Source organism: Bidens hawaiensis, unplaced genomic scaffold, assembly GCF_021521415.1.
Source record: "Bidens hawaiensis isolate Kalapana, Puna unplaced genomic scaffold, B.hawaiensis_p1.1 tig00061505_1, whole genome shotgun sequence".
Lineage (NCBI taxonomy): Eukaryota > Viridiplantae > Streptophyta > Magnoliopsida > Asterales > Asteraceae > Bidens > Bidens hawaiensis.
This window is the reverse complement of record NW_027501068.1, coordinates 1-58,154: the sequence shown is the minus strand read 5'-3', so window position 1 is coordinate 58,154 and position 58,154 is coordinate 1. Positions and strand designations below refer to the sequence as shown.

The window sequence follows — 58,154 nt, the reverse complement described above, 5'->3', positions numbered from 1 at the left end:
AAATTTTGAAAGTGAGACATTTGTAATGGGACAAATAAAAATAGAAATATTGACACTTTTAATGGGACGGAGGGAGTATATAGTAATAATTTATCAGATTGGATACTTGTTAGTTTACAAAGTTGTGATATTAATATTAATATATATGTTTTGTTGTGTTAATGCAGCTTTGCATACTTGTTGCTGGAGCACTTGGTGGTCGGTTTGATCACGAAATGGGAAATATTAACACGTTGTGTTGGTTTTCAACAACACGGATCGTGCTTTTGTCGGATGATTGTCTTATACAACTTCTTCCTAGTACCCGATATCATGAGATTAATGTGTTGTCTTCGGTTGAGGGCCCACATTGTGGTCTTATTCCCATTGGTACACCTTGCGGAAGCTCTACAACTACCGGGCTGCAATGGGATCTCGGTAAGTGCTTGCTGTGCATCACAAATTATTAGTATGTGAAATAATGGGTGGGTCTGGCGGGTTCGGTAAGGGGTTAAAATGGTAATTAGTTTGAAATTAGTATAAAATATTTCACAAATTATTACTTCTAAATTTTGGTATAAAATATTTCAATTTAATGTTATTTTGAAATTAGTTTCATATATCCATTCAAGTATTTGTAAGGGCAAAATGGTAATTTTGACCATGCAAAGGAAATGTATATTTCATAGGATTTTCAAACATGACATTAACAATTTTCATGTTTGCAGATAATACGGAAATGAGATTCGGCGGTTTAGTAAGTACTTCAAACCTTGTTAAAGGTGAAACGGTAACCGTTAAATCTGATTCTGATCTATTGTGGACAATATCTCTTAAGAAGCAGACATGAAGTTGTATAAGTGAAGCTCCTTAATTCTCGCTGTCCATCGAGTTTTTTGTTTGACGTAATTTGTAATTGTGTATGAGTCTTTGAAGACTTAACATTCGCTACGGATAGTTTTTGTTACTACTGTTATTATTATTTACTTACCTTTGGTTCTTTTCATTTTTGTTATGTTAATGTTGAAATATGTGTCAAATTAAAATGTTATCTGGTGGTGTTTTCCAACATTAAAAATCTAGTAAACTGTTAAAAAAAATATATAATGGCTTCGCCCGGGTTCGAACCGGAGACCTTCAGTGTGTTAGACTGACGTGATAACCAACTACACCACGAAACCATTTGTGATTGATTCATACATTATATAAACTTATACAATGAATCGGACAATAAATAGGTTGAATCAATCGTTTATCGAGCGACAGATTTATGAACTCGGTTAGAAAACGTTGAAGTGTTCATTAAAAACCTTGGTTAATCAAACTCCAAACACAATACTAGGGGTGTGCAAAAACCAGATTAACCGATTCATAAACAAATTAACTGAAGAAACCGAACCGTAACAAAATTAATGGGGTCAATTTAATGATTTTTCATAACCAATAATAGTGGGTCGGTTATAGTTAACAACGTTTCCATACCCACCTAAACCTATTTTGTTATTATTTATTATAGATTATATGTATTCACTTAAAATGCTATGTAGTATAAACAATATAGTAGATACTGATATATGAAAATGTGTTATAACAATTTATTACATGATTAAAGAAAAGGTTATGCCCAAATCATATGCCATGTTATATTGCTTTGAGTTATTTTTGGTTAGGTCCAAATACACGATTAATCGACCCGCTATATAACCTTTAAAATTAATTAACTAAAACGGCGTAACTGACCGTTACCAATTATCCATTAACCGACATCTCAGTTATGTTATGGTTATGGTTTTAGACCAAAACCAACCCATACAGAGTGAAGTAGGTCTCACTTGTCAAACACATGAGACGCGCCAAACATGAACCGACTATATTCGCTTAGAATACAGTAAGGTCCATTCCCATGTCCTACAAAAATACCAAAAGTTCGGGTCTGGGTGTGCAATATTGCCTAAAAGTGCTCATATCGGTCATATCGGTTCCAATTAGGGATGAGCTCGATGCCGGACCAGCACCAGTACCGAAGATACTGATTCCGAAAATCACAAATTCTTGGTACCGATACCGGAATTTTCGGTTCGGTACCGATACGGTAACCGGACGATAGACGTGCACAAAAAAACCGGTTCCGGAACCTAACTGGTGGAACCGAACCGGAACCGGTTCCAGTTCCAACCCGGTTGGTACAATACCAGTATTGAAAGTAAAAATTCAGGAAATACCGGTACCGGGACGATACGGCATACTGATCCCGAAACTCAACTTTAGTACCGATTCGGTTACCGACGGTAACAGATCGGTATTGTTTTAGGTACAGGTACCAAACTACCAATTGGTACCAGTACCGAATTTGCTTATCCCTAGTTCCAATACTAGCACCTGAGAGACCCGTCTATGACCCAAACCGAGTATTAACAATAAGGTTTGTTCCTAGGTCTGATTACCCGTTTGATGGAAACTCAAGTTGTAAATGAACTTAACAAACAGGAGTATGTAAATGTATATGTTCACATATATAACCAAATAAGCACACATAAAAGAAACAAACATTCCACGTCACGTTACGTTCGTGTTCAACTATTTAACAAAACATCAAGCGAACGGGCACAAAAGATCTATGAAAACAATGGCGTCGAATAATGCAATAAAACTTCTATGAGAATTACAGCACTCAAACGTCGATATTGAAAATGGACAGTTTCACTCTTAACAAGTAGAAACAAAGCAAACCATAAGTTTCATTCAGTCAACATCCAAAGTCAAATAATCCAAACTCAAATAAAAAACCCTACCACCATTCATGTTGACTAAACAATCTATGTGCTGGTAGCCTCAGCTGCTGCTGAGGCGGTTTCTGCGCCTTCGCTTTTCTCTTCTCCCTCTTTGCCAGTTGCACCCTTCGACTCTGCTTCTTCACCTACATCATCATATTGGTTTAAATTAATAATAATAATAATAATATGTCACAAGTTAACATGATTAAAGTTTATAAACTTATAATAAGTTACCTTCATCGGAATCTTCATCATCACCGCCCATAAAGTCACCCATGTCTGGCATGCCGCTCATACCGCCCATTCCAGGCATACCCATGCCGCCCATACCGGGCATCCCCATGCCACCCATGCCGCCCATGCCCATGTCACCAAATTTCTGTGCAAAAATAAAGAAATTATTTAAATACACTATATTTAAATTATTTAAATAAAATCTTATAAAACTAGTAGTTCAAAAATAAAACATTAAATTATTTAAGTCTCTTATTTAGGTTAAAAAATTAGGTAAAAAATATAAATATATATCAAGTTTATTTTATAGAAGAAACTACAATAGAAATGAATTTATGTGAATAAATATGAAAACTTATTTAAATAATCAAGAAAAATGTTTATCAAATTTTAAGTTGGAAATTTCTTACAGAGAAATCCATTCCTCCCATGTCAAGATCTGCAGGGCCTGAAACACGAAAGCAAAAAATTAATTATATTAGCAAACATTCAAAGTTGGATTCAAAATAATATAACTTTAAAATTTTATTAGAAAAAAAACAATGCGCGCACATACACACATATAGGGGTGGGATGAACTACAAATAAGTTTTAACTAGGGGTGTGTAAGAAATCGAATAAACCGAACCGAAACAAAAACCGACGTTTGGTTGTATGTTTTTGTAAAAACTGAACTTACGGTTCGGTATTGGTTTTGCATGTAATAGAAACAGAACCAAATTTCTAGATTTTATTTATTTTATTTCTTTAGATATGTAAATTATAAAAATTTCATAAATATGTAACTAAAATATTTTTGGCAAAATGTATAATAGTCAATTAGTTAATAATTAACAAAATCATTTATTACTAAATTCATTGTTTTCGGCCAACTTTTTTTTTGCGACTAAAATTTTCAAGCTCAAGTGACAAAATCCAAAAAAAACGAAACTAAACTGAAACTGAAAAAACGGTTTTTGGTTTGGTTTTAGCCCAAAACCGCACCACGCTCAACACTAGTTTTAACGTGCAAACTGTGTGAAGTGAAAAAAGAAAAAAACGTGTGGTAGCAAAATTGCAATTGCTCTGAATAGAGTAATTATGCCACAACAAAATACAAACCGCGCTATTTTCTCTTCACTTCGCATGTTAAGTTTCATTTGTATTTGATCCAAACACTATACATATACGTATATGTGTGTATACTAATATAAAAAACTGTCCATATTGGCCTCTTAACCAACTCGCACAGTCAGCAATGGTGAAACAAATCAATGATAAGTTAAAAAGATGTCATGGCATACCAGCTTCGTCATCCTCATCAGCCCATTTGTCCCAATCAACTTTCAAGTAATGTGGGGTTTTAGCGTCTCCAGACAAAAGTTTATTCCACCATTTCGGCTCTGCTTTCTCCAAAATACAAAAAATACTCCTCTCGCCAATATTTATTTTGCTTTCCTACACATAACAAACAAACAAAAATATTCAACATTATATACACAAAGTAGCAAAATAACAGACAAACAAGAAGGGCGTAATGGTAAAATTACTGCTTACCTCTACGTTAACTTTGTCAAAAAGCTCGAGCTTAAGGTCATACTCATGCTGACCAGCTTTAGCAGAGAATGTAAAAACACCTTCAGGGGCAAGATTGACTTTTGCGTCTTTTGTATCGGCCAATACCACTGTGATAAACACTTTGTCCTCCCTCTGGGCCCACTTAACCTCGGGGTGGCGACTACAGAGTACGATAACAAAGATTATTTAAAATATCCAACCAACACGCTATCTATAACACAAATTTTCCAATCTAACCAGATTACAACTATTAATTCTGACATGAAACACCGACAAGAATAAAAAAAAGGTGAATGAAGATTATATTTTTTAAAAATAACCAAAATCAAACCTTGAAAAGGCCAAAACATACTTATAAAAAAATAGTGAAAATTAAACAAATCACACATGTCTAATTCATCCCTGAAAAAAAACTCAAACGACCCACAACACAAATGCTAATAAGCCATTCAAGGTCAAAACTTTTTAAATATATAAGATGATACACAGCTAAAATTAATAGCTCATAATCAAAAGGAGTACTTTTCAGTAATGTTAATGATTAATTAGCAGTTTAAAAAAATCCCAAAACATAATTAAAAAAAATTAGATTATGTCTAATTAATCCCTCAAAATCTTAAAACAACCCTCCACACAAATGCTAAATGAACCAATCAAGCACTAACTTTTTAGAATAATAATAATAATAATATTAATATTAATAATAATAATAGTAGTACAATATATAGCCTATAACAAATTATCTAAAGAATCTAACTATCCGGGTTCAATTCCTTACTGCTTAAAAAATTTTGCATTAAAAAAAACAGAAAAACATAATTAAAAACATGAAAAATAAACAAGTCATACATGTCTAGTTCATCCCTCAAAATCTCAAACAACCCACAACACAAATGCTAAAAACCAATCAAGCTCAAAACTTTTTAGAACAATAATGCAAAATACAGCTATAACAAACAGTTAATACCGCTAATTTTAATTCTACATTAAAAAAATCCAAAAAAATAATTAAAAAAAATAAATAAACAAGTCACTTATGTCTAATCCACCCCTCAAAATCTGAAACAACCCACAACACAAGTGCTAATAAACCAATCAAGCTCAAAACTTTTTAGAACAATAATACTATATACAGCTATATAACAAACAGATAATACTGCTAAAATAAATCTACATCAAAAAAATCCTAAAACATAATTAAAAAAAAACCAAACAAGTCAGACATGTCTAATTCAACCCTCAAACGCTCAAACAACCCACAACACAAATGCTATAAAAAACAATCAAGCTCAAAACTTTTTAGAACAATATACTGCTACTAAAAATCTACACTAAAAAATCAAAAACATAATTAAAAAAAAACAAAAAAAAATTCAAACAAGTCATACATGTCTAATCCAACCCTCAAAATCTGAAACAACCCACAACACAAATGCTATAAAAACCAATCAAGCTCAAAACTTTTTAGAACAATAATACTATATACAGCTATATAACAAACAGATAATAATCAAAAGTGTGACAGAAGATCAAAGAATAATTAAACTGAAGGCTGCAAAATAATAATAATAAAGATTATTACCTCATGTTTGTTTGTGTAGGAAAGATGAAAGATGTAAAGTAAAGTAAAGAAAACCCTAGAAGAGAAGTGATCTGATAGATAGATACAGCAGCAGCAGCAGCAGCAGCTGACTGACTACTTTGATCTTAAACCCTTCCAGATTTTTCTACTTCTTAATGGGCTTTTTTATTGGGCTTGGTTAAGATATTTAGGTTCATTATTTATTTATATTCTTTTTGGTGAATATAAATGGGTATAAAAGTGGGTTATAATATTTAATAAAAAAATCTTTATAAACTAGTATTATGACCAGCGCTGAATCGGTTTATACCCGATTTCCTAACCGGTTATTAACCGGTCTAATCTTAACCGGTTACTAACTGATCCAATCGCCGTTAAGTAACCGGTCTATATTATTGATTTCAAAACCGGTCAACCGAACCGGTTAGCCGATTTTTTTAATTATTATGTTATTAAAAATCGAGTTTTTTCCGGTTATTAATCGCTTAACCGGTCCAGTCTAAACGGTCAATAGTTACTACCCGGCCTGAAAAACCGGCCTAACCGGTTAATTCTCGCAAAAAATAAACCGGCTAACCGATTTGTTCACCACCAGAGGTGCACAAATTGGGTATTTTTTAAGAATCGATTATGGTTCTGGTTTTGGTCAAGTCAAGTCAAGAACCAAGTGGAGATGGAGCTGGTTCTGGGTAGAGGTGTACAAAAAAAACCGGTTTGGAACCGGTTTTAGACAAATCAAACCGAACCGGTTTGGGTTTAAAACCGGTTTCACCCAAACCGGTTTCCAAACCAACCCAAACCAAACCGTAAGTTTCAGGACCGGTTCCCCTTAAAATCTATCAAATCGGTTTTAAAACCGAACCGGTTTGAGAAATCCGGGTTGAAACTGGTTAAACCTGTTTATAAACCGAACCGAACCTGTGTGACCAGGCCGGCCTATCTTGCTTCTAAACCGGTTTATAAACCGAACCGGTTTGAGTTAAACCGGTTTTGACCAGTTGTTGACCAAAGCGGTTCGGTTTGGGCTTTAAACCGGTTTCTTACACCTCTAGTTCTGGCCTCTGGGTAGGTGTGGTTTTTTGACTGAGTAGTGATCGGTTTCTAGTTGATAATGGGTATGGTGGGCTTTTGTGTTGGGCTTTTGTGTTGGGTTTGGTTACGATATTTATGTTAATTATTGCTATTGTCTTTGGTATTTATCAGAAAAACCTTTATAAACTAGTATTACACCCCGCGCTAGAGGTGAACGGATTGGGTTCTTTTAGGAATCAGTTTTGGATTTTTTATCGCAGTGGAGCTGGTTCAGTTTCGTTTTCTCTGAGGAATTGGAATCAGTTGATACCGACAGTTTCGGTAGGCCTTGAACCAACTTTAAATTTCATGCACCAACGAACTTCAGGAAACGGGGGGGGGGGGTCTATTTTAATACTTCATTCTCTTGCCGGGCTTAGGGACACCGGGTTTGTTGCTAGGCAGGCCGTGTTAAAGGCAGAAGCAGGAAAAATTGCTAAGCACGAGAAGGCGTGTGTGGAGAATCAACACGCCTTTATTCCTTTTGCTTTTGATACATTTGGGTCTCTTGCTCCCGATACTGCCACGTTTCTAAAAAGAATTCAGCGGGTCGTGCATAGTAACTCTACGACGCCAAAAAAATTTGAATATTTTTTATTTTTATTTTATATTTTGATATTTAAATGTGAAATGTATAGGCTTGTCCAGGGACGGATGGACATAAAAGAGCACAAAATTTATCAAGGCATTTGAAGTCACTGTATGTATCGCTACCAGGTAGTCGTCTTAAACCTGTCAAACAATCCGGTTTCTCGAAGGATCTTATTAAATAGTAACCTTAATAAAAAAATCAAGTTAAAAAAAATACCATGCGACACCTAGATTAATGTAGTTGCCGCCTAGAAAAATCACCGACACTCTTGAAAAAACCAGGCGCCGCCTGAAACATTTTTGTTGGGCAGGTCAGAAAACAAGGCGCCAACGAAAAACATTCTTGACAAGTGTCGATCGATCATTGGGCTAGAAACAAAGGTGGTCCGGTTGGTTTTGAACGGGACATAATGAAACCGGTAGGATATGAATGGACATGTTTGAGATTACCATGGTCAAAAATGAACATTTTTGTTGTTTTTCCAAAAAATAATTATATATAATTTATTGTTATTTACATCATTGACCTTTTATATTCTCTTAATATTACATTAATACATAAGATAATCGGGTAACATGTTACGTTCTAACTAGCGAACTCGGTGCACCCTCTAGTTATGCATCAATAGGTTTTCAATTATGAATTATCATAGTTCTTAATTATTATGTTTGACCGATTCTTATCTATAAACAATAGAAGGAGAGTTTTGTCCACTAGTTTATGGTACACTTTGTTTCGAATAAATGTCAGGCCAATCATGATCCTAATTTTTTAACATATTTTTAAAAAACACAGTGATAATGATCACGAGCGTAAGTAGTTAAAGTGAGATATCGAAATACTTCATTTCTAGATTGGGTAATAGAGTTTGCTGACTAGTGATGGACCTTGAACATATAATATAGGCTGGTCAGAGAATTTTAAACAATAATCTGGATGAGCCAGACTTATACATATAATTTATTTATTTATTTGATTTTTTCAGAAAATTACACTACTGAATAAAAAGGCTAGGTGGGTTGCGCCCTACATTGGCCCACACTAAGATTCAACTATGGTTTTCACGGGTATGACGAGTTTTGTCACACCCCGACTTAGGGCCTAGGCATGTGACCACAAGTTGGTACTTGTTTTGTAAATATTTCAGAGTTTATGGGTAAATTTTAGCGGAAGACTTTAAGTTGAATATAATATTAATTTACATTGAAAATTTACTCGGGAATTTAATACCCGAGTATTGGTTTACAAAAGATATGTTTTTATATTACAAGGATTTTATATAAAAAACGGAGCCATCTTGTACGCGCTTCTATCTTCATTAAGACTCCAATCCTTGTTAATGCTACTTATGCTTAATTACCTGCAATTGGTTGGAAAAATAAGTCAGCTATATGCTGGTGAACACGTATGACTCAATAAAACATTTGAATGACAATATGATACAAATATAGTTTTCTCTACAAGCTCAGCAGAAGCATTTTTACTTCTGGTCTATGTACCACTGCCCTACACACACAATTGTTCCCGAGCCACGTAGCCCTTTTCCGAGAGACTAGCTATGACCATTAGCCCGCGGCCACGTAGCCTTAGAATGATTAGGCTGAACGGTTATGTTTGGATCCAGACACATGTGTATTCGGTCTGAGTTGACTTTATTTTCTATTTTGTATTATAAAGTTTTAGAGATTACTCGATCTCATGTAGACATTGATTGATTCGTTAAGACAAACACCCGTTCGTCTCATTGAGTATAAATATATTTTGACTGATCAAAAAGGTTTGAACGTATTCACCTGTACCGTCGGTGTTGTAAACCTTGACTGATTGATTGATCGACTGTGAATGATATTAACCTATACATAAATAGGTTCGTATGAATGTTTTGAATAATGTTAAGCTATGATTGTAAACTTAACCTTGAAATTGTTTATCTTTGATTGTGAATGAAAACACTTAGTTTTATGTGACGTTTGATATAGCATGCTTTGGCCTAATAGGTTCTATCACGTTAGTAAGTTTCTCCAGGTAAGTAAACGGGTCCCTCGGTTGATTGGGATTTATGCGAATTACTTTTCCTTAGGCAAGAAACTTACTACTAATGATACCCCCCTTTCAGTTACTACATGCCCGTCAAAATATCTTTTTTGTTTAACATTACTTCATCATGAAGTAACGTTTTATGAAAATATGATTGTGAATGAATGTTTGTAAAATATGATCAAAGTTAAAGGCCATAACCTCGATTGATAGTCTAAGCTATAATTCAAATAACTTAAACATAACTCCTACCTTAATTCAGATGCTTATATTGATAACACGATAAGGCAGGACTTGATCTACTCGCTTATGTGATTGCTAGCTTAATTCCAACTTCGTTTCTTGCACGTACTACGAGAAAATGGCATGTCGGCTCGTCACGGCTATTGGGCACACCTCCCTAGGTTAACTATGTGAAAATGAAGGTGAGTTGGGATGAATGGGGTTCATACCAGTCCTCCCCTTTTAAAGCCGTTTTTGAACCCTATCGCGATACGCGATAGGTCCCTTGTGGCCCGTTGCGTATCGCGACGCCGCCATTTTACACCGCCTTATGCGGTGATGACACGTGGCCTGTCATATTGTGCCACGTGTCGACACGGTGTTCAACACGTGTCTGGTGACTCACCAAGCTCATCGCGCTACGTGATGGGTTGATTGTTACCCCGTCACGTATCGCCATGGGAACAAATTATCAGAATTTGCACTTTTGGTCCCTGTACTTCCTAAGTTATTACTTTTAAGCTTAAATTAAAGAGGGTAAAAGACGCGGTGTTACAAGTTTTTTTCTTAAGATGGAATGAAGATGATCGAGTAGGTTAGTGTCTCGTCAATGATCCAATGACCCTTCAAACATTAGTCAAATCCAATGGTAAATGAAACTCCTTTAAAGGATTTTTTTTAACACGCAGTTACATCCCTATGTCTTTTTTTTTCCTCTCTTCGTTAATTTCTTCACACTCACAAAATATTTTCCATTTCCGCATTTGACTAAATGCAAAATTCATTATACATTTTACAACTTCCAAGTCATCATTCAACTCATCAAATGCATTGTATTTGAAATGATCTTTTATATTAAAGTTGAAAGATAGAACAAACCTAGTTGGCTCAATGCTTTTTATGCCAAAAAAAATCTGAATATCATAACATAACTCTTTCATAATTTTCTCTTTAAAATCATAATATATTAAAATCCTAAATATTTTACTCCTAACCCATTGGTTTAGTGATACGGCGTCCTTTCTGGTTATAAAAAGTGTCATAAAATCATGGGAACAATGTTGAAGGATTTTAGAATTTTTGTTTGGATCATTGTGTCTTTTTATTTATCATTGTGACTGTTTGTTTATTTACGTCATTTGTCTTTTTTTCTTCGATATTCTTTCTTTAAATGTCGACATTATTCTGCATTACTCAACATTGTGTTATATTTTACAATCATTTGTGTCTTTGAACCCTTCCTAGATTTAGGAGGCTGTGTACGATAACTTAACTCATTTGAAAAAACCTTTACCTATATTGATTTGAGTAACAATGGGTTTCAGACACTATTCAAGTCTGCTCGACGGTTCAAGCAAGGGGTGAGTTCCTCTAATCTACTTATTTTTGTTTTGTTGATAAAAAGATCGGCATATGAATTTTAAATATATTTTCTTTTAATAAAGAAGTATTTTGATCCTTTCATACACACTTAACAGAAAAAACGTGTAATTTCATACTTGAAGGCTGAAACCAAATTCTAACATATGCAAATAATCATACAAGACAAAAGCTGATTTTTTTTTTGACAAGCCTAAAGAAATAAAAACTAAAAGCGACCGACTAAAAAGAATTTAGCCGGGGCAAAAACCAAAAATACATAACAAGGAGAGGGTTTTTCAACCACTCGATCTAGCTAAATTTAAACATTTCTGCTCGAAACCCATAAAAACTTCGAGGCCATAATCGAATCAACCAGATAGTCCTTTTTGAGGTTATTTTTGTAAAAGACAATAACATTCCGTTTCGTCAACCACTAAATCGAGAAAATAATCGCTTCAATTATTAAGATAAGATAGACTAGACGTGATTACTCTAAATTACTAATTAACATTTGTTTATACTTTATACTAATTTGACTACACCATAAATATGACTCGAAAAGTTTCTTTCAATCAATCGTTAGTAGTTGAACTTATTGCACCATGGGGCATGATCTCAGTGTGGACCTATAATAGTATGCAGTCAACCAATTAATTTGTAAATATGAACCTACCACGTTTATAATTTGAAGCAAGAGTAATTACACTATACCTGTAAAACTGTTTGAACGGGGTCATAAGACCATGTGTAATGGGTCATTATGGGTGTCTGTAACGCCTCAAAATCACCCTCAAACGTTTTATGAGGGTTTATGAGGGAGGGGGGGGGGTTGCACAAATCGTTTGGGTGTTGTGCACATGGCGCTTGTGTAATGCTCCATTTATGACATGTATGTCACGTGTTGCATAACACCACATGGTGGTGAATTACCATTACACAGGGTCTAACTTATAACCTCGAAATGGTCTCTAACGCTAGGGTGTGCATGAAACCGAGAAGCCAAACCGAAAGAAAAATTAACAGTTTGGTTTTATGTTTTTGTAGAAACCGAACTTTTGGTTTTGCGTATAACTACCCCCCAACATAACTTATAGATTTTCATTTTTGAGTAATTTATAAAAATTTAATATAAAGTTTAATAAAAATAAATTAGTCCAACTATATAATAGTAATTATTAACTAGCAAATAAATTTAGGCCTAAATTCACTATTTATTGCCAACGTTTTTTTCTCGGACCAAATTTTTTATATCCCAATGGCAACACCTAATCAAACCCAACTAAAAACCACAAAAGTCGAAACCGAACGTTTTTTAAAAAACTAAAAAACCGAAATTTCAGTTTTTGGCTAAAATCAAACAAACCCAATTACCCAAGCACACCCCTATGACAAACGCCGTAAATCAATATGATAAAACCGATCTAAGAACTAAAAATTACAAATAAATATTGATTCTACATCTACTGGTACAAGGAGATTAGACTGTCAGATGAGACTATAAGTAGCTATCAAGCGTTCCAACACGCCTTTGATCTATCTTGATCAAGACCAAAACTTATCTAATCGAATATGGGGTCTAGCTTAAGTTGTCAAACACATGGCGTGGAATATATTTCCTGTTATCAAAAAATCCTACTTATATTTAAATTGAATATTCTAAAGAAAGAAATATCAAATTTGGTTGTTTGTGTAACATGAAGTAAATGCCAAAGAAAATTTGTATGTTCCAAGAAATTGTGTAGATGGAAGATTCAAATTGGCAACCATTCCACTATCCAATCAAGACAAATAAAGTCAAAGTCACAAGTATGCATGTTTATGATCTTATATATGTTATGGAGTTATAATTGTTTTTGTTTGTGATTACAACTTCCATTATGCTCATGGAATAGACCAACCCTTTTGCAATCACAAGTGTGTAATTTTTATAGGTTATTTACGAAGACACGTAACATGAAAGAGTAGTTAGAGCATGCGTAGTGGGCGTTGTCCACCTATACGACACTCCATCAACGCTTGCACACGACTACACCTCAAAAAATCGGACGTTACCTTTTCTGGCAGCATCTAGAGAATGACGTTCACCGCTATTCAAACCCACTTTCTACCAATCACCGTGATCCGCATTTTTTTCATTAAATTTATACATTTTATTAATATGATGGATATAATTAAACAACAAACTAATTATATAAAAAGAAATTATAAATGCATGTAAACCTAAGCCAACATTCACAAACCATACTTAAATCAAACCTATATGTATAATTTCTCCATATTCTTATTAAACAATATTGATACCTCATCAATTTATCTGAATAAGATAAGACGATCGTCGATATTATTCGTTGTTGGTTGATTTTATTTACTGTAGTTTAAATTTCTCATAATTTTATCTTTTTATGTTTTGTTTCGACATGAATTATCTTACCAAAACTTGATTATTTGATAGCGTTGAGCTTGTGGTAGGTAATAAGAAAAAAAATGAAAACACTTAAAAAAATAGATTAAATAGTTGTTTCTATTATTATTTCATGGTATTTTTATTTGTATTTTCGTTTTGAAAGTTTTATTTAAATGTTGTTTTTATTACTTTAATCTCTATATTTAATGAAGAAAATATAAGGGGCATTTCATATAATAGTAACCAAGTTTAAAAAGTGTTATAATTAGATAACTAAACTTTAAAAAGTGTTCCAATTAGGTCACTAAACTTTCATATTTTATTAAATTAAAGATTTTAACATGTTTTTTTAACGTTTTTGTTTTTTGTTTTACATAAGAAATCTTTTTATCTTTTTTTTGATATTGACGTTGAGTGGCGACGTGGATTTTATTTTTTATTTTTGAATTTTAATATAATTAACGTTTTTTAATTTTTTAAAAATATAACTACATATATTGCAAATTCCAACCCCCAAATCTTATCCTTCGTTTCTTTCTTAACAAAAAAAAAATCGGTGAGACTGGATTTGAAGATTTAGTGACTCAATTTGAGAAAAATATGCATGAGTGACCTAATTGAAACACTTTTGAAAGTTAGTTACTATTCTATAAGATATTTCCAAAATATAATAATTAAGTAATCTTTACAAGGCTTCATTCCACTACGAGCTAAAAAGAGACATTTTTAACCCAACATTACACATGTCCTCAAGTTCCTTTTGACGATTTAATAAAAGCACTCAGACCTTTTAAAATAGGAAAATTGGTCAAAACTACCGTCTTTTGGTCAATGTCGGTCCCAACTAACGAATTGGCTGCTGACGGTCTCAACTTTTAACGTATTTGTTCATAACGGTCCGCGACTAACAGAATTCTAACATCGTTAGTTTCAGTTCGTTGGAAAAACATTTTTGGCCGGAAAACACACAATTTTTCCCGAAAACTCAACAATTTTGTCTCAAACATCATGGTAACTTTGTATCGTACCTTTAGTAACCCTTTTTCTAGTAAAAGCCCAATTATTAAGGTCTCCGGAACCCTAGAACCATCGTTGAATCAGTTGATGGTGCATAAGTGATGGTGGTTGGTTGGCGGTGAGTCAATTGGTGGTGTTGGCGGTGTTCAGGTGGTGTTTTTCGGCAAAAAAATCGACTTTCCGGCCAAAAACGTTTTTTCCGGCGACCTGCAACTAACGACGTTATATTCTGTTAGCCGCGGACCATTAGGAACAAGTACATTAAAAGTTGGGGCCATTAGTGACCAATTCGTTAGTTGGGACCAACAATGACCAAAAGACAATAGTTGGGACCAATAAAAACCAATTTTCCTTTAAAATATAAAAACCACTCAAGTTTTTCAATATCATTTAATTATTATGAAATTTTTAATAAATGTCATGAAAGAAGAATAAAAAGTTTAACAAAAAACCAGCGGGCTTGCCCAATGGCCAGAAACATGATGGATGACCCGGATGTCCCGGGTTCGAATCCTGATTCCGATCGGATTTTAACAGAGCGTTAAAACATGTCGTGTCTTCGGGCGGGGTGAGCCAACTGGGTTTTACCGGGATCGCCAAGCCAAGCTCGGATGCTAGCGTGGATCTCGATCATGTCAACATAGTTGGCCTGTGTGGGGTGGCGGGGCGCAGCGTGTTCGCGCAGTGAGATAACTTAACTGTGAAAGTCATCGATCGAAAAAAAAGTTTAATAATTACATAGGAATTTAATTCTAAATAGTTTTTTTTGAAAGACCAACAAATTCATTCCAAAACTCTAGCAAGAAGCTAGAAAAGATTACAAACATACAACATGCTGGAAATAATCCAACATCCACGCCAACTATGAATTACCAAATGACCCACTAAAAACTAAAATATCGCCATTTATCCCACGTAAGATTGTTTCGTCTCCCTTTATTCTTCACCCACAAGAAACACATTACTTTTATTTCTTCCACAAGTCCGGCTATGTCGATCCGGCCCCACTATGAACCAATAAATTTCTCCTTTTCCACAAGCACCAAGTTGCAACTAAGCACACTGCATAGACTGCCTTTGCTTTCTCCGAGGACATGGGTACAAATTTGTGGAGATCCAAAACATCCCGAAAGGAAAACAAAAGCGGAGGAGGAACCTTACACCATTGGGCAATGACACTCCACATCGCTTGGGCCATGCTACACGATACAAACAAGTGTTCCACGGACTCCTCCAACTCATTACAAATCGGACATAAACGGGTGCTCACCGAAATTCCCCTTCTTTCTAGAGCATCAAAAGTTGGTAAACGGCCTAAGACCGCTCTCCATGCCACAATGCCCACCTTTTTTGGTAAATATTTACTCCATTCAAACACGAAACCCGGGTCATTATTAGAACGAGCCGAAATTAGTTTTTTGATGGACCGGGCCGAAAAATCCTAACAATCTCCCCCGACCCACACCACTCTATCTGCACCATTTTCCAAATGAACCTGGAGGCAGATTTGGAGCAACTGCCTCAGCTCCAACACATCCGCATCGCGGGTCGGCGGCCTAGTCCAATCCCAATTCCCACAAATGAAACCATCAGCCATGAACAACCTCTCGGCCACAACGCAAGTTTTATTCTTCTCCAGGGCGAAGAGCCTAGGAAAACGAACACATAACGGGCCCCACTCCAACCACCAATCAAGCCAAAACCATGTACTTCTCCAATCTTTAACTGTGTTCCGAAAACTCTTATTTAAGTCGATACCCAACGAGAGAAAAGTAGAATTAAGGCTTACTATTTGGTTCCACGGACACGGTGCAGACATCTTTGCCGGGATACCAGACCATGATCTTGATGAACTATGAATAGCCCAAACCACCTTCCACCACAAACTACCTTTCTCGTTTTTGAACCGCCACCACCACTTAGCAAGGAGTGAGACGTTAACATCTCTAAGTCTTCGTAACCCGAGACCTCCCTCTTCACTCGGAGCCACAACCACATCCCAGGCAACCCAATTCATCTTTGTCTTCTCCTCCGACCCCCCCCCCCCCCAAAAAAAAAAAAGAAAAAAAGAAATTTCTACGAAGTCTTTCGAGTTTCTCCAAAACCCCTTCCGGAGCTTTGAATAATGAGAAATAATATGTGGGAAGAGAATTCAAGACCGATTTAATCACCGTAATCTGACCCCCATATGATAATTGTTTAGCTTTCCACAACGATAACCTTTTCTTAAAAACCTCAATAATCGGTCCCATGCATTTATTCTATTCATATTCACCCCGACATGCAAACCGAGGTAAATAAAAGGCACCTTCCCGACATTGCAACCTAAGTCCGAAGCCACTTCCCCCAATTCAGCCTCCCCCACCTCGGTCCCGAAAATTTGACACTTGTTTTGATTTACCTTTAAGCCCGAAACTAAGGAAAAACACCTTAAAATTCTCTTCAAGTTCTGCGCGTTGCCACGGTTCCATTCTCCGATAATAATCGCATCATCTGCATATAAAATATGAGAAAGAAATGGTCCTCCTAACCCACATTGTAACCCTTTGAAAGCCCCACTCTTAACCGCTTTTTTCATTAAGCATGAGAGTCCTTCCATTGCAATGACGAAAAGAAACGGGGATAGTGGATCCCCTTGTCTCAACCCCCGGGTACATAAAAATTCCGGAGTCGGAGACCCGTTAACAAGTACCGAGGCCCAACTAGACTTCAATATCCCCGCCACCCATCTTCTCCATTTAGATGGAAAATTCATTTGACCCATAACCGAATCCAAGTAAAACCAACTAAGCGAATCATAGGCTTTTTCGATATCAATTTTATAAAACATACCTCTCCCCTGCGAATTTTTTAACCATGCGAACGTCTCATTAAGTATTAACGGCCCGTCAAGAATACTCCGATTCGTGATAAACGCCGATTGCTCTTCCGAAATTAGTCCACCGATCACTAATTTTAACCTTCGGACCAGCACTTTAGAAATAACTTTATTCATGCAACCAATTAAACTAATCGGTCTATAATCACTTAAACCACCCGGATCTTTCGACTTTGGGATTAAGGCAATAAAAGATGACAAATATCCGAAACTAAACGGTTTATTTGCATATAAATCAGCAAATATCTTAATAAAATCACCTTCCTCTAGTCTTTTGATTCCATCCAAAACTGCCACAGGCCGATCTGATTCTGGTTCCCGACACCGTTCGTCAAAAAACCCAAAAACTGCTTCTTTAATTAGTACCGGATTTACCTCCCAAACTCCATTAATTAATAAGCCATGTAATCTGTTTAGTAAAAACTTATTCAATATAATAAATTAAATAGATGGTGAGACTGAGGTAACTGTCATCGATGGTGACAAGTGTGGTTAGTGTTCCCACAAGATAGTCGAAGATCGCATGTAGAATTAATGGGTGGTCTACAAGTATTTAACACTCAATAATAAATGGTTATGTTTTAAATATAACATGTATATTAAATTCGTAAAATTCACGTATCACACGTGTTAAATCCTAAGTAAGTTGTACAATCTTATATCTTATATAAATTAATAATGGGTCAAAAATGTGTTGAGACTTTAAAGTTGGACGTGACGCCTCATTGTAAATTAGGTGTAATGTTGTAATCGGTATAAATAAGTTACTATGACAACAAGTTATCATCAACGAAGAATTACGTTATTACTCCCATCTATCTCATGTTCTTCAAGCTAAATGATGTCATAACTTTACAACTTTACAGTTCACATAGAACAACCAGATTTCATGGAAATTTATCGACGGACTATGATGGTTAGTTCAAGCGATATCGTTATCATAATCATTGTTTAAAGCGTTAAGCATCGACAAGAAAAAAAAATCAATCTTTAACTGATCAACTCATTATGTCTCTCTTCGTATATTCTAGATACTATTCTAGATTCGAAATTCATAGCAACCAGACTATATATTTTATTCAAGTATCACTCACCTGTTTTTCGACAATTCATTATCAAAACCGATGACTAGATTTCGTCAATGTTACGTTTTAACACCAATAAAACAAAACATGTCATCAAAATAATAAAAGCCCAAAAGGTTTATAATTTAGCGGTATCAAAAGACGCAGAAAATGCATCTCTCCTATAATGGTTGAAGTTGCAGTCTCATAATTGATAAACGTGTAAATTTATTTGCAAATTTGAAAGTATTATATTCTAAATAAACAAATAAATAAATAATATAAAAACATCATTAGTGTTTTAACAATAAATAACAACTTTAATGATTACCCAAGGTCCTAAACATCACAATCATATTTAAATAAAGGATCCATTATTTTAAATATTTTATACAAAAGCTTGTAAATATACATGTCACGTTTTTACACGTGAAAACAAATTTCTAACATGTAAATCCACTAAAGTCGATCAACTAATTTGGCTTTTGTAGTTGGAGCTTGGAAGAGTACATACGCATATGCTTATATGATAAGCCCGCATGGCTGTCTTGAAGGTGTGTGTGCCGCACCCTCAGTCGTTGCGTAGTTTTCCTGGGGCCAAAATTTTAATATTTTTTTTAAATAAATCTTATATATTATAATTGGATTTTGATCAATTTTAAAGTTACAGGGCCAAAATTTTTTTGTTCATAATTCATTGGATAAAAATTTAGGTTATTAGCTTATATATTTCGTTATTCGTCAGAGCCTACGAGCCCTTTATATTTCGGCTCGGTCAAGGCATATAAATTCTCGAAGACGACCCTAATTATTAAGCCGGATATTGTATGAAGTAGCTAGTGTGCATCAATGTATGAGTGTTATGAAGTATTTGTTCAATATCGACGCATGCACAATAAACAAAATAAAAATCATAGATTACTTATGATGGATTTATGGATTTAGATCAAATAAAAATGACTTTTATCGTAAGAAGTTTACAAATAACTAGAGTAATTATGTTAGCACTAAAATAATTATTATCACACTATAACTTTTGTACCGGAGTAATTATTATTACACTATATTATTTTTTATAACATAATTACTCTAGTTTAAAACTGTAATTATTCTAGTTATTTATATGTTTATTATGTTAATTTTATTTATACCGAATACAACCTCTACTTATGATTGTTATGAATTATTTTGTAAATTTTCTTGCACTCACAAAAGTACGATTTAATTTTGTGGCTTTTGATTGGTGGTTTGTAGCAAAGTTTATATTGTTTTCCTTTTTGTTCTTTGGTATATATATATATATATAGTTCAATATACGTTACAGAGGCTTTTATTGCATATTAAATATTCATACTTTCTTTCCTTTATTAGTAAAACTATATAATAATCCTTATGGCTATTTTTAACTTTTATAATCTCTATACTTTATAATTTTATTTTTAACGCCCACTTGATCATCTCTATTTTTGAAGTACGAAACCTTTGGATACTAAGCTGACATATTCACAAAGGGAAGCTCATACATCAGTACCGACCCGAAGACCACCTGCAATAGGAAAGCCATCATAGGTGAGTGAGAAAACCCTGGCCCACCTTTTGTACATCTAATTTTTGTTCGAATTTAATGGTCCCTCAACAACACGCTTAACTTTTTTTTACATGAGCTTCCGGAGTCCGGATATTATCAACATCCTTACCGTAACGTGTGAGTTTACATAAATTTTTTATTATTTATATATATAAACTTTCAAAGACTTTAAACTTTTTGCAGTTTAACACGTGAAATTTAAACTTGTTATTAACGTCTCCATCGTAACTGTTACGCGGGTTGTAAATATGTATATATTTTAAGACAATATATGTACAAATAATAATAATAATTACATAGTAGAGAACAAAACAATGTCCATAGTTGAAAACTTGAAATATCATGTAATCCTCCAAAACATATCTGTCCTTGCAGGCCTAGAAAATGAGCACATTTATTCCATCTGTTATTTAACTTATTATTATTATCACCAATTTCTAAATCACATTTATCATTATTTTCTCTTCCTTTGTTTCCATGATGCAGAAAATGAACAATAACAAAACTTGACATCTTATTATTCACACCCAATTTCTTCAAACTCAACCATGGAGTATACCACCTTAATGATGTCATCCATGTCATCTATCTTATTATCTTCATGCGCTGAGAAGCTACTATTAGCTTCCATTGATATCATATTTCTTGTCATCCTTTTCATACTCTTTGCACGAAAACTGTATTCCAAATCCAGTTTTCGCAACAGCAATATCACCATTAATGACTCCCTGATCGATAAAACCCGAGCGTTGGTAAAAACCAGTCTGTGGTACAAATTATCACTTACTTTTTCTGCAGTTCAAGCAGTGCTGGCCACTGCTTGTTCTGCGCTCGGATTCACTGCCGTGAATCCGTGCACTCAGGTTCCATCGACAATATTACCATCGAATAATATTGGCGATGGAACCTGCTGGTTAATCCAAGCGGTTTCGTTCATCATGATCATTATCTTAATCATTCATGAGAAGAAATTTCAATCCTTAACTCATCCGGTTACTCTTCGGGTGTTCTGGATACTCAACTTTGTTGCTACGGCAATACTCGCTTCTTCGAGCATCACACGGCTATTTTCCGACACTTCGTTGTCGAAATATGAAGACGTTGTTACGTCGATTTCGCTTCCGTTTTCGTGTTTTTTCTTGGTTGTGGCAGTAAATGGTTCTACAGGGATGACAGTGAAACCAGAACCTGAGAAGAGTCTAGATAATGTAAGCGGATGGGCTCATGCTTCGTTCGCGTCGAAACTATTTTGGTTTTGGATGAATCCCCTTCTCAAAAAGGGATACGAAACCCCGTTGAAAATCGACGATATCCCAACGCTTTCACCTGAACACCGGGCTGAAAAAATGTCCCAGTTTTTCGAACAAAACTGGCAGAAACCCGAAGAGAATTCGAAAAACCCTGTTCGGACAACGCTAATTCGTTGTTTCTGGAAACACATTGTGTTCACCGGGTTCTTAGCGAGTGTAAAGCTTTGTGTTGGGTATGTCGGGCCATTGTTAATCCAACGATTCGTTGATTTCACTTCCGGGAAGGCGGATTCGCCTTACGAAGGATATTATTTGGTACTAATCCTTCTGGTAGCGAAATTTATAGAAGTTCTGACATCACATCACTTCAATTTCCACTCGCAGAAGCTCGGGATGTTGATTCGTTCGACGCTGATAACGAGTTTGTACAAGAAAGGTTTGAAACTATCGCATTCGGCTCGACAGTCTCATGGTGTGGGTAAGATAGTGAATTATATGGCGGTAGATGCGCAACAGTTGTCGGATATGATGCCCCAAGTGCACGCGATCTGGCTTATGCCGGTTCAAGTCACGGGTGCTTTGGTTATTTTATATTTGACCCTCGGGCTAGCCATGGTGGTCACATTGGCCGCGGTTTTGGTGATCTTGTTCGTTGTGTATTTGGGGACGAAACGAAATAATAAGTTCCAGTTTAATATCATGTCGGGGCGTGATTTGAGGTTAAAGGCGACGAATGAGATGTTGAGTTATATGCGGGTGATTAAGTTTCAAGCGTGGGAAGAACATTTCAACAAGCGGATTCAGTCGTTTCGTGATTCGGAGTATGGTTGGCTTTCGAAGTTTATGTATTCGTTCGGTACGAATTTGATTATATTATGGAGTACGCCTTTGGTTATCTCGACGGTCACGTTTGGGAGTGGGATATTGTTCGGGGTGAAGCTGGATGCTGGGACGGTTTTCACGGCCACGTCGTTGTTTAAGATCTTGCAAGAACCGATTTGGAGTTTTCCCCAATCGATGATCTCGCTTTCTCAAGCGATGGTCTCGTTGGGGCGGTTGGATGAGTATATGTTGAGTAATGAATTGGATATTGACTCGGTGGAAAGACATGTAAACAGTAACAACAGTAATAGTAATAGTAACAGTAATGGTACCAGCAACAGCAACAGCAACAGCAACAACAACAGTAATAATACTATTGATGTTGAGGTGGAAAACGGGTCGTTCAGCTGGCACGACGACCCGTCAGAAGGTGAAACAATAAAAAATTTAAACTTTGAAATAAAAAAAGGTGAGCTCGCGGTCATAGTGGGGACCGTTGGTTCAGGGAAATCGTCTCTACTTGCTTCAGTTATCGGTGAGATGCATAAAACATCCGGGAAGGTAAAGGTTTTCGGGACCACTGCGTATGTTGCACAAACGGCGTGGATTCAAAACAAGACAATTCAAGAAAACATTTTGTTCGGTTCGCCAATGGACCGGCACAAGTACAAGAATGTCATAAGAACATGTTGTTTGGAGAAGGATCTTGAAATGATGGAGTTTGGAGATCAAACCGAGATCGGGGAGCGTGGGATCAACCTTAGCGGTGGCCAGAAACAACGGATTCAACTCGCTCGTGCGGTTTATCAAGATTCCGATATATATCTTCTTGATGATGTGTTTAGTGCTGTTGATGCTCATACTGGTTCACAAATATTCAAGGTAATATTTCAATATATACACATTTTTGGTTTCTTTGCATATATATAAATTGATCTTATAAATTTGTATATTGATTTTATAAATTTAATTGTAGGAATGTGTTAGGGGAATCCTCAAAGGCAAGACAATCTTACTTGTTACTCACCAAGTTGATTTCCTTCATGATGTTGATCTTATACTTGTAAGTTTTATAATATTTGTTTGTTTTAACCCGCTAGACTAATTTGAGTCGACCCGAATGAACATGTACAATAATATTGCAATTTATTTTAACCAAATCATCGCTATATGTAGGTAATGCGGGATGGGATGATCGTTCAATCAGGAAAGTACGATGAACTAGTTAAATCCAGACTGGATTTCACAGCATTAGTATCTGCTCACGAGAGCTCGATGCAACTAGTACAAGCAGAATCAACGAAACCACAAACACTAACAAAATCTCATTCTAGTAATTCCAACCAACCCGACAACGAGAACCAAAAACCTCTAGAGCGGTCCCAATCAAGTTCCATTACAAGAACATCAAAACTAATAGAAGATGAAGAACGAGAGACAGGACGAGTGAGCCTACACGTCTACAAAGTGTATGCAACCGAGGCCTTTGGGTGGTTAGGTGCATTTCTAGGAGTGTTGTTATCGGTTTTGTGGCAAGCGTCACAAATGGCTGGCGATTACTGGTTGGCTTATGAAACTTCAGAGGATCGAGCCGCGTCTTTCAATCCTTCGGTTTTTATTGGAGTTTATGGGGTTTTGGCATTGGTTGCTTTTGTTTTGGTTATGGGAAGAACTATTTTCTTTATGTATTTTGGGTTGGTGACTACACAAAAGTTTTTTAAACAAATACTTCATAGCATCCTTCATGCTCCAATGTCGTTTTTCGACACCACCCCTTCGGGAAGAATTCTTAGTCGGGTAATGTTTCCTTTAATGGTAAACAGTATGGTACAAATTACTTGTAATGCCGAAAGAGTGATCTATTTATCAGGATTATCCGAATATTTAAACCCTTTGTGAAACTGCAAGAGTGGGCCACTAGCTACTTAGCTAGGGCCTTAACAATTATTTATTTATTTTATTCTTATTATTCTTATTATTATTATTTTAAACCATGTGTTTTGTGTTTTCAATGTTTTTCAGTGGTCCCTAAATGTATAAATGCCACTAATTTTTAATAATTTAGGTGAATAAAAGTTCTATTTTGCTTCTTAAAATTTGGGCCCATGGATATTGTTGTCTGGTTATTTTAAGGTTTTAAATATTATATTAAAAAAAGTTAAGGTATTAAGTATTTTTAGAAGTTAAGATATTTCAAAGTTTACAGAAAATGAGTTTAGTAATTTTAATATAATAAAAAAATAAGTTTTTAATATTTTTTAGATTGAAGTTTTAGAGAATTAAGTTAATAATTATTTAAAATAATTGTAATAACTTGAAGCTTTTAGATATTGATAAACTTTATGTTTCTAAATATTTTTATTTATGTTTTAAAATATTTGAAATATAAGTTTTACAATATTTTAAGTGTTGAAATGTTTTTTTTAAAGTAAGTTTAATGATCTTAAGTGCTAAAATGTTTAAAAAAAAATAGTTTTGAAAAGTTTTTTTTTCTTTTATAAAAGTATAAAACAACTTGGCGCAATAATTACGCATCATGAGCAATAATTGGTTAAAACTTTTTTGTGAAAATCATTTCAATGACTATTTTGCAAGAATTACCGGTCAAACTGGCCCTACCTATGATCATTCCGTATTTATTTGGGACAGAAGCATATGTAAACATTATATTTTATTATGAAACTAATTGCATTTAATTTAAAAAAGTAGCGGTCTTCTAATAGAATATTTTTATCATTTTTCAGGCATCAAGTGATCAAACCAACATCGATATTCTCCTTCCATTCATGGTGAACTTTAGCACTGCTTTATACATGTCGGTGCTTAGCGTTATCATCATAACGTGTCAAAACACTTGGCCTACTGTCTTCCTATTGATTCCACTCGGTTGGCTCAATTTCTGGTATCGGGTATGTCAACACAAGAAGCACATGTTGGTATGAGCAAGCAATAATAAAAAGTAATTGAATAACAAATGAATCACTTAAAGATTACTTTCTGGAATTATCAATTGAAAGTGAAGGAAAATATATCTAAAACAAGAACACAAAAGACTCCTTAAATACTGAAACAAACTAACGTAAACAAGAGCTTTGACCAAATAAATAGGACCTCCAGCAACTACTTCTGAACGTCTCTTATTCAACAGAAATTACTAGAAAGTAGGAAACTTCAACCACTTCAATTTGAATTATATTTTAATATCCTCCCTTAATTCAAATTCTCGAACACCTATCAGATGTCTGAAATACACAAACTTCTCTCGAGATAAGGCTTTAGTTAAACCATCAGCCACTTGATCCTCGGTTCGGCAGAACTCCAGAGACACCTCCTTCTGAGCAACCATTTCTCTAATAAAGTGATGCTTTAGCTCAATGTGTTTTGATCTTCCATTTAACACTGGATTCTTGGTAAGACAAATTGCTGACTTGTTATCACAGTAGATGACCGTAGCTTGGTCTTGCTCAACACACAGATCCTTCAACATTCTTCTTAACCAAATGGCTTGACACGTTGCACCCGTGGATGATATATACTCAGCCTCAGTACTTGACAAAGCAACTGTATGTTGCTTCTTAGAACACCAACTAACCGCACCACTTCCCAATCCAAACACGTTGGCCGACACACTCTTTCGATCATCTACACATCCGGCCCAATCACTGTCACTATAGCCCACAAGATTTATTTCACAGCCCTTTTCATACCAAATACCAAACCTTATTGTTCCTGCCACATACCTCAGAACCCGTTTGACTGCACCATAGTGAATTTTGGATGGAGTTTGCATAAACCGTGCCAGTAAGCTAACAGCAAAACTGATATCAGGCCGCGTATGAGTTAAATACATCAGCCCTCCAATTAGACTTCTATACAAGGTGGCATCCACCTTATCTGCACCATCCTCAACTTGCAGCTTTTCGCTTGGGTTCATAGGAGTCTCTTCACTATTGCAGCCCATCATTCCACACTTAATTAGCAAACTTTCTGCATACTTTCCTTGACTAACAAACACACCATCTTTTGTTTGTTTCACCTCTAGCCCGAGGAAATATTTGAGAAGGCCCATATCCGACATTTCAAACTCCACCATCATACCTTTCTTAAATTCTTCAACTAGTTTCACACTAGAACTTGTACAAACTATGTCATCTACATATAGACACACATAGATAACATTATTTGTACTATCCTTCTTAACATACAGTGTAGGTTCATTGTAACTTCTAATGAACCCGTTTGAGGTAAAATATCCATCAATACGGGAATACCAAGCACGAGGTGCTTGTTTCAACCCGTATAATGCTTTCTTTAACATGTACACCATATCCTCTTGACCTTCAACTTCAAACCCAGGTGGTTGTTGAACATAAATCTCTTCTTCAAGATCCCCGTTTAAGAACGCAGACTTCACATCGAGTTGGTGGAGGGACCACCCACGTTGAGCTGCTGTGGCTAAGACCATTCGGATAGTCTCAAACCGAGCAACCGGAGCAAAGGTTTCACTAAAGTCTATCCCCTTTTGTTGAGAATATCCTTTAGCTACAAGCCTTGCTTTATGTTTTAGAATCTCCCCTTTGGGCCCGAGCTTCGTTTTGAATAACCATTTCAACCCAACAATGTTTTTATTTGGAGGCCGAGGGACCATTTGCCATGTTTTATTCTTCTCTATAGACTCCAATTCGACTTTCATAGCATGCCTCCATTCTTTCACATGTGTTGCCTCATCGTAGGTTGTAGGGTCGGTGACATTAAGGGCAAATTGGCAGGCAACAAATTCATCCACCGGTGAACTGTCATTGTAACACTCTTCCAGGTCTTTAAGTCTTCTCGGTGTTGTACTTGAATCAAGCATGGCTGAGTCATAACTTTGAGCACTGCCTTGACCCGTACTTTGATTTGTTTGAGGGGTAACCGGCTCATGAGTCTGTGAACTAGGAGTAGCCGATTGAATAGCATTATTATTAGATATGTGAGAGACATTTGTACCTGAACCCGATGATGTGGAATCAGTGGGCTCATTAGTGGGCTCATTGATCTGCTGAGGTAGAACTTCATCAAACCCACTAAGATCCCACATATATTGATACTTGCTTCTAACATCTTTGTTCCATTCCCACTTTGCACCTTCATCAAATATCACATCTCTTCTTGTGAGAAATTTTTCTGTCATGGGATTGTAGAGCCTATATCCCTTTGACTGTTGCGAGTACCCAAGGAATATGCATTTCTCTGACTTGTCATCCAGTTTGTTTCTTCTTTGGGCTGGGGTATGACCGAAAACAATTGAACCAAACACCTTCATATAGTCGACACTTGGCTTCTTTCCATACCAAACTTGAAAGGGAGTTTTGTTTGCCAAGTTCTTTGTGGGTGAAAGATTAATATTGTGGACAGCCGTGGCTGCTGCCTCGGCCCAGAAATAACTTGGCAACCCCTTCCATTTGAGCATACATTTTAACATTTCGACAATAGTTCTATTTTTTCGTTCTGACACACCATTTTGCTCGGGGGTGTATGGGACCATGAGTTCCCTTTTGATTCCATTTTCTTCACAAAACAAATTGGATTCATTTGAGGTATATTCCCCACCCCGATCAGACCTCAACATTTTAATGGGCCACCCAACTTCCTTTTCAACCATAGACTTGAATATTTTGAATTTTGAAAACACTTCTGACTTTTGCTTTATGAAATATATCCAAGTCATACGGGAGAAATCATCAATAAACAATACAAAATACTTACTACCACCAAGGCTTTGCACCGGCATTGGTCCACACACATCGGAGTGGACAAGCTCAAGTAGTTGGGTGGTTCGTTGTTTGCTGCTGTGAAATGACTTTCTTGCGTGTTTACCGAGAGCACAACCTTCACAGTTTGTTAGTTCCTTCATATTAGGTAGACCATTCACCATACCCTTGTTGTGTAACTGCTGCAGCCCCTGTGTATGAAGATGCCCGTACCTGAGGTGCCATAGTTTGGTTGCAGCATGTGGAGATGGAGAGCCCGCAAACATCTTAGTGGAATCAAGAGGGAACATGTTGTTAGTGGCCATCATAACTTTCATTAACACACAACCAGACCGCTTATGTGTTATGGTACACATATCATCATCAAAAAGTAGTGAATATCCCTTCCTCATAAGTTGACCAACACTAAGTAGATTATACTCCAACCTTGGTGCATAATACACATCATCCAAGAGCCTGAAGGAACCATCTTTCATGAACACTTTAACCGACCCCTTTCCTTCCACTTGAACTTGGTTCTTATCACCCAAATGAACCAATAACTTAAATGAAGTATCAAGATTCGTAAAGTTATTTTGCATACCGGTCATATGGTTTGAGCACCCTGAGTCTACAAACCACATACTTGCAGCCGTGTATTTTGGGTCATCGGTGATTGCCATAAACAGTCGGGGTATCTCTTGATTGTTTTCTTCCTCTTCATCTTGCCCGTTCACAGCTACATTAGCTTGTTGATCATCATTGAACCAACAATCCCTCTTAACATGGCCATATCTTCCGCATTGATAACAACCAGGACCCCTATTTTGGTCCATCAGTCTTCGTCTACCTCTCCCACGAACAGCCCCACGGGCTCTGCCTCTACCGTATGCGTTCCCGTCTCCCCGACCATTATTCTGCATAACTTGTAACGCTTGCTCATCTTGTCTTTCTCCAGATTTGTACTCACCCGAGCGACCCAGGATTCGTTCTTCTTGAGATTGGAGTGACCCCATTAATTTAACCGGAGTTAAGGTAGTGAGATCGAATGCAACTTCAATAGATGGAACAACGAAATCGAATTTTGGTGTGAGACTTCTGAGAATCTTTTCAACAATGGTTTGGTCGGTAATTTCTTCACCGAAGGCCCTTCGTTGGCTAACATTACCCATAACTCTAGAGAAATAATCGCCAACTAACTCTCCTTCCTTCATGATCAGGTTTTCAAACTCTCGTCTAAGCCCTTGTAGTTTGACAGATTGAACCTGAGTGTCACCTTGGAACTCCATACGTAGGGTTTCCCACGTCTCTTTTGCCGTATTTGCCGCTGCAATTCGTGAGAACAGCTGGTCATGCACACCTTGTTGTATAACAGCCATTGCTCTTGCATCTTTCTTCACGGCTGTTTTGTAGTCTTCTAGGGTTTCATCACCATTGGGAAGGCCTTCATTCACGAGCCCCCACAGGTCACAGGAACGGAGAATCGTCTTCATCCTTATACTCCAATGTTCATACCCCTCTCCTTTGAACACCGGGATGGGAGATTGAGGTTGTGATGTGCTTGAGCAGGCCATGAATGCTTTAGAACTCGATTGACTGATTAACCTCGCTCTGATACCAAATGTTGGTATGAGCAAGCAATAATAAAAAGTAATTGAATAACAAATGAATCACTCAAAGATTACTTTCTGGAATTATCAATTGAAAGTGAAGGAAAATATATCTAAAACAAGAACACAAAAGACTCCTTAAATACTGAAACAAACTAACGTAAACAAGAGCTTTGACCAAATAAATAGGACCTCCAGCAACTACTTCTGAACGTCTCTTATTCAACAGAAATTACTAGAAAGTAGGAAACTTCAACCACTTCAATTTGAATTATATTTTAATAGCACAAACACAATATGACAATAATATACAAAGTTTAAAGTTAAACTAACTAACTAACTAACTGACTGACTGACTGACTAACTAACAAACTAACTAATTCAAAATGAACTTTTTTAGGGGTACTACCTTGCAACATCACGTGAAATAACGCGACTTGACTCGATAACAAAAGCACCTGTCATTCACCACTTCTCAGAGAGCATATCCGGGGTTATGACCATTCGTTGTTTTGGAAAACAAGACTCGTTTATTCACGAAAATGTTGATCGTGTGGACGGAAACCTACGAATGGATTTCCACAACAATGGGTCGAACGGGTGGTTAGGATTTCGCATGGAGTTTGTTGGAAGTTTGTTTCTTTGTGTGTCAACTTTGTTCATGATCATATTACCTAGCAATGTCATTAAACCCGGTACTGTCTTACTTCCCTAACACGGGCCATTTTTAGCCCGTTTACTTTTAAGTTTCAACTAACGGGCTCGCTTATATGATCACAGAATCGGTTGGATTGTCACTTTCGTACGGGTTATCACTCAACGGGCTTTTGTTTCGGGCTCTATTCACTAGCTGCTTTGTTGAAAACCGAATGGTTTCGGTTGAAAGGATTAAACAGTTTACTAACATACCATCAGAAGCCGAATGGGTCAAGAAAGATAACCCCCCTCCTCCAAACTGGCCGATTCGTGGCAGTTTGGAGCTCAAAAACTTGCAGGTAAATAAAAAATTCTGACATGACACGAACCTAACACGAAATTTATGGGTTTGGGTTTAGCATAAACAGGTTCGGGCCAGTTTTAAGTGGAACCCGCGAACTTGTTTAGCTAAACGGGCCTTGTTCATGTCAACCCTGAGAGTTCACGAGTTGACCCGTTTAACCAAATTATTTTAACTATACATATATTTTTTTAAATATGTTTTATGTCATGAATTAAATTGATTCGAGTATTTTATGACAAAATTTAAAACTTTTAAGTGAAACTATAACTAAAGTGTAATTATTTTTGTATACATTTGCATTTATGGTTTGTAAAATTGTTATATAAAGTATTAATACACAAAAAAAAAAGATCAGGTTAAACGGGCCATGTTCGTCTCAGTTTTTTTTAGTTCGTGTCTGACTGGATCCGCCAACCCACGAACACGACCCGTTTAGCATCCCTAATTTCAACCATTTTTCTGGTTAACATGTTGGTTTGGGTTTATTTTATTTGATTTTAAACGGGTCAAATGGTTATCAAGACTCGAAAAGGAACGGGTCAAATACTCAAAGCGGGTCGAACAACTTCTAAGATGCCCAAAATGTACTTTATATTTATCCGAATTTAATGTATTCAAATTTTAAACAAAAATAATTTTCGAGTCAAACTAGCACGAACCGTTTTCATATCGACTAAATTCGTGAGCAGGTTAGGTATCGACCGAGCACGCCACTTGTGCTTAAAGGGATTACACTAAACATTCAAGGGGGTCAAAAGATTGGTGTTGTTGGAAGAACAGGTGGCGGGAAATCAACTTTGATCCAAGTTTTGTTTCGGTTGGTTGAGCCCGCTGCAGGAAGTATTGTTATTGATGGCATTGATATCTCGACACTCGGGCTTCATGATCTTCGGTCTAGATTCGGCATCATTCCCCAAGAACCGATCCTTTTTGAAGGGACCGTGAGAAGCAACATTGACCCGATCTGTCAACATTCTGATGATGAGATATGGAAGGTAAAAATGAGTTTGTTTTTTCATGAGTCAGCTCGGGTTTGTTTTACTTTTCTTTACAACGGGTTACTTAGCATTTCTTTTAGAAACGGGTCAAAACAGGTTAAAAGTTAACTGAAGTGTATTTAAACTACACAAAATATTCTATGAATAAACCTATAGCTTTTCGCTAAATTTACACATTTAGGACGTGAACTTTATTTTTACATGATTAAATCCTTAAATTTTTAAAACTTAACAAAACTATCTTTTTAATACAATTTTAGAGACCTAAATCATTTTTCTGTTAACTTCTAAAAATCCTATAAATTTAATCAAGTAAATAAACACATGCTATATTTTAACATATAAGCACAAGAACTTAAATTTTTAAAATTTTAAATTTTATAAAATTTAAGTCTATATAGAACCAAAGTGCAATATTATAGTTTCTGTAATCATATTTAACACAATAGTTATATATATAACTCAAAAGTGAAAAATAAAAATGTGCTCAAGGGCCGGTCCAACTTGACCCGGCTCAACCCAAGCAAAAAAAAAAAAAAGAAAAAAAAAACCGTTTTCATCTGAACCTATTTTGACCCATTACTCAACTTATGAACCTTTTTTTTTTTGTAGAGTCTCGAACGCTGCCGGCTCACTGACGTAGTAGCCGCAAAGCCCGGAAAGCTTGATTCCCCAGGTAACTAAAATAACCTGGTATCCGTTTTCTGGTAAAAAGAAAATAAATAAATAAATAAATAAATAAAATATTCACTTATGTGTTACGCGTGTTATTTTTAGTTGTGGACAATGGTGATAACTGGAGCGTAGGACAACGACAACTTCTTTGTTTGGGTCGGGTGTTGCTGAAACAAAGCAGATTATTGTTCTTGGATGAAGCAACGGCTTCGGTTGACTCACAAACCGATGCTGTGATTCAAAAGATTATAAGAGAAGATTTTGCTGACTGTACTATCATTAGCATTGCTCACAGGATACCTACTGTCATGGATTGTGATAGAGTTCTAGTCATTGATGCAGGTAACTTCTTGTTTATTGGAAACGGGTCAAATGGGTAATTTTATGCGTCGGATTTGATCGCCCTCACAACTCTTTTAGTGTGGGTGTTCAACGGCTCGGTTTTCAGCTTATTCAGTCGAACCAAAAACTGAACAGAACTGAAAACCGGAATCATATGTGGTTCGGTTTCGACTGAATAACTTTTCTTATTTTCGGTTTGCGGTTTTCGTCCCTGTGGTTTCTCCAAATCTGGAGTTTTAGTCAAGTAGTTTCAATTTTGCGATTTTTGTCCTTGTGGTTTCATTTCACGTGCAGTTAAACCCAACCACACTAACGTAAGTCTGATCGTTAAACCCCATCAGTGTGCCCCTCACGTGAGGGGCAGTTTTGTCCTCCCCCCCAAAAAAAAATACACCCCAGCTCTCCCGTGATGGGTCTTCCGAATTAGGGTTGTGGTTTATTTGGGGAGAAAAAAGACAAAACCGCCCCACGTTGATGGGTCTAACGAACAGACTTAATGGGGTTAGTGGGGTCGGGTTTAATTGCAAGTGAAATGAAACCACAGGGACAAAATCGCAATTTTGATACTATTGGACTAAAACTGCATATTTGGACAACCACAGGGACGGAAACCACAGTTCACTCTTGATTTTTTATACCATTGTTTTTTAATTGGTTTGGGCTAAAATTGTAATTAGATTGTGCTAAATTAACAGAACTTAAATAAACATTGTTTTTTCGGTTTCAAATGGAACAATGAAAACCCCAACTTATATATATCCTGTCTTTTATAAATCACTAATGTATTAAATGCAGAATTCTTTATAACTTTTTTAACGACAAACTACACTACTACTAAATTACATAAGTCACATCACTAAAATAATATATACTACTAAATTAGAGGCTGTCCTTCAAAATTTTATTATATCAAATTTATTCTTTTTCAAAGCACTAAAACTATCAGCTTATTTACAATAATTCCAAAAACACTATGCAATGGGAGGATAAACAATGATAATGTTGTTTTTTTTTGTTTTTTTTATTCAGTGAAACAAACTTTTATATGTACTGACTTTATTTATAATAAAGTTGATAAAACATGTTATTGGTGTTTTGAAAAAGAAGTATGATGAGATACTTAAGGTGAACTAATCAACAAATTATTATATATGTTGTAACAGGATACGCGAAGGAATTTGACGAACCTTCGCGTTTAATTCAGAGGCCCTCGCTTTTTGGGGCATTGGTTCAGGAATACGCAAACCGATCATCTGGTTTCTGAGCATGTTATTAGATGTCATACTCCTGTAATCAAGGGGTGTAATTTTTGTTTTAAATTATTAGCATCTTGTATCACAAGAAGACCAAGTTGGGTTCATATTGAAATTAGAATGGTCATATATAAGGGCTATGATAGTAAAACTCGAGGAACATGCTTTCGGTCTAAAGCTAATAACATGTTTTATATCTTAAGCGTGTGCATAAACTGTGTTCTTGTGTGTTTGCTTTCGTTCTGTGTCACTTAATAAGAAACGAACCATTGACTAGGTATTAGTAGCATTATCAAATATGTATGAGAACAAGCATATTAATATTACAAATTATTTAATCTTCTTACTTGATTGTGAAACCTTTATGTTATACAGCTTTATCTAAATTCCCAAGAATGCACGAGACTGCGATTCCCAATGCTCCTTTGTTTGACGAATCCTTTCTATTCTCTCAGTTTTAAGCCTTTCCTCCCAGTATTCGGGACAACAGCACAAGTTTATAAACTTCAGTTGATATTGTGTAGATGCGGTAAATTGGCCCATTTTCAAGTAAACCGGTTGAATTTTATGCATGTAAACTTATACTTGAGAGCACGTTTATGACGAAGAAAATAAACTTACCTTCGACCTAGTAAAATGTTAAGCTCGTCCAAATGAAGAGATCCCTGATAAACTCCTGCCTGTAAAACAACCAAAACATTTTACCAAATGTTTATAACAAAATCAAACTTTAAGATGTATATTCACACACACACACACACACGGATATGGGTGTGCAAGAAACCGAAATAACCAAAAAATCCAAACCGAAAAAACCTAACCGAAACAAAAACCGACGGTTTGGTTTTATGTTTTTGTAAAAACCGAACTAACGATTCGGTTTTGGTTTTGCATATAATAAAAACCGAAAAAACCGAACCGAAATCCTAAATTTTTGTTTTTTTATATTTTATATTAAGTAATTTATAAGAATTTGATAAACAAGTAACTCAAATATTTTTGGTAAAATGTTTAACAATCTATTATTTTACAATTAATTTTTGAAAACTTTTTGTTGACCTAAAGTTTTCAAGATCAAATGAGAAAAACCGAATAAACCAAAACCGAACCGAAACCAAAATGAAAACCGAAAAACCGGAACCGAACGGTCTCAAATACTCCAAAAACCGAAGTTTTGGTTTTCGGTTCGGCTTTAACAAAAAACCGCGCCACGCACACCCCTACACACGGATGAAAGCAATAAAGTATATACTTACTTCTCTACAAAGAGGACATTTTGCAGTAGGTTGTGTTGCCTTTAGACCATCAACAATTGTCACTGATCCAGCTTTGCAAGCACACATGAAGCAAAAGATGTGTCCACAAGTCAAACATACAGGGTCAAATACAGTATCCTGAAAGAACAAATATAAAAAAAATTACTAAATAATCCATCTTTGCGTATAAGAGTGCATGCATAAAGCCAATTTTTTTAACAAATAGGTGGTGATTTCAACATTATTGCCAAAAAATGTATCAAATTAGTAAAACTGAAAAGCTCAGCTACAAATGAAACGGGTCACAAAATGTCAAACGGGCTAAACATTGTCCATAGTGTATTCTCAAATGTTTAATACCACATAAACTGCTTTATCAACTAAAATCAAATTATTATTATTATTATTATTATTATTATTATTATTATTATAGTATAGTTTTGCATAGAGGTGTGCATGAAAACAAAAAAAAAACTATCCGAAACCGAAAAACCTAACCGAAACAAAAAAGCGACGGTTTGGTTTTATGTGTTTGTAAAAACCGACCCGTAATTTATAGGAATTTATTAAATATAACTCAAATATTTTAGCCAAAATGTATAATAATCAAATACTTATCAATTAATAAAATGATTTTGGGCCCAAATTTATTATTTTGGGCCAATTTTTTTCTTCAGTCCAAAATTTTCAAGGTCAAATGGCAAAACCGTAACCGAACCCAAAAGGAAAACCGAAAAACCAAAACCGAATGGTTTTCACGAATTCAAAAACCAAAGTTTCGGTTTTAGCCGAAAACCGACCAAACTAAACCATGAACACCCCTAGTTTTGCATATCTAAGACATTAACTATTTATTATAATTTTAATCATGGCAAGAGAAAAAGAATGAACAACTAACCAAACATATAGAGCAAGTCAAGTCGATCTCAAGTTGACGACATCAGAGAGTTCACAAGAAAGTGACGGTTTCCCGTCATTAAATATAAGAGAACACCCTTCAAAAAATTCAGAACCATTTCCCATTTTACCCTTTGTTTCCCTTAAGTTAATGTGCAGAGCAATAAGCTCACAAAGCCATGGAGACTGAAGGATTTCCATGTGCATGCTTTGGACTTGTGACCTAAACGCTTGACCTTGCTTCGAGTCATGTATCTGCAACAAAGTATAAAAAATTCATGTCTAAACAAAATATAGATAATTATACTCAATAATGAGCTAGTTTGATAAGTTAGTAGACAGGCGACCGCTCTAGCCAGTAAAAAGATGATGTGGCAAGCCAGTTCATCAAAAAAATCGGCTAGTTTGGTAATGTAGTGATAAATCACTATCACATGATCGTAATACTAAATCCGGCCTGTTTCTAAGTATCAAGTGATCAACAAACCACCAACCTTAGTTCAGCTCGTTGGCTCACTCGTTAGGCTCGTTTAAATTAAAGCATGAATTTTAAAATATATAAATTATAACCTAGAATATAACTCGTTATGTGTATGGTAAAAATAACATTTTTTTCTTTTTATACATATCGATATTTGTAAACATAAACTTAATTCAAAAATAAATAAACGAGTTGCCTCGACGAGCCACAAGCCAGCACAAGCTTTTTACGAGCCGCGCCTGAACTCAATATTCCACCTCGTTAAGATAAATCAGCTGAGCTGGCTCGACTCGGTTAGTAAACGGGTCCCGCCCGGGCCCAATTTGGCTTGCCTTGGCTTGTTTATAGCCCTACATTTTTTTTATTTATTTCTTACTCATCGATGCATTTATAAGTACAAAATGATTACAGTAAAGTGGCAGGCAAACGGGCAACAAGCTGCGCCACAACCCCCTTTTGAATAGCAAAGCCAATCCTACTAAAGACGAAGCTTTGGGACCTAGGAGCCGAAGAGGTCCCGTGTACGACATGCTGAACCCGACTCAAAAAAGTCACAGCCTCAAACGGGCAACAAGCCCTACATTAGCCTCAATAATTTACAAAAATAGTATTATCAAATTTCATTTGACCTATACTCCTTTAAGCTAAATATATTGATTTCGCGTGTTTGAGATAAAGCATAACCAGAAATCCAAATTGACCCATTCATAAGAAAATGGGCCAACATATTTTTTAAGGGACAAACAAACCTTATCATATTTTTTAAGAATTTTTCGCATAGCAATGGCATTGATAATCGCATAACCGACAAGATCTTTTCCTTCTTGAATTAAAGCACCATGGTTCCCTTGAAACTTGTCTTTGCACCACACAAAGTACTTCCTGAACCCTGTTGCTAGATGAACATCGAGCACCTTTTGTGCCCGCTCGTTAAAACATCCAACCACCGTAAACATCTCCTTCATAAGTGAAGGAAAGAAACTTCCATCGCAAACTACATAAAAAAAGTTCAAAAATCACATAAATAGTATTCAAAAAATATTTAAATTGCACTAACAGATGATCAAAATCATAAATAAAATTAATTAGTTAATAAAAGGAAAGTAATAGAAGCACATTCATTACATCAAATTATGAAACTGAATTAAGAACTACAAACACATGTTAATTCAAAAAATCGAGTTTTGATTAACAGAATCATGAAATAGTATCAATAAACAGAAGCTAACAAAATCACATTCTCTGTGACATTTCATCAAACACCTTGCATGCTCTAATTAACAACTAAAACCATTTAATAACAGACATATCATCATCATCATCATCATCGTACTCAGTATATCCCACCAATAGCAATGCTATGGTAGGGTCTGAGGAGGGTAAGATGTAGACAGTCTTACCTCTATCCCATAGGGATAGATAGGCTGCTTCCGGTGAGACCCCCGGCTCGATAGTAGTTTTGCATCAAGCCTTGGACATAAGGCACATAGCACTCAATCATCAGGGACACCGGCTGATTGGTGCATGTGCCCTTGTCTTTCGGCTATCAACGCGACCACATGATGCCTGATTAACCTTCCGCCACTTTTAATGTTATTTTCACGAGATTAGTAAAATAACGTCAAAATTAGTGCACTTTTACTTTTGCCCACCCGAGGGTTCACACATATATACATTATATGCGCGCACCGCAAGCAGGGCGTTAATAACAGACATATAAGCAACATAATTAAGCTCAAGGACAATAGCAGGGACTAGAGTTTGTATTCGTAACGTAATACAATCCAGTTATGTCCGTTTATGCTTGTTCAATTATGTTTTAGGTTTGTTTGTTAGTGTTAGTGTTTGTGTTCGAGTTCGGAAAAAGTTAACTGAATGAACACGAACATGCCCCGTTCATGTTCGTTTGGTTCGTTTACATGCCTAATAAACGTTATCATGAAACAATAACATCAATAAACTAAAATTAACAAAAATCACATTCTTTGTGACATTTTATCGAACACCTTGCATGCAAACTCAATAACTCAAATCATTAAACCAAATTAATAATAATAATAATAATAAAAACACAACATCAATAAAAAGAAACTAACGTCAAGTGTGTTACGCTAAAGAGTTCGGCTCTTGTGATAACACAACAACTGTCAAGTGGCAGCCTCCGAAACGCCCAAGCCTGAAGCCAACGTAGGCCCGGTGACGACAACATGATCTGGCCCAGAATGAGACAAGGGGCTCTCAATAACAAAATTACATTTAATAATAATAATAATAGTAATAATAATAATAATAATAATAACAACAATTAACAAAATCACATTCACAGTGACATTTCATCAAACACCTTACATGCAAACTCAATAACTTAACCATCAAACACTTATTAATCCACAAAATAATACATAATTAAGCTCAAAACAATACCAGGACACGGGTGGATGCACTTATTATTATTATTATTATTATTATTATTATTATTATTATTATTATTAGAGCCATTTAAACCCAATGAATCCTGTGAGCGAGTGACGTCATCCCTACGACACCGTTTCAATATCTTCTTAAGATTTTTAAAACCGACAGCAGGTAGCTTGTTGTTCTGATCCTGGGTTTGCATGTACTCTTCGTATTTCTTGCAGAACTTCATCTTCTAATATTATCAATGGCTGGTGTGAATGTAATTGAATTCGATCTGGGTTATTAATATTATTATTATTATTATGTTACGTGATTGTGAAGGAAGGATTAATTGTAGGATTTGTTTGATGCCGTGTTGGTGTTTCGGAAGAAATATATGAGAAACGGTCACTTTATTATTATATAAGCTAGTTGTGATGTATGACGTAATCACAACATGTTTTTGTTTTATAAAATGTTTTGTTTTTTTAGTGTTTTTTGTAACTTAAACTTATAATCTTGAGCCTACCCGGGTTTTAGTCTATCGTGTGTAATGACGAAGGTTAGTTAGTGCCATGGGTGGCCCCGCCTTCCTGTTTTTTGACGTAGTATTGTATATTTACCCGTTTTCATTCGAATTTTTTTAGACGTATTGTAAATTTAGCCGTTTTCAACAGAAAATTTGAGTCCAGCTCCCTTCGTTTGTGAAATTTTGTATACATTTTAAGTTTGGCCCTCCCGGTATCTTAGTCCAAGCTCCGCCACTGATCGAGTGTTACGTCAGAAAGTTCTGCTCTTGGGGCAGCACAACGTCTGTCAAATGGAAGCCGACAATATGGCTTCTAGGGGAACGCCAAAGCCAAACTCTGAAGTTAGTATAGGCCAAGTTAAAATAACATAGTCTGGTCATAGTTGGACAACGAGGCTCTCCAAATTGGAGAGTATTGTGGCCTAAACACAAAAAAGAAAGTCGTTGTTCTAAAAAAATGTAACTCAATTCAGGTTCGATTTATGTCCCCCGACATTTAGTTAAAATGGCACCAGGGTGATAATGAGAAACTAGGCGAATATGTGATGTTCGCTAGTTGGATCCTTGAACCGAATGAGTTTTATCTCACTACACTGTCGAGCATTTGGGCGAGTGTTCACAGACGTTGGTCTGAGAGTTTTCCCGTGTTCAAAAGGCGGGTGTATTCTGATATGGTGAATTTAACCACTAGCTCGTTTGAAGGATTCGTTGGTAGTTAAAAATATTCATAAATTTAAATTCATATTTTAAGAAAAACATATATTTTGTTTTTAATATTTTTAGAAAAGATATTAATACATGATAGAAAACTGGATTTGGACTTCTTAAATTTATTACACTTTAATTCGTCATCTTGTATATTTCACTATTTTAGTATTTTAACACAACTAGTCAACTAGTATAGTAGTATAAATAAAACTATGATAAAGACATAAATAAAAGTTAAGCACGTTAATGATTTTCCAACGCGTTACTCTTATTTTGTCAATAGTTACATGATTTTATTACCAATTTTGAGATTTACTAATGAACCAAAAATTACATTACAAATACTATAAAGGAAACAAACATATGATTTTTTTCCATAGAAGCCAATTACCATTCTTTTACATGTTAAAGTTCCTTCATGTGTTAAATTTGAACAAAATTATGATTTTTATACAATAATTAAGTATTTCTAAGTTATTCACAAATCTAGATTACGAAAACATGCTGCACATACTTTCCGATAGAGGTGGACAAAAAAACCGATTAACTAAACCGGCCTGAAAATAGAACCGAAACCGAACAATTTTGAAACTGATTATGTAGAAACCGGTTCGAAATCGATTAAAACCGTAGGTTTGGAACCGGTTTGTAATTCTCTCCATCAAAACCGGTTTCAAACTGGTTAACTGAACCGACGAACAAAAACCGGTCCAAACCCATGGAACCGAAATCGATCAAAATCCGAATAGAAACCGATCATAACCTGGTCAAGAAATCGAATTAAACCCGAACCGAACCCAATCATAAACCGGTTTTGACTTTTGTTGACCAAACCGAACCGATTTCAACCCAAACCAGTTTTGAGTTTTAAATCAGTTTGTGCACCTCTACTTTTCGAGCAAGACCGGCTCAACGAATGTGGAGGCCTAAATCGAAACAAGATTTTGTGGCCATTTAATGACAACTGTTAAAGTTTTTTTTTATTACACGTTTTGAACTCATAACCTATAATTTAGTAACAATCAAGTCTACTATCACACAATACAATATTTTGAGTTTACTTTACTCATTATAGTATATCTATATATAGTGGGGTTTTTTTTTGACTTTGAGACATTAATCAAGTGTAGTCTAAAACCCTAACTTGTTTTCGTTGTTTTACGAACCAACTCTGTTTTCCGAGTAATCTAGTCTATATTATTAACTCGTATTTATTTATTTATTTTAAACAAATATGTGGAAGTCGAGGAAATGATTTCACCAACCCACTTGATTAATGGTGGCCATTTTCAACAAATATAAATCGTAGCTTTCTCGTTTCAACAATAAATAAAAGTTAAAAACCAGTGGGATTTTCACATTTTGTCTGCCAATCGTAAATATCTTCTTTTTTAGATTTAATGGAGTTTTACATTACCATTAAATAATTATAAACACGTGAATATAAAACTCTATAATGAAATAAGTTTTAATATTCAATTAATTCATTTATAATTCTTCCTTGCTTAAAATAAAATAACCATTAAAAAGTTTTCTTATTTAGTTACCCAAATTAAATAATTATGAAAGTTAAAACTTTCAATACCAAGTTTTATATTTGTTCTATTTAGATCACTTAAATTTAACATTTATATTTGTTCTATTCACACACCCTAAATACGATCGTATATGAGTTATACGATCGTATGGAAACCCACGTGACAAAAGTACACAAAAGTACACTGAGTGTGCAGTCGTGTGAGTTTGATCGGAAGACATACCATAGTATGACTCCCATACGAGCGTATGAAAAAAAAAATTGATTGAGCCGGATGTGTTTAGATTTATGATAGTATACGGATGTGGTTGCTAAAGGAAATATGATATAATATTTCGTACATACTAACCCTCGTTTTACGCAACGACACGATACAATATTCCAGACGTGATATAAGATGTCAACCATTTTACGTCGGTAGTTAACACATGCATCTTCAAAGTTATAATTTCTCAAAAAAATTATACCCAAAGTTGATAAGATCTTCAAAGTAGTTGGTTGTTTTTTAAAAAAATTAAAAAATCATGTGATCGTATACACAAGTTGCAAAAAGCTGACATATATATTCTGAAGTCTTATACAATCGTATAAGTAGCGTGTGAATAAGTCAAAGGATGTTTGAATATCCAATGCCTGAAAGAAAAACTTAGTTACGGCAAAGTACTATTCTTAATCATTAATAATTCATCAACATATATATATGTAATTGATTCTTCCATTAATACATTATTTATATAGTTATAGGTGTTTTTAAAGGTTATTTTCTTCTGGTACTCTTTTAATTAGAATTTAATAATTCATGTTTTCTCTTTAAAGCTCGTTGTGATTAATGATTTAAAAGCTATAGTAATTAATTTTGTTTGGTTTTAAAAAATATTGGTGGACATTTGACTTTTACAAACACACATTGATGGTTGTGAAAGGCAAATCAAAGTGTCCAATATCATCGTCACATGTACAAACTAGAAACCAACAAATTTATTGCAAAAATGTTTTCTTAAGCTAGGTTTGGGTTTAACATTATAACAGGATGTAAACAACTTAAAATTATTTCATTTTTAACGAAATTAATATAAACATTGGAGTTCTTTTCTTGAGTTAGGGACCTACAGTAACATATATTAAAACATGAAAATCATCTTTAACCAAAAACATATGAAGTTTCAAATTAAAAAAATAGAGCTCATGGGTTTCGAACTAGCATCTCGATTGAAAAACTGTTTGATTGGCTACCACCACACCAGAGTAACACTACTTGTAAATGAATCCAATCTACGTATAACATCCACACTAAAATTTATATATGATTTTGAGTTAATGGTCATTTTCGTCCCTGTGGTTTGCTGTTTTCGCCATTTCGGTCCAAAGTTTGAAATTTTGTCAATTTCGTCCTCACGGTTTTAAAAATTGGCCAATTACGTCCCACCGTCTAACGACATCCAAATATGTCGTTAGTTTCAGGGGTATTTTCGTCTATTACGCATTTTAATAATTAAAACTTAATTTATATATATATTCCTTATACATACATACATATATATATAACCTAAAATAATATAAACTCTCTCTCTCTCTCTCTCTCTCTCTCAACCGGATGTCCGACAGCCACCACCAACCTACAACCACTTATGACCACTACTACCACCGCCTATGACCACCGCATCCTATCTGCCCCACCGCGTGTTACCAAGGATCCACTCTCATTATCTCAGCCAACAACATGCTCAGATCCACAGTAATATCAACCGCTGGTTGCATTAGACCGTCCGCTAGAGCCATTGGAGCATCTAGGATCTCCAGAGAAACCACCTGAACCTGCGGATTCACATCCGGTGCGTAAGTTTCAGCGGTCGTGACTGCCGTTGCCGGAGACGGTTGGAATTCAGCCATGGTGGTTCTGGTGGGGGATTTTTGAGGTTGAGGGAGGGAAAACGGTTATTAGCTTAGAAAGCGTACACTGTACGCCAGATTCATGGTTATACAGCCCAACAAATAGAAACGTGTTTGGTAGCACGCGGTGGGGCTGATAGGATGCGGTGGTCATAGGCGGTGGTTGTGGTGGTCATAAGTGGTTGTGGGTTGGTGGTGGCTGCCGGACTTCCGGTTGAGAGAGAGAGAGAGAGAGTTTATATTATTTTAGGTTATATATATATATGTGTATGTATGTATGTATAAGGAATATATATAAATTAAGTTTTAATTATTAAAATGTGTAATAGACGAAAATACCCCTGAAACTAACAACATATTTGGATGTCGTTAGACGGTGGGACGTAATTGACCAATTTTTAAAACCGTGAGGACGAAATTGACAAAATTTCAAACTTTGGACTGAAGTGGCGAAAACAGCAAACCACAGGGACGAAAATGGCCATTAACTCTATGATTTTTTCCTCTAAAACAGGGGCCTAAATTTTTTTGGCCTAAAACCTTATCTTTATTTGAATGACCCACGGATCGGCCCTGTGTGCAGTTCATGTGAAGGTCAATGTGTCTTTTTAAATTGAAATGTTAGATATAATGTTTATACAATGTCTATTGTTATTGCTATAATATCTTTTAATATTTTATAAGAATGGACTTTGTTCTTCGAAACATGGCACTATATCCGCTACGCTTCTTTAACTTAGGGTAAGGAGGTTAAAGTGGAAGAGATAATTGGAGACATTAAAGCCTTTGGTTTAAGTATAGGTCAAAGCATAGATCGATAGATTGGTCAAATTGGTGTAGATTCACTTTCATGTAATTTCTTTCTTTTGGGGCTGCTTCCAGGTTGTGGAGGCAGCTCGTTGGTGTGGTTTTTTTGGCTGGCTGGCTTTGTTTATAAAAGTTTATAGTTCGGAAAAGAAAAGGGTAAATGGGACTTGTAAATCCTCAACTATATATTCACGTCATTTATTAGTAACATTAATCCACATAGTTTGACTTTCTATCACTTGACAACACCAAATTTTATAAAAATATCAATCAATCAATCAATCATACCCAGTAAAATCCCACCGACAGCAAAGCTATAAGTAGGGTCTGGGGAGGGTGGGATGTAGGCACACCGTACCTCTATCCAAAGGAATAAAGAGGTGGCTTCCAGAGAGACCCTCGGCTCTAAGTACATGTGTATGAAGCAAAATAAAGGAAATCAAAGTTTAACAGCTATATAAAAACTACTACTAATTATAATAAAATTAATAATAATATTAATAATAAGATCACAGTTTAACAGCTATATAAAAGCTAATAATAATTATAATAATAATAATAATAATATATGTAAGGGAAATACCATTATGGTATGTGACCTAAATAAGTTAAGTCTAAGCCCTAAGGTATTCAATTCTCTCTAAAAATCCTTAACTTTAATTCTACTTCTCCACGAATTCCTATTCTCAACCATGTCCTCGGAGAGGTTTAGGTCTATCAAATCATGCCTAATCCTCTCATCCCAAGTCAATTTCGGTCGTCCTCTACCCCTCATCCCCTCTATAGTAATGTTGTCTACGGATCTAACAGGATTCGTCGTCAGTCTTCTCTTTACATGTCCAAACCATCTCAATCTCCGCTCTCTTATCTTGTCTGCTATGTTCGCCACCCCTAATCTCTCGCGAAACACAACGTTTCTTATTCGGTCTAGCCTTGTGTGCCCACACATCCAACGTAGCATTCTCATTTCTGCTACCTCCATCTTCCGCACTTGAGCCTTCTTGATGGCCCAAACAATCTGTTCCATATAGCATTGCAGGTCTAACTGCCACCCTATAGAATTTTCCCTTTAGTTTAGTCGGGAAACTCTTGTCGCACAATATATCTGTGGCTGCTTTCCATCTACACCATCCTACCCGAACTCGGTGGGTCACATCACTGTCTAATTCCCCATCGCTCTGTACAAAAGATCCTATATACTTGAACTTCGTTACTTGCGGGACCACCTGCCCTTCAATTGTGATCTGTGCGTCTTCATTGTCGTTTATCCCACCAAAATCACAGTGGAGGTACTCCGTCTTAGATCGGCTAATCTTTAAACCTTTTGTCTCTAAGGTTGTTCGCCACTCCTCAAGCCTCATGTTTAGATCTTGTTTTTTCTCAGCAAGTAACACAATATCGTCTGCGAACATCATGCACCACGGGAGAGTCCCCTGAATCGACTTTGACAGCTCATCCAAGACTACTGCAAAGAGAAACGGGCTCAACGCTGACCCCTGGTGAAGACCTACCTCTACAGGAAAGAAATCAGTATCCCCCACTGGCGCACGGACACTTGTTTCACTCCTGGTATACATATCCATAATTATCTCTATGTATTTCCTGGGCACTCTTCTACCCTCCAAGCACTCCCAGAGCACCTGTCGTGGCACACTGTCGTAGGCCTTTTCTAGGTCAATAAACACCATATGTAGATCACGCTTCTTCTCCCTATACTTTTCCATTAATCTTCTTATAAGGTGTATTGCCTCTGTGGTGGAACGCCCCGGCATGAAGCCAAATTGGTTGACCGTAACCTGAGTTTCTCGTCTAAGTCTAACCTCAATCACTCTTTCCCATAGCTTCATAGTATGACTTAGTAGTTTGATTCCTCGGTAGTTACCACAACATTGGGCGTCTCCTTTGTTCTTATAGATAGGAACTACAACGCTGCTCCTCCACTGGTCTGGCATCTTACCTGATTTGAGAATACTATTGAACAGAGTAGTTAACCACATGACTCCTTCCTCCCCCAGACACTTCCACACCTCGATGGGTATGTTGTCTGGGCCAACCGCCTTAGACCTTCCCATCCTCCTCAGTGCATCCTTCACCTCTTCTCGTGTGATCCGTCGGCAGTAGCAGTTATTCGATTGTTGTCGTTGAAAGTTTGTGTTGTCATGTTCTTCTTGGTAAGCTCTCCCATTGTTAAAAAGATTGTGGAAGTAGGTTTGCCATCTTAGCTTGATGTCCTGCTCCTTGACCAGTACATGCCCATCTGTATCCTTTATGAACTTCACCGGTCCTAGATCTTGCCTTCTACGCTCCCTGGCTTTGGCAATCTTAAACATAGCTTGTTCCCCCTCTTTTGTTTGTAGACTTTCATACATCCGTTTAAAGGCCGCCTTCTTTGCTTCCGCCACTGCCTTCTTCGCCTCTATCTTGGCCGTTTTGTAGTTGTCCCTCAATTCCACTCGCTCCTACTCATTCGTGCACCTCATTAGCTCCCTAAAACATCCTTGTTTGTCCCTTATCTTGTCTTGCACTGCGTCATTCCACCACCAAGACTCCTTATGCCCACTTGTCTTTCCTGTTTTTCCTGTTGTGACCCCGAGAGTCTCCTTTGCTACTTGGATGATCTTTGTCTCCATAGCTTCCCATATATGAGTTGAGTCCCCATTTAGTCGAGCCCGCGTATGCAGTATGAGTTTATCCTTAAACAGTAGGAGATTTTCGTCCTTCAAATTTCCCCATCGAATTCTCGGTGTACCTTTCTTCTCTCGAACAGTCAGCTTATTTCTGAAGGCTATATCTGTCACTAGTAGTCGATGTTGAGTCACAACTGCCTCCCCAGGTATGACTTTGCAGTCCTTCCACCAACGTCGGTCTCCTTGCCTCATCAAAAGGTAGTCAATTTGCGTGTCGCGTCCGCCACTGCTAAAAGTGATTAAATTAGAATCTTGTTTCCTAAAATAAGAATTTATAATACCTAGGTCATGTGCCACCGCAAACTCTAGAAGATCTGTTCCGGTCTCATTCCTATCACCAAAACCGAAACCCCCATGTACGGCTTGAAAACCATCGTTAGCCTTACCAATGTGTCCATTAAAATCACCTCCTATGCAAATCCTCTCCCCCCTAGGTATGCCCCCTACCACTGCGTCTAGGCAATCCCAAAATTCTCTCTTTTCCTGATCCCCTAGGCCTACATGAGGCGCGTAGGCGGAGACTACTGCCACTACTTCCTCTCCTAGTACTAATTTCAACACCATAATCCAGTCATTATGTCTTATCACCTCCACCACACTAGTGTGTATTTCCTTAGCCACTAGAAACCCCACTCCATTCCTAGCTCCATCAGACCCCGAGTACCACAACTTATACCCATTACACTCAGCCCCTCTATGTCCTTTCCACTTAGTCTCCTGGAGGCATGCTATCTGAACCCTACGTCTTTTAAGCACATCTACCAATTCTAGCAACTTACCATTTAATGTTCCTACATTCCAAGAAGCCAAACGCAATATACGCTCCCTATCTTTACTCTTTCCTACACCCCTCGTTTCAGGACATGGTCTCAAGTAATAGTTATGGTTCCTACGCTCTATGGTTGCAACTAGTCACACAAACACAGGCAATAGAACACCAAATCAATAATAATAATAATAATAATAATAATAATAATAGTAACAAAAACTAATAATAATAATAATAATAATAATAATAATAATAATAATAGTGTGTAGCAATAACAATAATAGTCAAGAGATCTTAAAATGAAAATAAACTCCAAAGATCCGGATCACATAGTAATAATAATATAAAAATAACAATAGTAATACTTTTAATAATAATATCCTTATTATTTAATTACAGTAATGAACGATCTCACCAAGTAATTGCAGAAGATAAAAAATAGTAAGGAACGATCTCACCAAGTAATTGCAGTAACAATAGGATAGTTGTAACCTTCACTTAGGGTTACAAACTATCAGAAAATCCCACAGCCAAGAACGATTCCTTCTTCAACTGTTGTGACCTTCAACAATAACAAGATCGACGAGAAGCAAATCGATCAGTATTGAACCAAGAACACCGTTAGGGTTTCAGATTTGAAAACCCCAAAACACAACAGCAGAACACCGTTAAATTTTATAAAAATAAATACCTTTATATTCTTGATAAATAATATCTACAATTAATATATTATAATGAAAGCTATTGGTTGTTACATTACATTAACCAAGGTTATTAGTAAGTTGATTAGCTCTACCCAAACAAACTTTCTAGCCCGAAAACGAATATCATTCATTCTCATTTTGACTTATCCGGTTCCCGTATAGTCGGGTATTTGACCGGGTTTTCAATTTTTTTTTTGGTTTTAGGTAGGGTAGGGTCGGTTTTTGACTGGGTAAAGGTGAAATCGGTTATGGCGGGTCCGGGTCAGCCGTTATGGGTATTGGTCCGGGAAGAAACCCATTACCAGGTTGTACCGCAGGTATGGTACGGGTAGGAACTAGTTCTCGGTCAGGTATACCGGGTCGGGTCTGAAACCGAGTATTTTGTGCACATTTAATGTGAGGTTTCCAGTTCTTAGCCCAATGATGGATTATTTGGGCAAGTTGGGTTAGTCATTAGTGGGACTTTTGTTTTGGGCTTGAGAAGGTATATAAAAAGTTTATAACCCAATCAACTTATACTACCCAGAAAATAATAATAATAATAATAATAATAATAATAATAATAATAATAATAATAATAATAATAATAATCTTGTTTTTTTTTAATCCTAAAATGGTGAAAAATCTTCTAAAATTAAGTTATATTTTACTATATTCCTTTTTAATTAAACACCACACAAAATAAAATGTAATTTTTGGAAAAGAATATTTCTAACCTCCTATACCAAACATATATCCGACCAACAAGGATGTTTTATAAGTGACCAAGATTTGTCGGACCAAAAATAGACCATGACTCATATTACAATATTACATAAATTCTCATTACCCTAAGCAATCACAATCAAAATAAACAAAAATGTTGCCTTCGGATATCATAGAAGAAATAATCAAAACACATCCTGTCAAATCATTGATTCAATACCGGTCCGTCTCAAAAGCATGGAAGTCTCTGATCGATAGCTCTTGTTTCATTGCTAGTCATTGTCGCCACGTGCAACATCTACGAGTAATGTATTACGTGGGTGCATACGGGGTTATTTCAAAACATTTTACATTCGTTGATGATAATAACTCTCCTCAACAAAGAGTCCCCGTGACCGTTCCCCTATTGGTTAACGTGTTTAGACATCATTTTGTAATCGGTAGCTCTCATGGCTTGTTGTGTTTGTACGGTATTTATTGTCGGTCCGATGATTTCCCCTTCCCGGGAAAGCGCATGGTTGTTCTTTGGAATGTTCCAATTAAAAAAGCGATTGCGGTTATGGAGAATGACGTGGGAGATAAGAGATACACGACCGTTACAGGTTTTGGGGTTTGTCGTTAATGATCCTAAGATTGTCAAGATAAAAACATATTTACCCGCAAAGTCATATGGAAAGAGGATCTTGCGTCCCTTGGGAAGTTGAGGTTTTTGCGTTGAGCACGGGTGCTTGGAGAAGTTCATATAAAAACCCCCCTAGAAATTCGATTGAATCGATACACCTTAAGATTCACAAGTGGTCGTGGACGGGTCTATTTATTGGCTTGCTACTAACACGGTTAAATCTTATCGTGAAAAAAAAAACTTCTAATCTTATCATCGCTTTTGATATTACAAGTGAAGAATTTAGAGAAATAAAACACCCAGGAGGTTTAGCGCAACATTGTTCTCGGGATTTGTCAATCTGTAAGCTAAGAGAGTCTCTTGTTGTGCTTGAACGTCACGAAGAGGCCAATAATCTTGTTTTCAATGCGTGGATGATGGAGAATGGCGTTACAAATTCGTTTACAAAGCTAATGACTTTTAGTTTTACCGAACCGGATGTAAGAATGAAAGGATTTAAGAGGACGGGTGAAGCTATAATTGAAATTGTTGAAGATTATCGTAGTAGACGACTTGTTCTTTTTGATCCAAGCTCAAAACGCATTGATGAACTAGGGTTGGATGTAGCGAAGTTCCCATTTTTCGTGCAATGCTACATGGAAACACTACTTCTGCTTGATCAGCCATATTTAAGTGTTTATAGCAAAGGTAAACGGTGCGTTTTAGAGCATAGTGAGCTTAAGGCTTTAGTAGAACACTTGCAAAGCTTCGATCAATAGCTTGGAAACACTTCAGGTACTTTATTTATTCTAAGTTTTATTTAAAAATAAATTCAACCATTTTGTCTTTACTAGAATGTCTACTGAAGCGTAATTTGTTGCCCTGTTTACCCGCTACTTAAAAAAAAGCTATGTTAATAGTAATTTCTTAAAAGCGTTAGTTAAAGTATTTGGCCATTTGGGAGGTTTTTATATTTATTTTTCTTTTTAATTGTTATTTGCAAATTGTTAAATTTTCATTTATTTATGTTGAATTAGATAAAAAGTTTAGGACCAAAGGCCAGTTGGTCCAGCGGTAGCCCCATGACTTTACTTATGGAAAAGTCGTGTGTTCGAGTTTCACTTGGAGCAATTTGTTTTAGGTTTAGCTTGTGGTTTCTTCTATTTGTGGGTTTCCTCCGGGGTGGGTGGGCCAGATCACCATATTATTATATTCTTTAGACGGAAGGATGATCTATTTCCCAGGGTGATCCTGAGTGTTCGGACCTTTGCTGTTAAAAAGAAAAAATTGGTAAAAAAATTTAGATACAACCATAAAGGATTAAAGGCATAAGTAGAAGTAGATAATATAAATATATTTTTTACTCTCTGACTTTTGTTGACCTCTATATTAATCCAACACAACTGCACCTAGGGGTGTAAACGAGCTCGACTAGGCTTGAGCTCGGCTTATTTTGACTTACGAGAGCTCAAGCTCGGCTTATTCCGAGCTCTTTTTCTAAAGCTTGAGCTCATCTCGTTTATTATTTATTAGTTAATTTAAATACATTTTTAGTTATATGTTGAGGAAAACCTTAAACGAGCCTAAGCTCAGCTCAAGCTCAGACGCTCGGTTGCGCAATGTCAAAGTAATACATAGAAGCCACAAATAGTTAAAACTTAAATACACACAAGGCTCGTTAAGGTTCAAGAGCCTAAACCTAAACGATATACCCATAGTTGGGATTAATAAAAACCAATACAACTAATAATAGTTAGTGATTTTTTTGGATGCAGGATCAAGATGACAGTCACTCGGATTCTAGGAGAACCTTAACATCTCGTTTTTCGATTGCTAAACTCAACGCAAAGGTCGATTATGAAGTGTTACCGTACTATTTTGTGTTTGCAGACCAAGTTTTCATAATATTATGATTGTTTCTAAACTTTGTATGCATAAGTTGGTGGATTTTATAACAATTTCTTATTATATTTTCATAACTAAAATGGCTGGTTTCGACCCGAACTTATTTTGGCATGCATGTATGCGATTCGTTTGCAATATGCTTATGATCTTATAAGTTATAACACGAGTAGGGCGTTGGCGCTTTTTTTTTTTGGTTCAATTCTTAGTTTCATAATAATTTTGGTAACAAATAACAAATACCAAACTATTGTGTAGCATTTGGTAACAAATATTAAGTACTTTTTGATTTTGTATGAAGGAAGAAAACCTTTATTCCATCAATACAAGTTGTACTAGCAACATATAAGGTCTAACTAAGATAGCCTATAGGCAATCAAGCTATTAAAACAAAAGTGTATTTAAGTACTTAAATCCATACTCAGAATCGGATCTGATTTGTACCTCGTAATACCCGAAACCTGAAACCGATTTCATTCTCGGAATCGGGTTTTTCCAATACATGAAGCCAGATTTTTCAAATACCCGATCTATACCCGAAAAATACATGAAAAATACCCAAAAGGTGCACTCCCTTAAAAAACCCAAATATACATCAAAAATACCTGAAAATAACTCAAAAAAAGTGCAACCCTCTAAAAACCAAATATATACATTAAAATACCCAATAAAAACTCGAAAATAGGGTCTTTTTCAATACCCGGAAATAGGGTATTCAAATATCCCGTTTTAAAATACACGTTTCTATACTCTACCCGAACCCGGTGCATAGGGTATGGTTTTTAGAGACATACCTGGACCCGGGTATGATCAATACCCGATGTTTCAATACCCAGCGTTAGAAAAACCCAATTTGTGTACATCTACTTATGTGATGTTTCTAGTTCTTCATGGGTCTGGGCTTGGACTTATGTTTTGGATCTTATTAGATGGGCTAAAGAAATAGGCCCTAAATGTTAACCCCAAGATGGAGATTTGAGGAAGTTGGGTTATTAGTGGAACACTAACTCAAAAGACTAGCATCTTTACAAAGATGATAAAAAAGAACCAAAACCATCAACTCTCTTCTCTTCTTTATATCCCCAATTGCAATCCCACTTTTAGCATCTTTTAATCATCTTTTCTTTTCCTATTTCATTCAATATCTTCATCTTCCTTTATGAAGATAAATAAACATAAGTTCCTCATGGTGTATACATAAAAAGTTGTAAAAAGGTTTTTAAATAACATAAAAAGTTACAAAAATTTTAAGTAACATAAAAATGTTACAAAAGTTTTAAGTAAGAAACTGTGAGAATCACATATGTAATTGTATTTGTAAATGTAGTATGAGTGTTATTGTATTTGAAATGTGGTGATCGTTTAGTTTTCGGTGTTCGTATTTGGTGGTTACTAGCGTCTTGTTAGAGAATATATAACAAAATACTTTTTTGATAGTCGTTAAAAAAAAATAATCAGCCTTTAATTAGAAAGCTTATATTGTTTCATGCATAAGACCATCCGTAATAGCAGCGTTGTGAGGCCAAAACGCCATGTAACAACCCCCCCCCCCCCCCCACACACACACATTTTCGATTGAGTTTTAGCGATGAACATTGTGTACACAACGTTAGAGGGGAGAGGGTTTGGCCAACCAACTTTTTTTTATTAATGTTAAAGAATTAAATAAATAATAATTAAATAATGATTGTTGCAGAGTTTTGAGTAGAGTTTTACTACACAATTTTTTTTACAAAACTCTAAAAAGTTGACTTGACGCTACGTGTAACAAAACACCCACATTTGTAGAGTTTTGACTATGCATAGTATAAGTATATATATTATTAAAAATAAAGATTTCTTTTTATATTTAGAAAAATATTGTTTGGATCAAAAACAAATTAATTTAACGTGCTAACTGTGTGAATCAAGTAGTGTAATTATACATGTAACATAGTGTAATTACACTGTTTGATTCACACCGTTAGCAAGTATCTTTGGCATGCATATATTTAAACTAACGGCGTTAACTCTTTTCCGAATCAGTTCCCACCACCCCCACTTCTTTCTCTATATAAACTTTGATTCCTCACATACAATTCAATTGCTTCAACTGTACACTACACAGTACACACACAGGCACATTATCAATGGCAGCAACCACTAAACCAGTGATGATCGTTGGAGTCGACGAGAGCGAACAAAGCTTTTACGCACTCGAATGGACACTGGATCACTTCTTGGTACCTTCGGCCCCGAATCCTCCTTTTAACTTAATCATTGTTCACTCCAAACCTACTCCAGCTTCTTCCATGGGCTTCGCTGTTCCCGGTAATTTAACTTGTCATTCTAGAGTGTTAAGCGTGTCGGGTTGGCAGGTTGACGGGTTGAAATGTTCAGCCTGAACATGACCCATATTTTTATTCATATAAATGTCTAAACGTGTCAAACGGGTCGACGGGTTGAAATATTCAAAACACGACCCATATTTTTATTTATATAAAAAGCATCAGCCAAAACACGACATGTTTAACCCGTCTATCTAAACGTGTCAAACGGGTTGAAATACACAACCCGTATTTTTTTTCTTGTTAAAAACATTAATGATAACTTGCACACACTTAAACTTGTGTAACCCGAACATAACCTTTTTGACTCATTTTTATAAACATGTCTAATGGGTTGGCAGGTTGACGGGTTGTAATATACAACCTGAACACGACCTATAATATCTTTTCGTATTAAAATCATTTATAGCAACACGTACATACACTTAAAATTGTGTAACCCGAATGTGACCAGTTTGACCCATATTTATAAACGTGTCAAACGGGTTGACGGGTTGAAATATACAACCTAAACACGACTTATATTAGTTTTTTTTATTAAATTCATTTATGATAACACACACATACTTAAAATTGTGTAACCCGAATGTGACCAGTTTGACCCACATATAAAAACGTGTCAAACGGGTTGGTGGGTTAGTGGGTTGGCCGTCGACCTGTTTGACTAAGCATGTTACTGGGTCGACCCGTTTAACTAGACGGGTTAATCATGTAAACCCAAACACGACCTGTTTTTTAAATATGCTAGATATGCCAAACCTGATTATTTACGTGTCATGTTCAGTTGTGTTTCTGGTTGTATTAATTTTATGACATTACAGGCGTGGATATTCTGTCGCACGTCGAGGAGGATTTGAAGAAGATTGCTAATCGAGTTGTGGAAAGGGCGAAGGAGCTTTGTATTTCCAAATCGGTTAGTGATATTCGCTTCTACGATGAAACTAGATCGGTTTTGTATTCGGTTTGGTTATAAAATTTTGATAATGTTTGTGTTTAGATCTTAAATGTTATGATGTATCTAACAGGTGACTGATGCAACACTAGAGATTGTTGAAGGTGATGCTAGAAATGTTTTATGTGATGCTGTTGAAAGGCACCATGCAACTATATTGGCTGTTGGTAGTCATGGTCATGGAGCCATTAAGAGGTAAGACATTAATATTAATTTGGTATATTGATTTTTATTAATCCCAATTATCGCCTTTTGGTCGTTGTCGTTCACAACTAACGAATTGGCTCATGACAGAGTGACAGTCCCAAATTTAAACGTATTTGTTCTCAATGGTCTGCGACTAACAGAATCCCAACGTCGTTAGTTGCGGGTCGTTGGAAAACGTTTTTGATAGGAAAATCACATTTTTTTTCCTGGAAAACACTACCTGAACATCGCCACCACCACCAATTGACTCACCACCACCACTTGAGCACCACCACCCGATTCCGACGATACAAAGTTACAAAGATGTTTGGGACGAAAATGTTGAGTTATTCGGAAAAAAATTGCGTTTTCCAACCAAAAACGTTTTTTTTTCGGCGATCTACTACTATCGGCGTTAAGATTCTGCTAGTCGCGGACCCTTGGGAGCAAATACGTTAAAGTTGGGACTATCGTGAGTCAATTCGTTAGTTGGGATCGGCAGAGACCAAAAGATAATAGTTTGGATTAATAGAAACCAATATACCTATTAATTTTATAAAAAAATTAATTTTAAGTAAATAACTGCAAGAATCACATAAATACTTGTACCGATTGCTTTAACTGTACTATGCTACGCAACCTTTTGTTAACTCAAATGTACAAGAATTGCACATTAGTACTTTATGCATCAATCCCTTTAAATCGACCGTTAGACGGTCTATACAAATACCATTGACCTACTAGCCTGTAACGTTTTCCCGCATATCGTACACCTTGCAGGGTGTCTTCGAGAATCGAGAATTTTTTTTTGGTTGAAGGCGAAAAAAATTTGGGTATTAAATTAGTTGAGTAATTGGGTTTAAACATTAAAAAACGTACTTTTTTTTCAAAAAAAATATATATATAATTTAAAAAAAAAATCGGGCCAATAGGGTGTCGGGTTGGGGTCGGTCGACTACCTGGCCTTGCCTCATACCCGACCTTGACACCCCGTATAACCATATAGGCGTGTATTAATGTGGAATATGTTATAGGAGATGTGTATATTTACTAAAACTGAAAGATGTGATAGTGGTGTGTACTACATAAGTTATACAGTCTGTTTGATATGTGGGGCCCTTTATGCAACTATTAACATTGGTATTTTAAAATGTTTTTCATAGGGCGGTTTTGGGAAGTGTAAGCGATTACGTTACTCATCATGCTCACTGCACTGTGATGATAGTGAAAAAGCCAAAAGGTAAACCCGAAGGCGCACATCATTAGTGGTTGGACATGAAAGCTTGCTCGCTATGAAAACTCGACATTTGTTGAACTTTGTTATGTTATGTAACTTCATTATCTAATTTCCGGTCTTCCAAATTGTAATTCGTGTGTTTTATTTTTAATAAATAAAGTTTTCATAGCCACTGTTATAAAAACTAAAATTCGCGATAGCTGTCACACGAGTCCTACGGTAACTAGGAATCCAAAAGACTAAACCTTTTACAACTTACAAGAACAAGATGCCAAAGCAACTCTAGAAAACGACACGAAAACGAAATGTAATAATCTTGGGCATTAAGATACTAAAGTAGAGAATATGTAACAACTTGCTTGATGCACAAGTTTGCGCGTGTTCTAAGAACCGAACAATTTGATTCGTGGCAAAATTATGATAAAAAGTGTGATGAGAATATAATGTGAAGTTGGTGAAAACAAAAGTGCAATGTTTATGAGAATCAAGCATATGAATGATTGTGTGTTATCTTTCTAGTTTGCTTAATAATGCTTCCATTGGTGGTAGTTCTTTCGCAATTTGCTCCCAATCGGGCAAGCCCTGTAGAAAAAATAACACGAGTTTGAAAAAAAAAATTAAGCGGTTTGACCGAAAAAGTCAAACTAATCGACAATACGTCAAGTGATTAACTTGTTTAGTTGTAGCCAAAAAAATTTGGGTCATTGTAGGTTAAAACATTAAAAGTAATCTTGTAAATAAAATTTTTATACAGTTTTTTAACCGAAAATTATTATTTTTTTTTAAACGGCTTCTACATGTGTTTATATGTTAAAAGATCTAAAAAAATTATGTAAAAATGTGTTTTTTACATGAAAAATGAATTTTTTTTAGTAATTTTTTACATGTAAAATGAAGAGTTCCCCACTTTTTTTGAGTTCCCTGTTTAACCTGTTCCTACACACACACACACACATATATATATATATATATATTTTGAAGGAATAATGGTTTTTTTTGCAAGAAAAAGCCATTTACTAATGTTATAAAAAACATTAAAATAAATCGAAAATAGTAATATGAACACTAACCCTCCCGGATCTTCGAACACGACCATCTAGACGTAGTATGATATATACATCCTCACCAGGAGTAACGCCTTCCGATTTTTGTTGCTCCTTAATCCACCTTTTCAGTTTGGTCAAATAAACTAACGTTAAATACTCGAAAATTGGAACGATTTACATTCACGAAAATTTCATAATATCATATTTTCTCTTTTAAAACAGTAAAAAATTTATAAATTTTAAATATAAATACAGATTATCACACTACTAACCTTTCCCACTCCCCGGGAGATACAACCTCGGCCTTGAATCGAATCTCAGACTTCAACTTTGTTTTTGCGGTTATTGACTGAGTCCGTGCCTCAAAATCTTCCTATGATGATGTTATCAATTTAGGACCCAAAAAAATAAACAAAGCATAACTAATTACCGTCAACGATTAGAGGTGACATCCCATTAATACGAAAAACACGTAAATTTGGGTCGTATTTCC

The 58,154-nt window shown here is 35.9% G+C and overlaps 6 protein-coding genes, 1 long non-coding RNA gene, 1 other non-coding gene and 1 pseudogene across 9 annotated transcripts; 5 read left to right on the top strand and 4 right to left on the bottom strand.

Annotated features, from left to right (window-relative positions):
• The first annotated feature begins 111 nt into the window (after nt 1–111).
• LOC143603390 (thiamine pyrophosphokinase 1-like) lies at nt 112–869 on the top strand. Its single transcript, XM_077080194.1, has 2 exons — nt 112–417; nt 708–869. The coding sequence occupies exons 1-2, from the start codon at nt 162–164 to the stop codon at nt 827–829; spliced, it is 378 nt and encodes a 125-aa protein (XP_076936309.1). The 5' UTR covers nt 112–161; the 3' UTR covers nt 830–869.
• Nucleotides 870–1,086: 217 nt separating this feature from the next.
• TRNAV-AAC (transfer RNA valine (anticodon AAC)) lies at nt 1,087–1,160 on the bottom strand. The gene has a single exon. It is a non-coding gene; the product is annotated as a tRNA-Val (tRNA).
• Nucleotides 1,161–2,631: 1,471 nt separating this feature from the next.
• Nucleotides 2,632–6,215, bottom strand: LOC143603389 (uncharacterized protein OsI_027940-like). The gene is made up of 6 exons (XM_077080193.1): nt 6,127–6,215; nt 4,524–4,704; nt 4,271–4,424; nt 3,398–3,435; nt 2,988–3,132; nt 2,632–2,896 (listed from the first exon to the last, which is right to left on the bottom strand). The coding sequence occupies exons 1-6, from the start codon at nt 6,129–6,131 to the stop codon at nt 2,796–2,798; spliced, it is 624 nt and encodes a 207-aa protein (XP_076936308.1). The 5' UTR covers nt 6,132–6,215; the 3' UTR covers nt 2,632–2,795.
• A 14,669-nt stretch (nt 6,216–20,884) lies between these two features.
• LOC143603384 (ABC transporter C family member 14-like) lies at nt 20,885–34,195 on the top strand. The gene is made up of 10 exons (XM_077080189.1): nt 20,885–23,315; nt 23,410–23,496; nt 23,610–24,230; nt 25,178–25,342; nt 30,176–30,470; nt 30,556–30,770; nt 31,465–31,770; nt 32,386–32,449; nt 32,551–32,790; nt 33,954–34,195. Exons 1-10 carry the CDS (start codon nt 20,910–20,912, stop codon nt 34,052–34,054), a joined length of 4,500 nt encoding a protein of 1,499 aa, XP_076936304.1. The 5' UTR covers nt 20,885–20,909; the 3' UTR covers nt 34,055–34,195.
• A 206-nt stretch (nt 34,196–34,401) lies between these two features.
• On the bottom strand, nt 34,402–39,502 carry LOC143603385 (putative E3 ubiquitin-protein ligase BAH1-like 1; annotated as a pseudogene). Its single transcript, XR_013148047.1, has 6 exons — nt 39,102–39,502; nt 37,427–37,671; nt 36,198–36,451; nt 35,300–35,437; nt 34,661–34,723; nt 34,402–34,547 (listed from the first exon to the last, which is right to left on the bottom strand). The product of XR_013148047.1 is annotated as a putative E3 ubiquitin-protein ligase BAH1-like 1 (transcript).
• A 10,062-nt stretch (nt 39,503–49,564) lies between these two features.
• Nucleotides 49,565–50,032, top strand: LOC143603386 (F-box protein At1g11270-like). The gene has a single exon (XM_077080190.1). It carries the CDS (start codon nt 49,565–49,567, stop codon nt 50,030–50,032), a length of 468 nt encoding a protein of 155 aa, XP_076936305.1.
• A 47-nt stretch (nt 50,033–50,079) lies between these two features.
• LOC143603392 (F-box protein CPR1-like) lies at nt 50,080–50,790 on the top strand. Its single transcript, XM_077080195.1, has one exon. It carries the CDS (start codon nt 50,080–50,082, stop codon nt 50,788–50,790), a length of 711 nt encoding a protein of 236 aa, XP_076936310.1.
• A 3,205-nt stretch (nt 50,791–53,995) lies between these two features.
• LOC143603388 (universal stress protein PHOS34-like) lies at nt 53,996–56,783 on the top strand. Its single transcript, XM_077080192.1, has 4 exons — nt 53,996–54,223; nt 55,062–55,153; nt 55,266–55,387; nt 56,542–56,783. The coding sequence occupies exons 1-4, from the start codon at nt 54,043–54,045 to the stop codon at nt 56,642–56,644; spliced, it is 498 nt and encodes a 165-aa protein (XP_076936307.1). The 5' UTR covers nt 53,996–54,042; the 3' UTR covers nt 56,645–56,783.
• Nucleotides 56,784–57,085: 302 nt separating this feature from the next.
• Nucleotides 57,086–58,063, bottom strand: LOC143603391 (uncharacterized). Its single transcript, XR_013148048.1, has 3 exons — nt 57,934–58,063; nt 57,686–57,782; nt 57,086–57,197 (listed from the first exon to the last, which is right to left on the bottom strand). It is a non-coding gene; the product is annotated as an uncharacterized LOC143603391 (long non-coding RNA).
• Nucleotides 58,064–58,154: the final 91 nt, after the last annotated feature.

Bases quoted from the DNA above. Each gene is read 5' to 3' on its own strand.
- LOC143603390 (XM_077080194.1), top strand. From the start codon at position 162: ATGCAGCTTTGCATACTTGTTGCTGGAGCACTTGGTGGTCGGTTTGAT. The intron at 418-707 runs GTAAGTGCTTGC...TCATGTTTGCAG, and splicing joins CGGGCTGCAATGGGATCTCG to ATAATACGGAAATGAGATTC.
- LOC143603389 (XM_077080193.1), bottom strand. The intron at 4,425-4,523 runs GTAAGCAGTAAT...TGTTATGTGTAG, and splicing joins TTGACAAAGTTAACGTAGAG to GAAAGCAAAATAAATATTGG. The intron at 3,436-4,270 runs GTATGCCATGAC...TTCGTGTTTCAG, and splicing joins TGATGAGGATGACGAAGCTG to GCCCTGCAGATCTTGACATG.
- LOC143603384 (XM_077080189.1), top strand. From the start codon at position 20,910: ATGGAGTATACCACCTTAATGATGTCATCCATGTCATCTATCTTATTA. The intron at 23,316-23,409 runs GTAATATTTCAA...ATTTAATTGTAG, and splicing joins CTGGTTCACAAATATTCAAG to GAATGTGTTAGGGGAATCCT. The intron at 31,771-32,385 runs GTAAAAATGAGT...TTTTTTTTGTAG, and splicing joins CTGATGATGAGATATGGAAG to AGTCTCGAACGCTGCCGGCT.
- LOC143603386 (XM_077080190.1), top strand. From the start codon at position 49,565: ATGTTGCCTTCGGATATCATAGAAGAAATAATCAAAACACATCCTGTC.
- LOC143603392 (XM_077080195.1), top strand. From the start codon at position 50,080: ATGGAAAGAGGATCTTGCGTCCCTTGGGAAGTTGAGGTTTTTGCGTTG.
- LOC143603388 (XM_077080192.1), top strand. From the start codon at position 54,043: ATGGCAGCAACCACTAAACCAGTGATGATCGTTGGAGTCGACGAGAGC. The intron at 55,154-55,265 runs GTTAGTGATATT...TGTATCTAACAG, and splicing joins AGCTTTGTATTTCCAAATCG to GTGACTGATGCAACACTAGA. The intron at 55,388-56,541 runs GTAAGACATTAA...TGTTTTTCATAG, and splicing joins GGTCATGGAGCCATTAAGAG to GGCGGTTTTGGGAAGTGTAA.